Here is a 72,089-nt window from a genome sequence, read left to right on the forward strand (position 1 = left end):
CTAATATGGCGGCACATAAAAAAAACGTCAAATTTTTCCGAAAAAGAAAATCAAAAGTTTGGAGAAATTAAAAAAAAAAGCCAAAACCTCAAAGGGCCGCTCATTTTTGGGTATTCGGAACTTCGGCTCGATTATTCTTGACGAGTACGTATTCTGTTTGGGTACACAAATGCCAGAGATGGCGGGTGATGGCTCCAACATCATTCTAAGCAAGAGTTGCTATGATTTGATAAATCAACCTGTTTGACCACTCAAACGAAGTCCTTTGAGATACATTAAAAGATAGAATGTTCTCTTAGAATTCCTTTTAATCTCTACGTACCAACACTGGTCCAAGTCAATGATATCTTAAGTTATCTCCCAATAATGTCCAAACATGACTGGCAAGCTCTATGGACTTAGTATGCTAACGCTTTCTTTGACATTTCATTAAGTATACCAAAGCATGCCTAATCAGTAGCTAAATAATGAATCTCTGATGGATTGCTTTACTATTAATGGCTCGAACTCCATATCTCTAATTGTCTCTTTGATGGCGTCAATGATGCGCCTAACTTGCTGGTCAACCTATTTTGTATATACGTACAAATAATTTGTTTTTTTATCAAATTTGATGGCCTACCAAATTTATTTTAACAAATATTTTCCATAGCTGGTTCAAAGTAGTGGAAACAGAACAACAGGACAACTTACGAAAGTGAAAGAGAAGAGATTCCGTGCATTGGACGCTTGGGAATTGAAAAGGGTTTATATATTAACTAGCTTCTCGACGATGTCAATGATCTACCAATTGCTTGCTCTGATTAATTCTTACCTTTTTCGTAGGCCTTCCAATCTTTATCATTACAATAAGTGAACAAAATATTGGAATCGATTGGATAGCATACATTAAATGTGCATGCATTGTCTTTTGAAAGATTTTCATAGCAACCAACGTGGGACGTATAGGGCTACATTTGGCCTCCATCCCCCGCAGTAGAGAGTTTCCTCCTCATTGGTAGTTTATAATAGTCATGTATATTAATCTCATGCAAACTTGACAAAATACAGATATAAGTAATGTCCATACCCGTATCCCATCAATAAAAAGAGCTTTCTTGTGATCGGGGATGAAAAATAACACAACCTTATAATATATTTGATCGACACCAAAAGTCTTAATCGTTGGGCTCAATGTACAATCAAGTCCTAAATGTTTGAATATATGCAATCAAGGAATTTCGGTGATTGCTCACACAAATTTGTTGATGTGGCGCGCCTGAATTTGACTTGGCCTTTTATATATACATAAATACATACATACATACATATATCTATAAATGGCATAAGTAGCGCCAACCTGCCACTGATATGGCGGCACATAAAAAAAAGGTGAAATTTTTTGTGAAAAAGAACATCAAAAGTTTGGAGAAATTAAAATCAAAAAAGCCAAACCATCAAAGGGCCGCTCATTTTTGGGTATTCGGAACTTCGGCTCGATTATTCTTGACGAGGACATATTCTGTTCAGGTACACATATGCCAGATACGGAGGGTTAGAGCTCCAACATCATTCTAAGCAAGAGATGCTGTGATTTGATAAATCAACCCGTTTCACCACTCAAATGAAGTCCTTGGAGATACGTTAAAAGATAGAATGTTCTCTTAGAATTCCTTTTAATCTCTACATACCAACAATGGTCCAAGTCAATGGTATCTTAAGTTATCTCCCAATAATGTCCAAACTTGACTGGTAAGCTCATGGGACTTAGTATGGTAACGTGTTCTTTGACATTTACTTAAGTATACCAAAGAATGCATAATCAGTAGCTAAATAATGAATCTGTGATGGATTGCTTTACTATTAATGGCTCGAACTCCATATCTCTAATTGTCCCTTTGATGGCGTCAATGATGCGCCTAACTTGCTTGTCAACCTATTTTGTATATACGTACAAATATTTTGTTTTTTATCAAATTTGATGGCCTACCAAATTTATTTTAACAACTATTTTCCAAAGAGGGTTCAAAGTAGTGGAAACAGAACAACAGGACAACTTACAAAAGTGAAAGATAAGAGATTCCGTGCATTGGACACTTGGGAATTGAAAAGGGTTTATATATTAACTAGCTTCTCGACGATGTCAATGATCCACCAATTGCTTGCTCTGATTAATTCTTACCCTTTTCATACGCCTTCCAATCTTTATCATTACAATAAGCGAACAAAATATTGGAATCGATCGGATAGCATACATTAAATGCGCATGCATTGTCTTTTGAAAGATTTTCATAGCAACCAACGTGGGACGTATAGGGCTACATTTGGCCTCCATCCCCCGTAGTAGAAAGTTTCCTCCTCATTGGTAGGTTATAATAGTCATGTATATTAATCTCATGCAAACTTGACAAAATACATATATAAGTAATGTCCATACCTGTATCCCATCAATAAAAAGAGCTTTCTTGTGATCGGGGATGAAAAATAACACAACCTTATAATATATTTGATCGGCACCGAAAGTCTTAATCGTTGGGCTCAATGTACAATCAAGTCCTAAATGTTTGAATATATGCAATCAAGGCATTTTGGTGATTGCTCACACAAATTTGTTGATGTGGCACGCCTGAATTTGACTTGGCATTGTATACATACATACATACATACATACATACATACATACATACATATATGTATGTATGTATAAATGGCATAAGTAGCGCCCACCTACCACTAATATGGCCGCACATCAAAAAAGGTCAAATTTTTTGCGAAAAAGAAAACCAATAGTTTGGTTAAATTAAAAAAAAAAGCCAAAACATCAAAGGGCCGCTCATTTTTGGGTATTCGAAACTTTGGCTCGATTATGCTTGACGCGTACATATTCTGTTTGGGTACACATATGCCAGAGACGACGGGTCATAGCTCCAACATCATTCTAAGCAAGAGATACTGTGATTTGAGAAATCAACCCATTTCACCACTCAAACGAAGTCCTTGGAGATATGTTAAAAAATAGAATATTCTCTTAGAATTCATTTTAATCTCTACATACCAACACTGGTCCAAGTCAATGATATCTGAAGTTATCTCCCAATAATGTCCAAACTTGACTGGTAAGCTCTATGGACTTAGTATGGTAACGCGTTCTTTGACATTTCGGTAAGTATACCAAAGCATGCGTAATCAGTAGCTAAATAATGAATCTATGATGGATTGCTTTACTATTAATGGTTCGAACTCCATATCTCTAATTGTCTCTTTGATGGCGTCAATGATGCGCCTAACTTGCTGGTCAACCTATTTTGTATATGCGTACAAATATTTTGTTTTTTATCAAATTTGATGGCCTACCAAATTTGTTTTATCAACTATTTTCCAAAGAGGGTTCAAAGTAGTGGAAACAGAACAACAGGACAACTTACGAAAGTGAAAGAGAAGAGATTCCGTGCATTGGACGCTTGGGAATTGAAAAGGGTTTATATATTAACTAGCTTCTCGACGATGTCAATGATCCACCAATTGCTTGCTCTGATTAATTCTTACCCTTTTCATACGCCTTCCAATCTTTATCATTACATTAAGTGAACAAAATATTGGAATCGATTGGATAGCATACATTAAATGGGCATGCATTGTCTCTTGAAAGATTTTCAAAGCAACCAACGTGGGACGTATAGGGCTAGATTTGCCCTCCATCCCTGACAGTAGAAAGTTTCATCCTCATTGGTAGGTTATAGTAGTGATGTATATTAATCTCATGAAAACTTGACAAAATACAGATATAAGTAATGTCCATTCTTGTATCCCATCAATAAAAGGAGCTTTCTTCTGATCGGGGATGAAAAATAACACAACCTTATAATATATTTGATCGGCACCAAAAGTCTTAATCGTTGTGCTCAATGTACAATCAAGTCCTAAATGTTTGAATATATGCAATCAAGGCATTTCGGTGATTGCTCACACAAATTTGTTGATGTGGCGGGCCTGAAATTGACTTGGCATTGTATACATACATACATACATACATACATACATACATGTATAAATGGCGTAAGTAGCGCCAACTTGCCACTAATATGGCGGCACAACAAAAAAACGTCAAATTTTTCCGAAAAAAAAATCAAAAGTTTGGAGAAATTAAAAACAAAAAAGCCAAAACATCAAAGGGCCGCTCATTTTTGGGTATTCGGAACTTCGGCTCGATTATTCTTGACGAGTACATATTTTGTTTGGGTACACAAATGCCAGAGATGGCGGGTGATAGCTCCAACATCATTCTAAGCAAGAGATGTTGTGATTTGATAAATCAATCCGTTTCACCACTCAAACGAAGTCCTTGGAGATACGTTAAAAGATAGAATGTTCTCTTAGAATTCCTTTTAATCTCTACATACTAACATTGGTCCAAGTCGATGATGTCTTAAGTTATCTCCCAATAATGTCCAAACTTGACTGGCAAGCTCTACGGACTTAGTATGCTAACGCGTTCTTTGACATTTCATTAAGTATACCAAAGCATGCCTAATCAGTAGCTAAATAATGAATCTCTGAAGGATTGCTTTTGTGACATTCTGAATTTCGATCCACTTTTGGGATAAATGAAATGTGTATATTCTTCAATACACTTATAATTAAATCTCGCCTGGAACTGATCATTCTCGGGATACTAACCTTTAGGGAATGGCTACCTAGGGAAATGTACGTGGACCTAAGAACGGAACTCGATCATGAGTCGACCTTCGGTGATGATCGAGGTCGCCATGACTTGAGTAACTACAGGTCGATACGCGTAAATCCTAAAAAGCCGCCTGTTAGTCAGAGATGCACTAAAGTCGTATTTGAGTGAAATTGACCGTTATTTGAATCCGAACTTGGATGGCGAATTTCTCGAAGTGTCACGACTAATTTATTTGGACGACGTCACATAAGCGTGGCCAACCTCAAGATTACCCGGATTTGTCGGAAAGTGAAATTTGGATGAGGTGCGTATTTAAATTAGTATACCTCCCTCTTGGTTTATTTTATTTAGTGTCTATCTAGTCTTTTCTTTTATTTTGAAATTCGGAATTTTCGTGGCCCTTGTATCTAGCTTGCCCAAGAAAACCAATTGTGAGCCCTTGGATTGCACTTGATTGGTATGTTGACTTTGGTCTCTCTCTCTCTCTCTCTCCTCCTCCTCTTTACCCGCTGAGCAGCCCCACGTTGCTGACCTCTCCACGCTGACTTCCTCCTCTTTTCCGCTGACTTTCTCCACTTTCTCTTGTGATTTCTGCTTCTGCTTTGCTGACCACTGACCATGCTGCTGCTGCCCATGCCTCTACTGCTGCTGCCCATGACGCTTCACGTGGTTGCTGCTTCCTTCTGCTGACTTCTTCTTCCTTCTCTTTTTTTCTCTGCTGTTTTGTTGTTGCTGCTGCTTGCTTCTTCGGCTTCTGCTTCCTCTGGCCTTTGCTGCTTCCCATTCCAGCCTACCATACCAACTGCTCGTCAACCACCACAACCTCGCCTTCCCAGCCGCCGGAGACATGCCGGAGCCGTAGACCGCAGCTACTGCTCCTCGCGCCAAACACCCCACCGAGACACTTTCTCCCCCTTTTCCCTCTCGCCATCACCACCACTCGGCCATCACCACCACCCACGATCACCCTCACACCATCACCGACCACCTGAGCTGCCATCCGCTGTCGGCCCTTGCCGTTGCTTCGCCGGAGTAGCCGTTGCCGTGCCAAGGCTCTTGTTTGCTCCCTTGCTAGGTTGTCTTGCGTAGGCTCTCTTGTAAGTGGCTTTCTAACTCTTGACTAGGCTAAGGAGTGACTAATGGACATGTTTAGGGGTGGATTAGGGCTGTGGATGGTTGGTTTAGTGGTTGTATAAGCTTGATTTGCTTAATGGTGCAAGTTTAATGATTCTCGGATTTCTGGTTGTTACTGTACCTCTGTACTTTGTTATTTTTTTGGTGATCATTGTGGGCCGATTCTGAGGAAGTGTTTTCATGGAATTTGTTCCCAACATCTTTAAGTATAACATAATTTAAATTCAGAATTTTTGGAAGTAGTTTGGGGTCATTCGGAAGTCGGTTTTCAGATCGTCACAAAACTGCTCAATTTACTGTTCACCCGACCTTCTTGTCTTTCCGAATTTTTATAAAATTTTCCAGAGCTTATTTCGACAAACTTCCTTCACAAAAATTGTTAAAAAAACGTGTGTCTATGACATATAAAAATTTCAGAGCTTTCCAAAGTTATTTGGGTACTGAATGAGTTGTATTTTTGATGGTCTGAGGGGCTGTCCGAGCGAACCGGGTTTTGTTCGGCTTTGAGTGTCAAAACGAGGTGTTTACGGTTGGAATTGGGTTTCGAGTTCTGCACAGAAAATGTTTATCAAGATGTTTTATACAATATATCCAAATTTCAGAATTTTTGGAGTTGATTTACTATTTATTTTAAATGGATTTTTGTCACTGCACAACTGCCCAGTTTGGACACGATTTTGTATATTCTCGGTTTTTCTCTCTCTCGAGAATTATTCGGTGCTATCGTGGCGTTTTGACAGATTTAGTTGACATTGGGCTAATTTATGAAGATAAGAATTGGTAATGATTGTTGAGGTGTGTGCATGGTCACGACACGTTCCGTCGAGGCAGGGGTTCTAGACGATGCTCGACGGGGGTTCGGATGCCGTCTAGGCGGGGGTTCTAGACGTTGCCGATCGCGGTAGAGGCCAGATCGATGCTTCTTTGTGGAATGCCGTTTGGGCGGGGGTTCCGGATGTTGCCGTCGCCGAAGTATCGGGACGATGCCTGGTTACGCCAGAAGACTGACGGGAGTTCGGTGGCCCAAGGGGTCGATAATAATCTGGACTTAATGAGTGCGATTTGCATTGGGGAATGCTTTGCTTGAGTTAATTGATGAGCACGTCTGGATTATTAACCATGTTATGCTTCATCATGCCATGAATTGCTTTGTGCATGCTTGATGGGCAATTGGCCATGTTATGGCGATATTCTAACGTGCAGGGTTTATGCATGCGCCAAGGCGAGGTAAGGATGCCCGTGATTGTTTATAGCATGTCGATTGTTTGAATCGCATGTTTAGAATTGTTTGGAGGTACGCTTTGGCCTAAGCGAGGCTTAGTTAGTTGCTTATTGAGAAGTGTTCTCATGGTTGTATAACCGAACCATTTCAGACCCGCGACCGTGATTGATCAGGAGACGCTGCCAGGATACTACGAGGATTGAGGATAGGTCGAGTTACCCCATCTTTTGAGTGCCCCTTTTTGTAGAGGAGTTAAGCTTACCAATCACCCGATCCTTTTTGTTGTGCGTGGTTCGTAGATAGTTGCCTCGTAGAAGGCTTGCAAATGTATGTGTTGTAATCGATGATATGTTTTTAAAAGTGTCTTGTTAATATGTATTCTTTGCCTCTCTACTATCCCGTTGTTTATATGTTGTATGGAGTGTTTGTATTCGCTTCCGCGTGCGTTTAATCGCTAGTATTTCGATTGGTCAGCGACAAGTCCTGGGATGTTGCGTACATTACGACCACGAAGGGATGATCGCGTGCTAGTAAGGTTCGGGACGTGACAGCTTTACTATTAATGGCTTGAACTCCATATATCTAATTGTCTCTTTGATGGCGTCAATGATGCGCCTAACTTGCTGGTCAACCTATTTTGTATATACATACAAATATATTTTTTTTATCAAATTTGATGGCCTACCAAATTTGTTTTATCAACTATTTTCCAAAGAGGGTTCAAAGTAGTGGAAACAGAACAACGGGACAACTTACGAAAGTGAAAGAGAAGAGATTCCGTGCATTGGACGCTTGGGAATTGAAAAGGGTTTATATATTAACTAGCTTCTCGACGATGTCAATGATCTACCAATTGCTTGCTCGATTAATTCTTACCCTTTTCATACGCCTTCCAATCTTTATCATTACAATAAGTGAACAAAATATTGGAATCGATTGGATAGCATACATTAAATGCGCATGCATTGTCTCTTGAAAGATTTTCAAAGCAACCAACGTGGGACGTATAGGGCTACATTTGCCCTCCATCCCCGGCAGAGAGAAAGTTTCATCTTCATTGGTAGGTTATAATAGTCATGTATAATAATCTCATGCAAACTTGACAAAATACAGATATAAGTAATGTAACGACCCGGTCCGACGAGGGCGGAGTGGTCGCCGGGGCCGAGGGCCCGGACAAGGAGCGGCTCTGGCGGGCTTCTAGGATGGCAATGGGGGCATGTCTCTTGTCCCACATCGCTTAGGGGGAGTCCTGGGCTAGTTTATAAGGCTTGGGTTCTCTATTACGTGTAACGCGTTTTAAAAAGCCGTGAGGTCGGTGGGCCCAAAGCGGACAATATTACACAGTGTAGATCCGGGTCCTTACAAATGGTATCGAGCCGACTCAGACCGCGTGTGGGGCCACGGGCCGAGGACGCCGTGCTCGAAGGAGGAGAATGTAACGACCGGTCCGACAAGGGCGGGGAGTGGTCGCGGGGCGCAGAGGGCACGGACAAGGAGCGGCTCGGCGGCTTCTAGGATGGCAATGGGGGCATGTCTCTTGTCCCACATCGCTTAGGGAGTCCTGGGCTAGTTTATAAGGCTTGGGTTCTCTATTACGTAACGCGTTTTAAAGCCGTGAGTATCGGTGGGCCTAAAGCGGACAATATTACACAGTGTAGATCCCGGGTCCTTACAACTCACCTGGACCGCCGGAACCGCCGGAATCGGACCGGAACCGGTGGTTTCAAGGGAACCGTTCGGTTCCGGCCCAATTTTTGGAACCGGTCGTGTTGGGCCGGTTCCCGGTTCCGTGTGGAACCTCCCACCGGACGGGACCGGTAATATAATAATAATATATTTTATTTTTTAATTTTTAATTAAAAAATCTGACAAAAAATTTAAAAAAGAAGAAAATTTGTTATCATGTCTGAAGCTCTTGTGTAGTTGGGATACCTTGGTCATTTTTCCCAATAATTAATGGGTACCCACTTGATTTATGGATGATGTGGTTAATATAATCGATCATAGTGTAGGAATTGTATGGAAAGTTATGTTCTTTTCCTTTTGTTATGTTGATTCAATGTTGGTCCACAGATTTTTTTTATTTGTCTAGGAAAACTTGTTCGACCGGTTCCATGGACCCGCCCAAGAACCGGACCGGACCGGCGGTCCGGTTCTCGGCGGGTCCATGGAACCGACAGGCAATTCTCGGTTCCAATTTTTGGAACCGGTCCATGAAGGCGGTCCATGGTTCGGGGTGGGAACCGCCCACCGGACCATGCACACCTACTACTCGGTCGTGCGGAATCACCCGCGATCCGATCGTACGTCGTTGGCCAAACCAAATCCGTCACCTTCCTTGGATCGGCCCACATTGGCCCAAAATATTCCCTCGTCATTCCTCGGAATCGGACCCGATTCACGGTCGAGTTCTTGGGTCCACTTATCGTTTTCCTAGTTAGCCATTCCCTATTGGTCAGTATCCCATGAATGATCAGTTCTGGGCGAGACTTACTAAAACAAAATGAGAAATACATATCCATTTTATTGATCACGAAAGTGGGTCGAATTCAGGATGTTACAACTTTGAACCCTCTTTGGAAAATAGTTGATAAAACAAATTCGGTAGGCCATCAAATTTGATAAAAAAACAACATATTTGTACGCATATACAAAATAGGTTGACCAGCAAGTTAGGCGCATCATTGACGCCATCAAAGAGACAATTAGAGATATGGAGTTCGAGCCATTAATAGTAAAGCACTCCATCAGAGATTCATTATTTAGCTACTGATTACCCATGCTTTGGTATACTTAATTAAATGTCAAAGAACGCGTTACCATACTAAGTCCATAGAGCTTACCAGTCCATAGAGCTTACTAGTCCATAGAAGAATATGTACTCGTCAAGAATAATCGAGCCGAAGTTCCGAATACCCAAAATGAGCAGCCCTTTGATGTTTTGGCTTTTTTTATTTTAATTTCTCCAAACTTTTGATTTTCTTTTTCTAAAAAATTTGATGTTTTTGATGTGCAGCCATATTAGTGGCGGGTTGGCGCTACTTATGCCGTTTATAGATATATGTATGTATGTATGTATTTATGTATGTATAAAATGCCAAGTCAAATTCGGGCGCACCACATCAACAAATTTGTGTGAGCAATCACCGAAATGCCTTTATTGCATATATTCAAACATTTAGGACTTGATTATACATTGAGCCCAACGATTAAGACTTTTGGTGCCGATCAAATATATTATAAGGTTATGTTATTTTTCATCCCCGATCAGAAGAAAGCTCCTTTTATTGATGGGGTACAGATATGGACATTACTTGTGACATTCCGAATTTTGGCCCAATTTTGGGATTTATAAAACGTATAATTCGTCAGTGTGCTTATAGTAAAATCTCGTCCGAGAACTGATCACTCTCGGTTGTTGTTTTTAAAATTGAGATTTCGCTAGAATCGCACTCGATCAAATTTGGCCGTTATTTAGAGCCCGAATTTTGGTGTCGAATTTCTCGGAGTTTCATGACGAATTTAATTGGACGGTGTCGATAATATTGTGGCCAGGCGTCAATATTGCCGGGATAAGTGAAAAGTGAAATTTGGACCGGGTGCGGATTTGAACTAGTAGACCTCCTCGTAGTGTGTTTTAGTTAGTATCTTTTGGCCTTTTTCCTAATTTATAATTAGGGTTTTCGTGGGCCATTGGATCGTTTTCGGATTTGAACGAGAATCGTCGGATCGCGCTCAAGTGTGTTTGACTTTCTCTCTTCTTCTCTCTCTCTCTCCCCACGTCGCCGTTGCCCCACGCCGCGACTTCCTCCTCTTTCCCGCTGCCCTCCCCACGTTGTTTACGCCTATCCGTCGCGACTTCTTCCACCAACCCCACCAGCCATCATCACTCCCCCATGCTTCAGGTGACTCCCCACGTTGCTGCTCACCCTCACGTTGCTTGCTGCCTGCTGCTTTCTTCGCCTTTGCCATGCCTGTTCTTGACTTACGCTCTTGTTGATCATGTTGGTTGATTGCTTCTACTCCTACGTTGCTTGCTGCTGCAGCTTCGCTTCACGCGCTGCTCGCCCCATGCTGCTTCGCTGCTGATTTTTACGCTTGCTAACCGCCGACACCCCTTCTTCCGCTGACTTGTTGACCTCTCCTCCTTGCGACTTCCTCTGCGACCTGCCGCTGCCCACGCCTTTGCTGCTGCTGCCCATGATGAACTTCACATGCCGCATTACTGCCGCCTTTTAACGCTGCTTCTTCACTTACGTGCTGCTGTTTTCTTCTTCATTTTGCTTTGTTGCTTCTTGCTTTTCTTCTTGCTGCTGCTCACCAGACCGACCAGCTCCCTTGCTCGCCACCCTCGGCCGTGAGCGCCGCCACCCGCCGCCACTCATCTCGCCACACACCACCACCGAGCTCACTCTCTCCCTTCCCTTCCATTCGTCCATCCCGTCACCACCACCACTCAGCATCACCAGCACCTTCGTCCATCTCCACCAGCCAACCACCTCAGCTGTCCGGCTACCGCTCGCCGCTGTCCAGGTCGCCGGAAATCGCCGAGCTGCCCATCCAACCGCCGGAGCAACTGCTGCTTGCTTGGCTTAGCTTTGTTAGGCTCCCTAGCTTGAAAATCTTGCTTAGGCCTTGAGTAAGTGGCTTCCTAACCCTTGACTAGGCTAAGGGGTGACTAATGGACATGTTAGGGATGGTTTAAGGGCTGTGGATAGTTGGTTTAGTGGCTGGTTGTGCTTGGTTTGCTTGGTGGTGCTTGTTGGTTAATTTCCGGTAAGGTTGCTGCTGCGTCGCTGGATTTTGCTATTTTTATTGTGACTTGTGTGGACCGAATTTGAAGAAGTGTTCTTCATGAAAGTTGTTCATAACATCTTGACGTTTGACATATATTAAATTTGGAATTTTTGGAGATCATTTAGTTCCATTCGTAAGTCCATTTTTGGACCGAATTCAGTCTGCCGGATTTACTGTTCATCCGACCATCTGGTCTCTCCGATTTTCTACAAATTTTTCCAGACCTCTTTCAACAAACTTCCTTCACAAAAATTGTTAAGAACATTTGTTTCTATGACATGTAAAAATTTGAAGGCTTTCCAAAATGATTTGGGTACTGGATGAGATGCATTTTGATGGTCAGGCGGCCTGACCAGACGGGTTGAATTTTGTCTGACTTCAAGTGACAAAAAGAGGTGTTTACAGTAGGAACTGGGTTTCGAGTTATTCACGGAAAATGTTTACCAAGATGTTTTATGCGACATATCCAAATTTCAGAATTTTTGGAATTGATTTACTATTTATTTTAAAGGAAATTCGGTGACTATGCTACTGCCCAGTTTGGCCCCGATTCTGTGCATACTCGGTTTTTCTCTCTCGGGCGATCAGTGTTACCATGACATTTTGGTGGATTTAGTTGACATTGGGCTAATTTACAAAGATAAGAATTGGTAATGATTGTTGAGGTGTGTGCATGGTCACGACACGTTCCGTCTAGGCGGGAGTTCTAGACGATGCCCGGCGGGAGTACGGATGCCGTCTAGGCGGGGTTCTAGACGTTGCCGATCGCGGTAGAGGCCGGATCGATGCTCCTTTGTGGAATGCCGTCTGGGCGGGGGTTCCGGACGTTGCCGTCGCCGCAAGTAGCGGGACGATGCCTGGTTACGCCGGAAGACCGGCGGGAGTTCGGTGGCTCGAGGGTCGTTAATAATCTGGACTTAATGAGTGCGATTTGCATTGGGGAATGCTTTGCCTGAGTTAATTGATGAGCACGTCTGGATTATTAACCATGTTATGCTTAATCATGCCATGAATTGCTTTGTGCGTGCTTGATGGGCAATTGGCCATGTTATGGCGATATTCTAACGTGCGGGGCTTGTGTATGCGCCAAGGCGAGGTAAGGGCGCTGTGATTGTTTATGGCACGTCGATTGTTTGAATCGCATGTTTAGAATTGTTCGGAAGTACGCTTTGGCCTAAGCGAGGCTTAGGTAGTTGCTTATTGAGAAGTGTTCTCATGGTTGTATAACCAAACCATTTTAGACCCGCGACCGTGATTGATCCGGAGACGTTGCTAGGATACTACGGGGATTGAGGATAGGTCGAGTTACCCCGTCTTTTGAGTGCACCTTTTGTAGAGGAGTTAAGCTTACCAACCACCCGATCCTTGTTGTTGTGCGTGGTTCGTAGATAGTGGCCTCGTAGAAGGCTTGCAAATGTATGTGTTGTAATCGATGTTATGTTTATAAAAGTGTCTTGTTAATGTGTATTCTTTGTCTCTCTACTATCCCGTTGTTTATATGTTGTTTGGAGAGTTCGAGGTTGCTTCCGCATGCGTTGCTCGTTAGTGTTTTGATTGGGTCGGCGATAAGTCCTGGGATGTCGCGTACATTACGACCACAAAGGGATGATTGCGCGCTCGTTCGGGTTCGGGCGTGACACGAGTCCCATTGTTTTGCACACCCCTAACCGAGAGTATATGTGGCGAACAATTCCGAACTTAATTCGAACGATCGCGACCCCCGGAACTAGCGATAAATCCTAACGTTATCTTGGAGATCAAGACCATCACGACTCGAGTACTCCTAAGTCGATACGCGTAACCCCTAAACAGCCGTCCGTTAGTGAGAGACGCTAAAATCGCATTTGAGCGAAATTGATCGTGGAATTGAGTCACGGACTTCGTGTCGAATTTCGTGGGCATACGCGACTATTTTTGCAAGGAAGCCCTTGGTTGGAGGGCAAGATGGGCATCTTTGGTGATAGTAGTTCAACCACCCCACTCACCACTTTGCACAAAACACTCAACTCTCTCTCTCTCTCCCCTCATTCCTCACCATCACCGGCCACTCCCCTCTCCATTCTCTCCCCATCCACGCATGAGCAGCCCCGCCGGAACCACCACCCAAGCCGCCGCCGTGAGAGCCGCTGTTCGCCGCCGCTTGTTCCGCCGCGAGCCGGCGCCCATCCGGCCTGTTTTCCCCTTTGACCGACACCCCTTGGAGCTTAGGAAGTTGGTGAGTACAACCCTAAACCCTAATTAGGCTCTAATGCACTTTAGACAATTTTTAGGGGTTAATTTAGGGTATTTTAGGGGTTAATTAGTGGCGGATGATTAGGGATGACTTTGTGGCTGTTTTGATGGATTAGTGTGATGATTTAAAGGTGATTTGGTGGCCTAGAATGGGCTGGTAGTTGGCTGATCAATGTGGACTTGATTTGGATAATTATGTGGATTAAAATGGGTACAATGTGCGGGCCATGTAATGGCTGAATTGGTGGTGAATTTTGGGAGCCTTATGTGATGATTTGATGGTGATTTAGTGGCCTAAAGTGACCTGGTTGGTGACCAATTAATGTAGGCTTGGTTGGATTATTATGTGGTTAATCATAGTCTAAATGCGGATTAAAATGAGCGCAATGTGTGGGCTATGAGTTAGGCTGATATTGTGGTGAGTATGGAGGCCTAATGTGGTGATTTAAATATGATTTGGTGGGCTAGAGTGGACTGATTAGTGGTGGATCTTCGTAGACTTGATTTGGGCCATTATGAGGATTAAAATGGGCGTAATGTGTAGGCCGTGTAGTGACTGACTATGTGGTGATTTTTGTGGCCTAATGCGATGATTTGGAAGTGGATTAGGGGCCTAGGGTGGACTGATTAGTGGCTGGTTGGTATAGGTTTGATTTGGGCCATAATTGATTAATCGTGGTTTTAGTGTGACTTGCCAGTATATTGTGATTGAACCATGAGGGGGCTGAATTGAACATGACTTGATATTGATTGTGCAATGCCATGTTGCGTGCTCGGTGTGGCTGATTGATGAGACGCTTGATGGGCTATCGGCATGTGTAGTTTCAATGATTTAATTGCATGAATTCGTGTGCCAAGTATGTATCGTGACTGAATTGATCGATTTGGTTAATTAGGCATGTTAAGTTGTGAATTGAACGTGTTGTGGCGTTAAATTGGATGCTCAGTGTGAATTTATGGATGACCGAGTGTTGGATATTGTTGCCACGAATGTGCATATCGAGCATTGGCATAGCACGTGCATTATGTGAGTGTGCACGAGGCATGAGCATGTGATCACCTAATCGCCCTGATACATTTTACGCGGGGTTCAGATAATAACTGGTGTATGTGTATGTGTGATCACATAAAGCCCTGATGCATTTTACATGGGGTATTGAATCCATCCTGATGCGTTTTACGCGGGACGATGCCCGGACTACTGGAAGACCGCCAACCTGATGCGTTTTACGCGGGTTGTGCTGTAAAAGGGAGATAGGTGTTGCGCTTGAGGCGTGTTACGCGGGCTAAAGACACTGAGCCTGAGGCGTTTTGACGCGGGCTATAGAAGTGTTGTTGGACCTAAGGCGTGTTTACGCGAGTCGGACCTGATGCGTTTTACGCAGGTTGGAAGTGAATTGGGAATTGACACGTGTGCAAGTGTTCAAGTGTGCATCAATGAACATGAGCATGAGCATGAGTATGAACACGAGCACGAGCATGAGTATAAGCATGGGCATGTGCATGGCATACATCGTGGCCAAGTGATATTGCGTATGTGCCATGGTTGGGTTTCGTGCCATTATTGCTATGATTGGGTGCCTAACCTGCAGGGTTGCTATTAAGTGTTAGATTTGGGCCCGAGGGCCTAAGTCATTTGTGTACTGGTTTGCGTGTTTGATTAGTGTTTGTCCGGAAGGTGCATGTTAGCCTAGTTTAGGTTTAGCGGGCTTACTCGCTGAGATTTATTATCATTGTTGTTTAAACCCCCGCTTTTCAGACCCCTGGCCCTGAAGATGGTAGATGCGCCACTTCGTTTTGGGATCCTGGACCGGATAGACCATTCGGTGACCGAGTACCCTAGTTGAAACGGGGAAGTATTTATTAGTGGCCGCTGACCCATTTTGGTTTTTGTGCTTATGCTGTAAATGGATATTGTATATCTTCGTTATTAATGCAAGTTCTATTTATTGTATGGCTGCTATCCTTGGTCATGTTGTTTTCTATTGTACGGGTGTTTATGTTGCTTTCGCGTGTGCATTGTTCTCTATGTTGGGTTTTGGGTCGGCGACGCGTCCTGGGACGTCGCACTTGAAACGACCTCAGTTGGGTTATCGTGTGCCGTAGGGTTCGGGGCGTGACCAAAGTAGTGGAAACAGAACAACAGGATAACTTACGAAAGTGAAAAAGAAGAGATTCCGTGCATTGGATGCTTGGGAATTGAAAAGGGTTTATATATTAACTAGCTTCTCGACGACATCAATGATCTACCAATTGCTTGCTCTGATTAATTCTTACCCTTTTCATACGCCTTCCAATCTTTATCATTACAATAAGTGAACAAAATATTGGAATCGATTGGATAGCATACATTAAATGCGCATGCATTATCTCTTGAAAGATTTTCATAGTAACCAATGTGGGACGTATAGGTCTACATTTGCCCTCCATCCCCCGCAGTAGAAAGTTTCATCCTCATTGGTAGGTTATAATAGTCATGTATATTAATCTCATGCAAACTTGACAAAATACAGATATAAGTAATGTCCATATCTGTATCCCATCAATAAAATGAGATTTCTTCTGATCAGGGATGAAAAATAACACAACCTTATAATATATTTGATCGGCACCAAAAGTCTTAATCTTGGGCTCATTGTACAATCAAGTCCTAAATGTTTGAATATATGCCATCAAGGCATTTCGGTGATTGCTCACACAAATTTGTTGATGTGGCGCGCTTGAATTTGACTTGGCATTGTATACATACATACATACATATATGTACAAATGGTATAAGTAGCGCCAACCCGCCACTAATATGGCTGCACATCAAAAAAACGTGAAATCTTTTGCGAAAAAGAGAATCAAAAGTTTGGAGAAATTAAAACAAAAAAAGCCAAAACATCAAAGGGCCGCTCATTTTTGGGTATTCGGAACTTTGACTCGATTATTCTTGACGAGTACATATTCTGTTCGGGTACACATATGCCAGAGACGGCAGGTCATAACTCCAACATCATTCTAAGCAAGAGATGCTGTGATTTGATAAATCAACCCGTTTCACCACTCAAACGAAGTCCTTGGAGATACGTTAAAAGATTGAATGTTCTCTTAGAATTCCTTTTAATCTCAACATACCAACACTTGTCCAAGTTAATGATATCTTAAGTTATCTCCCAATAATGTCCAAACTTGACTGGTAAGCTCTATGGACTTAGTATCCTAACCTGTTCTTTGACATTTCATTAAGAATACCAAAGCATGCCTAATCAGTAGCTAAATAATGAATCTCTGCTGGATTGCTTTACTATTAATGGCTCGAACTCCATATCTGTCATTGTCTCTTTGATGGCGTCAATGATGCGCCTAACTTGCTGGTCAACCTATTTTGTATATACGTACAAATATTTTGTTTTTTTATCAAAGTTGATGGCCTACCAAATTTGTTTTATCAACTATTTTCCAAAGAGGGTTCAAAGTAGTAGAAACAGAACAACACGACAACTTACGAAAGTGAAAGAGAAGAGATTCCGTACATTGGACGCTTGGGAATTGAAAAGGGTTTATATATTAACTAGCTTCTCGACGATGTCAATGATCTACCAATTGCTTGCTCTGATTAATTCTTACCGTTTTCATATGCCTTCCAATCTTTATCATTACAATAAGTGAACAAAATATTGGAATCGATTGGATAGCATACATTAACTGCGCTTGCGTTGTCTCTTGAAAGATTTTCAAAGCAACCAACGTGGGACGTATAGGGCTACATTTGCCCCCATCCCCGGCAGTAGAAAGTTTCATCCTCATTGGTAGATTACAACAGTCATGTATATTAATCTCATGCAAACTTGACAAAATACAGATATAAGTAATGTCCATATCTGTATCCCATCAATAAAATGAGCTTTCTTTTGATCGGGGATGAAAAATAACATAACCTTATAATATATTTGATCGGCACCAAAAGTCTTACCCGTTGGGATCGATGTACAATCAAGTCCTAAATGTTTGAAAATATGCAATCAAGGCATTTCAGTGATTGCTCACACAAATTTGTTGATGTGGCGCGCCTGAATTTGACTTGGCATTGTCTACAAACATAAATACATACATACATACATACATACATGCATGCATGCATACATATATGTATAAATGGCATAAGTAGTGCCAACCTGCCACTAATATGGCGGCACATAAAAAAAAGTCAAATTTTTCCGAAAAAGAAAATCAAAAGTTCGTAGAAATTAAAAAAAAAACAGCCAAAACATCAGAGGGCCGCTCATTTTTGGGTATTCGGAACTTCAACTCGATTATTCTTGAAGAGTACATATTCTGTGCGGGTACACATATGCCAGAGATGGCGAGTCATAGCTCCAACATCATTCTAAGCAAGAGATGCTGTGATTTGATAAATAAACCCGTTTCACCACTCAAACGAAGTCCTTTATATACGTTAAAAGATAGAATGTTCTCTTAGAATTCCTTTTAATCTCTACATACCAACATTGGTCCAAGTCATTGATATCTTAAGTTATCTCCCAATAATGTCCAAACTTGACTGGTAAGCTCTATGGACTTTGTATGCTAACGCGTTCTTTGACATTCCTTTAAGTATACCAAAGCATTTGTAATCAGTAGCTAAGTAATGAATCTCTGATGGATTGCTTTACTATTAATGGCTCGAACTCCATATCTCTAATTGTCCCTTTGATGGCGCCAATGATGCGCCTAACTTGCTGGTCAACCTATTTTGTATATATGTACAAATATTTTGTTTTTTATCAAATTTGATGGCCTACCAAATTTGTTTTATCAACTAATTTCCAAAGAGGGTTCAAAGTAGTGGAAACAGAACAACATGACAACTTAAGAAAGTGATAGAGAAGAGATTCCGTGCATTGGATGCTTGGGAATTGAAAAGGATTTCTATATTGACTAGCTTCTAGATGATGTTAATCATGCCGTGGAGTTACTTAAACACTTGGAAAATGATGGGGGAAGAGATTTCAATGTGAGCCCGGCGTGTGGTTGACGCAAGTCTATCAAGGACTTCCGGTGATTGCTCACACAAATTTGCTGATGTGACGTGCCTGAATCTAACTTGGCTATATATGTATCTATTTTGGCATATGTTGCACCCACTTGCCGCTAATATGGCGCCACGTTAGAAAAAGGTCCAATTTTTCAGAAAGAGAAAATAAAAAGTTTGGAGAAATTAAAAAGAAAACAGCCAAAACATCAAAGGGCCGCTCATTTTTGGGTATTCAGAACTTCGGCTCGATTAATCTTGACGAGTGCATCTTCTGTTTGGGTAACACTGGGTAAGACTCCACCCCGAGCGTGGCAGGTGCGACCTCCAAGATCATTCTAACCAAGAGATGCTGTGCTTTGATAAATCAACTGTTTCACCACTCGAACGAAGTCATTGGAGATAAGTTAAAGATAGAATGTTATCTTAGAAATTAGAATGCCTAAAGTTGTAATTTGTCTAGACCAACACCGGTGTTAGTCAATGATACTTTACGTTATTTCCCAATGATGCCGAAAACTTGACTCGTAAACTCTACGGACTTAGTATTGACTTAGAACAGACTCATCGCCTTTTTCTTGGTCTAATCTCAACTATTAAAATCAAGTTTATCAAGTTCATCTCAAGAAATTACTTCCTTTTAGTACTCGATAATTGTTCGACAACGGTGAGTTTTACTTAATTATTTGCTAACTGGTATTCTCATTAGCTTTTGCGGAATCATTCCATGAATGCGGAACATGGTAGACGCTCAAAAAGTTTGTGATTTGTCATGCGTTTTGGCTTATTTTAAGCAAAAAAATTACTTATTGACCTTTCCATCAAAATTTTAAAATATGAACAAATCTAGTTGTCCATATTCATCTGTCTTGTTCAGGCATTTTTCTACAGATAAATGTCAATTAACGTGAATAACAAGTTGAAAAAAAAGTTAAAATGAAAGTCGGTTTTCACACCTAAAACTTTCGTTCAAAGTTGAGCATTCACACACAGACTCTCTCTCTCCCAACACGCACTCTTAAAGTTGCTCATCACCAACTTCCTTTGCCATCAAATTGCTCCAATCAGTTAATTTCACATTCAATTCTATAAAGACATAATTACACAAATGGACCATGAACTTTGGCCCAAAATGCACACGAACTTTTAATTTGTTTGATATGATCCTTTAATTTTTGGTAAATGTTCAATTTAGTCCTTAGACTATATGAAAATTTGCAATGTTATCATTCCTTTAATTCAAGTTAATGCAATTTGCTGATTTGGCTTCTAATCAGTAACTTTGAACGGTGGTAAAAAACATAACATTACACGTGGGATTATCCATGTAAGGTATCTAACTCATGATATAATAATCCGTATAATCGAGGTAAATGGATAATCATTTTTCCAAATTGAACAAGCTAAACAAATTAAAAGGATTATTATATTATAATTTAAGTTGAATATCATACATGGATATTTTATGTAATGTTATTTTTATTTTCACGGTTCAAATGTACCGGATTAGAAGTTAAATTAGCAAATTCCGTTAACTTGATTTAATGAAACGACGGCATTGAACATTTTCATATAGTCCAGGGACTAAATTGAATACGTACCAAAAGTTGAGAGACCGCATTGAACAAATTAAAATTTCAGGGATGACATTGCATATTGGGTCAAACTTCATGGACCATTTATGTTATTTTTCCTTCTATAAATACACCTAATGCACTCACTTGTTCTCTACAGCACAAACACCACTCTTCATTGGAACATGGCTTTCAAACTTGCAAAAAATTTCTCCATATGGTTGATACTTGTCTTGTGTGCATGTGCATGCGCATCGGACGCCACGTCCCGTGCCTACGACATTCCTTCCGCAACAAAAAAATTCGAGGAGTGGATGACTAGGTATGGGCGCGACTACAAAGACGTCGCTGAGAAGGCAAAGCGTCTGAAGATTTTCACGGAAAACCTGCAGTTCGTCGAGGAGTTCAATGGCGCGGCGAACCGGACTTATAAGGTCGGATTGAACAAGTTCTCGGATTTAACCAACGAGGAATTTAGGGCAACATATACTGGATACAAGTCGCCATCATCAACACGCAGTAACTCCTCCCAAGTCCATTCTTTTGAGTACCAAGGTTTGAACGACATCCCGGAGAGCGTCGATTGGGTCAAACAAGGAGCTGTCAACCCCATAAAGAACCAAGGCCAATGTGGTAAGAAATTTACTGCTAACTATTGCAGCCTATCCTGAGATATGCGAGCTATTACATTGCCCATTGTCATAAAAGAATAAATCAGTGAAACAATAAACAAATTAATTGTTCCGACACCTTAATATGATCTCATATAGCCATGTGACCTTCGGCTTGAAATTATCTTGATTGAATTTTAATCACTGCACGATTCGCTATCCTCTGTGTACAGGATCTTGCTGGTCGTTCTCCGTGGTGGCGGCTGTGGAAGGAATCACGAAGATCAAGTCTGGCGTGCTGCCGAACCTGTCCGAGCAGCAACTCGTAGACTGTGCCACCAATGGTGGCAACCGGGGCTGCCAAGGTGGCTCAATGGACAACGGCTTCCAGTACATCATCGACAACCATGGCATCAGCTCCGAATCAAACTACCCGTACACCGGGGTTGACGGCACCTGTAATACGCAGGCCGCATCAGTCGTCGAGGCCAAAATATCGGCTTACACGGATGTCCCCGCGAATGAGGACGACATGCTGAAGGCCGTGGCGATGCAGCCGGTGTCAGTAGCGCTGGACGCGAGTGGAGATGCGTTCCAGTCCTATAAAAGCGGGGTATTTAATGGCCCGTGCAATAACAATCTGGACCACGCGGTGACGGTTGTCGGGTACGGAACAGACACGGACGGGACCAAGTACTGGTTGATAAGGAACTCTTGGGACGTTTCGTGGGGCGAGAATGGGTACATGAGAATTCAGAGGGACTCTGGGTTTGAAGGTGGCCTTTGTGGAATTGCCTTGGACGTTTCTTATCCCGTTGCATAAGTATCTATCTAAGAGATTGTGGCCTCGAGCCCATGTGTGTTAAAATCGGTCTATATGAACCGAGTTTAGTCTAAGCGGATATATTTCGGGTTAATTACTATAGTTAATCTCATGTATTTACTGTTTTAATATTAGTTAGACCCCGTGCGACTTTGCTGGGTTTCTTATGCTGAAGTGTTTTGAGTGTTCAATGATAATGAGAATAAAGAGGGTTTGACGACAGTCCTTGAATTTTATATTGTTAGCAAACACTTGATATTATTGTTTGAGACTTTGGACCATTTGCATGGGAGGTCCTCACACCTATTGGACGATTTTATGGTTATTTTAAAAAAAAGTCGGTAAATATAAAAAAAAATATTGGTGAAAAAAGCTACCATCTTTCCTTGATAGCTTATTGGTAATCAACTCATATTATGATACAAACTCTTTTTGACGGTGTGCAAATTACCAATTTCTTTTTTTCATCTTTTATCAACTTTCATTTGTCTTTCTTACCAACGCCTTAAAATTATCAAGTTTCATTTGAATTTACCAATCTTTATTCAAGTGACTGATCAACTTTTTTTCAATTAAACTTCCAACTCATTTTAGCGTGGCGAGTGTGACTTCCAAGATGTTCTTAGCAAGAGATGTCGTGATTTGACAGATCAAACGTTTGCCCACTCACAAAAAGTCCTTGGGCGATAAGTTCAAAAATAGAATGTTCTCTTAGAATCCCTTCAATTTTAATCTGTATAGACCAACATTGGTCTTAGTCAATGATATTTTATGGTACTTCTAGGCTGCAAATTGTTTGTTGTTAGGATGCTAACGGTCTTTGCTTGACGGCCACATGCATTGACTTAGAATAGTCATCTCCTTTTTCTTTGTCTATCAAGTTCTCTAGAAATTACTTCTTTATCAAAATTTAAAATATTATGAAATTTTGAAATTATGAAAAAATTGTGAACAGATCTAGTTGTCAATATTCATAAGTCTGGACTTGAGTTAAATAAATGTCAATTGACGTGAATTATAAGGTAAAACTTTCGGTCAACATTAAGCGGTCACGTGCTATTAGCGTGCTCTCTCTCTCTCTCAGTCTAGGTCAACAAAGGCAATGAAAAGTAGAACAGTGTACTTACAAAATTATAGTACGAGAAGAGACATTTTTGGACATCATGTGCAATTGCGTAAGTCGCTTTATTCAAATAAATAAATAATTATATTGCCACACGCACGCATAGACTAAAGATTGACCTTGCTCGTCACCAACTTTTCTTTGCAATCAAATTGCTCCAATTATTATCAACACTCATTTGGGTTAGTTACTAACATTTATTTGACTTTTTTAAATCATAAACTTATCTTATCTCCTACAAATCTTACCTTCTATGAACTTTTGTTTACTATTTTAACAAGCGACTTAAATTTACCAATTTATTTATAATAAAAATCACGTGCATGCTTGGTCATTTACAAAGCATCTACATAACTAAAAAATATAGAATCTCCAGGATTGCATATAGATTAAAAATGCCTATTTTTAATATAAAAACCGCATCCGTAGCGTTAGATTTAGCCTTGCCCTACACATTGAATACTTTAGCATACATTCTTTCAAAGATACATTAGTAACTTTGGCCTCTTTTGTGCTCAAACGAACCTCAGTAATGAGAAGAATTTCTTGAGCCTAACATAATTGAAGAATACTAAAATTTATTGGTGTATTAGGGCAATGATATGTTAGTTGTTGCCATGTTTTATACTTGAAATGTTGTCGTGTTGATCATATGTATTTAGCTACTGAAATGTGTTGCTAGAAATGTTGTTTTGCTGTATTGCCAAGAATGCTTGTTGAAGAACACTAAAATGTATGTTAGCTACTTAATCTAAATTTGCTGGAATTGTGTTTTGTGCTGCAATTGTTGGTTAAGGGTGGAAGAACGTCCAGAAATTATTCGCCAAACAAGCAATGGATTCTGTGTATGTGGGTTGAATGGCTTGTTTTAGGGTCATTTTGCTGGCTTGAATAGCCTTCTAAACACATAATTTGATGGAAATGGTGTTATGTACTGCAATTTGTGCTGTAATTGTTGGTTTAGGATAAATGGTCCAGCATATTCTCGGTATTTTTGGCTATAATGTGTATGGGGGTTGAAGGATTGTAGAAGTTCCAATAAGTTCACGAGTGATCATTTGAGTGCTAGAATTCATTAGAAGTGACCACTTAGGTTCCTCAACTTTTTAAAAAACAATCCGTTGGTTGCGCTTACTTAAACACATCCTATACCAGCTTACAAAGAAGCATGGTTCGACCACTTGGATGGCAACAATAATTGCAAACAAACTTAGATACACATGCAAAAGAAATTATTCTATCAACTTTGGCTTGGATTCACACCAAACAACATTGCATTCAGACCAAATAGCAAAATAATGTTATTAATATCAACAGCAAATCGATGATCTTACATTCAGACGAAATAACATTGCTGCTGCAAACATCACTTGAGCAGCACCAGGCAAAATGTAGCAAAAACATATAATAATCCTAACAACAAAATCATGGAAAAACATAGACCCTCCTATCAGTCAATCCTAACAACCCCTCACTGCTTTTTTCTTTGTATGGACTATTGTCTGATCCGTAATCCTTGGACTTTTTCTTGCTGGAACTGAAACTGCAGGTACACTCTTCATTAGTACTTCTTTCCCCCATATCTTCTTCTTTGCAATAGACATTATTTACGGCAAAAGTACACAAGAAGTACCATAACTTGTGTACGGAGGTCACTTTGGTGCCATAACTTTTTTTCGGAACACTTTGGTGCTAACTTTTTTTTAAAACGATCACTTTAGTGCCAATGTTGACATGACTTGCCGGAAATCCTATGTGGCGCTGACATGGCTCCCCGGAGAGGTCCATGGCTCGCTGGAGAGGTCCAGTCAGCATTAAAAACAAAAAACGATGCCGTTTAGTCCGTTGACGTGTACTTTTTTAGAAAAATAAAATTTAAATTATATTAAAATAATTAAAAAAAAGGAAAATACCACCAAAAATTCCAAATTATGACACTTGTGATAATTTACGCTGAACTTTTTTTTTACACGAAAAATCCCAAATTATGTCATTTGTGATAAGTTTACTTTGAACTTTTTTTTGTGATACTAAAAACCCTAAAAAGTTTGTATCATAATATGTCAATTGATTACTAATAAGCTATCAAGGAATCAGATAAGCGGTAGCTTGTTTTACCAATATTTTTTTTTATATATTTACCGAATTTTTTTTAAAATAACCATAAAATCGTCCAATAGTTGTGAGGACCTCCCATGCAAATGGTCCAAAGTCTCAAACAATAATATCAAGTGTTTGCTAACAATATAAAATACAAGGACTGTCTTCAAACCCTCTTTATTCTCATTATCATTGAACACTCAAAACACTTCAGCATAAGAAACCCAGCAAAGTCGCATGGGGTCTAACTAATATTAAAACAGTAAATACATGAGATTAACTATAGTAATTAACCCGAAATATATCCGCTTAGACTAAACTCGGTTCATATAGACCGATTTTAACACACATGGGCTCGAGGCCACAATCTCTTAGATAGATACTTATGCAACGGGATAAGAAACGTCCAAGGCAATTCCACAAAGGCCACCTTCAACCCCAGAGTCCCTCTGAATTCTCATGTACCCATTCTCGCCCCACGAAACGTCCCAAGAGTTCCTTATCAACCAGTACTTGGTCCCGTCCGTGTCTGTTCCGTACCCGACAACCGTCACCGCGTGGTCCAGATTGTTATTGCACGGGCCATTAAATACCCCGCTTTTATAGGACTGGAACGCATCTCCACTCGCGTCCAGCGCTACTGACACCGGCTGCATCGCCACGGCCTTCAGCATGTCGTCCTCATTCGCGGGGACATCCGTGTAAGCCGATATTTTGGCCTCGACGACTGATGCGGCCTGCGTATTACAGGTGCCGTCAACCCCGGTGTACGGGTAGTTCGATTCGGAGCTGATGCCATGGTTGTCGATGATGTACTGGAAGCCGTTGTCCATTGAGCCACCTTGGCAGCCCCGGTTGCCGCCATTGGTGGCACAGTCTACGAGTTGCTGCTCGGACAGGTTCGGCAGCACGCCAGACTTGATCTGCGTGATTGCTTCCACCGCCGCCACCACGGAGAACGACCAGCAAGATCCTGTACACAGAGGATAGCGAATCGTGCAGTGATTAAAATTCAATCAAGATAATTTCAAGCCGAAGGTCACATGGCTATATGAGACCATATTAAGGTGTCGGAACAATTAATTTGTTTATTATTTCACTGATTTATTATTTTATGACAATGGGCAATGTAGTAGCTCGCATATCTTAGGATAGGCTGCAATAGTTGGCAGCAAATTTCTTACCACATCGGCCTTGGTTCTTTATGGGGTTGACAGCTCCTTGTTTGACCCAATCGACGCTCTCCGGGATGTCGTTCAAACCTTGGTACTCAAAAGAATGGACTTGGGAGGAGTTACTGCCTGTTGATGATGGCGACTTGTATCCAGTATATATTGCCATAAATTCCTCGTTGGTTAAATCCGAGAACTTGTTCAATCCGACCTCGTAAGTCCGGTTCGCCGCGCCATTGAACTCCTCGACGAACTGCAGGTTTTCCATGAAAATCTTCAGACGCTTTGCCTTCTCAGCGACGTCTTTGTAGTCGCGCCCATACCTAGTCATCCACTCCTCGAATTTTTTTGTTGCGGAAGGAATGTCGTAGGCATGGGACGTGGCGTCCGATGCGCATGCACATGCACACAAGACAAGTATCAACCATATGGAGGAATTTTTTGCAAGTTTGAAAGCCATGTTCCAATGAAGAGTGGTGTTTGTGCTGTAGAGAACAAGTGAGTGCATTAGGTGTATTTATAGAAGGAAAAATAACATAAATGGTCCATGAAGTTTGACCCAATATGCAATGTCATCCCTGAAATTTTAATTTGTTCAATGCGGTCTCTCAACTTTGGTACGTATTCAATTTAGTCCCTGGACTATATGAAACTTTTCAATGCCGTCGTTTCATTAAATCAAGTTAACGGAATTTGCTAATTTAACTTCTAATCCGGTACATTTGAACCGTGAAAATAAAAATAACATTACATAAAATATCCATGATATTCAACTTAAATTATAATATAATGATCCTTTTAATTTGTTTAGCTTGTTCAATTTGGAAAAATGATTATCCATTTAACTCGATTATACGGATTATTATATCATGAGTTAGATACCTTACATGGATAATCCCACGTGTAATGTTATGTTTTTTACCACCGTTCAAAGTTACTGATTAGAAGCCAAATCAGCAAATTGCATTAACTTGAATTAAAGGAATGATAATATTGCAAATTTTCATATAGTCTAAGGACTAAATTGAACATTTACCAAAAATTAAAGGATCATATCAAACAAATTAAAAGTTCGTGTGCATTTTGGGCCAAAGTTCATGGTCCATTTGTGTAATTATGTCTTTATAGAATTGAATGTGAAATTAACTGATTGGAGCAATTTGATGGCAAAGGAAGTTGGTGATGAGCAACTTTAAGAGTGCGTGTTGGGAGAGAGAGAGTCTGTGTGTGAATGCTCAACTTTGAACGAAAGTTTTAGGTGTGAAAACCGACTTTCATTTTAACTTTTTTTTTCGACTTGTTATTCACGTTAATTGACATTTATCTGTAGAAAAATGCCTGAACAAGACATATGAATATTGACAACTAGATTTGTTCATATTTTAAAATTTTGATAGAAAGGTCAATAAGTAATTTTTTTGCTTAAAATAAGCCAAAACGCATGACAAATCACAAACTTTTTGAGCGTCTACAATGTTCCGCATTCATGGAATGATTCCGCAAAAGCTAATGAGAATACCAGTTAGCAAATAATTAAGTAAAACTCACCGGTTGTCGAACAATTATCGAGTACTAAAAAGAAGTAATTTCTTGAGATGAACTTGATAAACTTGGTTTTAATAGTTGAGATTAGACCAAGAAAAAGGCGATGAGTCTGTTCTAAGTCAATACTAAGTCCGTAGAGTTTACGAGTCAAGTTTTCGGCATCATTGGGAAATAACGTCAAGTATCATTGACTAACACCGGTGTTGGTCTAGACAAATTACAACTTTAGGCATTCTAATTTCTAAGATAACATTCTATCTTTAACTTATCTCCAATGACTTCGTTCGAGTGGTGAAACAGTTGATTTATCAAAGCACAACATCTCTTGGTTAGAATGATCTTGGAGGTCGCACCTGCCACGCTCGGGGTGGAGTCTTACCCAGTGTTACCCAAACAGAAGATGCACTCGTCAAGATTAATCGAGCCGAAGTTCTGAATACCCAAAAATGAGCGGCCCTTTGATGTTTTGGCTGTTTTCTTTTTAATTTCTCCAAACTTTTTATTTTCTCTTTCTGAAAAATTGGACCTTTTTCTAACAGGGCTCCATATTAGCGGCAAGTGGGTGCAACATATGCCAAAATAGATACATATATAGCCAAGTCAGATGCAGGCACGTCACATCAGCAAATTTGTGTGAGCAATCACCGGAAGTCCTTGATAGACTTGCGTCAACCACACGCCGGGCTCACAATGAAATCTCTTCCCCCATCATTTTCCAAGTGTTTAAGTAACTCCACGGCATGATTAACATCATCTAGAAGCTAGTCAATATAGAAATCCTTTCCAATTCCCAAGCATCCAATGCACGGAATCTCTTCTCTATCACTTTCTTAAGTTGTCCTGTTGTTCTGTTTCCACTACTTTGAACCCTCTTTGGAAAATAGTTGATAAAACAAATTTGGTAGGCCATCAAATTTGATAAAAAACAAAATATTTGTACGTATATACAAAATAGGTTGACCAGCAAGTTAGGCGCATCATTGACGCCATCAAAGTGACAATTAGAGATATGGAGTTCGAGCCATTAATAGTAAAGCAATCCATCAGAGATTCATTATTTAGCTACTGATTACGCATGCTTTGGTACACTTAACGAAATGTCAAAGAACGCATTACCATACTAAGTCCATAGAGCTTACCAGTCAAGTTTGGACATTATTGGGAGATAACTTAAGATATCAATTACTTGGACCAATGTTGGTATGTAGAGATTAAAAGGAATTCTAAGAGAACATTCTATCTTTTAACGTATATAAAGGACTTCGTTTGAGTGGTGAAACGGGTTTATTTATCAAATCACATCATCTCTTGCTTAGAATGATGTTGGAGCTATGACTCGCCATCTCTGGCATATGTGTACCCGCACAGAATATGTACTCTTCAAGAATAATCGAGTTGAAGTTCCGAATACCCAAAAATGAGCGGCCCTTTGATGTTTTGGCTGTTTTTTGTTTTAATTTCTACAAAGTTTTGATTTTCTTTTTCGGAAAAATTTGACTTTTTTTGATGTGCCACCATATTAGTGACAGGTTGGCGCTACTTATGCCATTTATAAATATATGTATGCTTGTATGTATGTATGTTTTTATGTATGTATACAATGCCAAGTCAAATTCAGGCGCGCCACATCAACAAATTTGTGTGAGCAATCACCGAAATGCCATGATTGCATATATTCAAACATTTAGGACTTGATTGTACATCGAGCCCAACGAGTAAAACTTTTGGTGCCGATCAAATATATTATAAGGTTATGTTATTTTTCATCCCCAATCAGAAGAAAGCTCATTTTATTGATGGGACACAATTATGGACATTACTTATATTTGTATTTTTTCAAGTTTGCATGAGATTAATATACATGAATATTATAATCTACCAATGAGGACGAAACTTTCTACTGCCGGGGATGGAGGGCAAATGTAGCCCTATACGTCCCACGTTGGTTGCTTTGAAAATCTTTCAAGAGACAATGCAAGCGCATTTAATGTATGCTATCCAATCGATTCCAATATTTTGTTCACTTATTGTAATGATAAAGATTGGAAGGCGTACGAAAAGGGTAAGAATTACTCAGAGCAAGCAATTGGTAGATCATTGACATCGTCGAGAAGCTAGTTAGTAAATAAACCCTTTTCAATTCCCAAGCGTCCAATGCACGAAATCTCTTCTCTTTCACTTTCGTAAGTTGTCCTCTTGTTCTGTTTCCACTACTTTGAACCCTCTTTGGAAAATAGTTAATAAAACAAATTTGGTAGGCCATCAAATTTGATAAAAAACAAAATATTTGTACATATATACAAAATAGGTTGACCAGCAAGTTAGGCGCATCATTGGCGCCATCAAAGGGACAATTAGAGATATGGAGTTCGAGCCATTAATAGTAAAGCAATCCATCAGAGATTCATTATTTAGCTACCGATTACAAATGCTTTGGTATACTTAAAGGAATGCCAAAGAACGCGTTAGCATACAGAGTCCATAGAGCTTACCAGTCAAGTTTGGACATTATTGGGAGATAACTTAAGATATCATTGACTTGGACTAGTGTTGGTATGTAGAGATTAAAAGGAATTCAAAGAGAACATTCTATCTTTTAACGTATCTCCAAGGACTTCGTTTGAGTGGTGAAATGGGTTAATATATCAAATCACAGCATCTCTTGCTTAGAATGATGTTGGAGCTATGACCCGCCGTCTCTGGCATATGTGTACCCGAACAGAATATGTACTTGTCAAGAATAATCGAGCTGAAGTTCCGAATACCCAAAAATGAGCGGCCCTTTGATGTTTTGGCTCTTTTTTTTTTTTTAAATTTCTCCAAACTTTTGATTTTCTTTTTCGCAAAAAAATTGACGTTTTTTTGATGTGGTGCCATATTAGTGGCAGGTTGGCGCTACTTATGCCATTTATACATATATTTATGTATGTATGTATGTATTTATGTATGTATACAATGCCAAGTCAAATTCAGGCGTGCCACATCAACAAATTTGTTTGAGCAATCACCGAAATGCCTTGATTGCATATATTCAAACATTTAGGACTTGATTGTACATTGAGCCCAACGATTAAGACTTTTGGTGCCGATCAAGTATGTTATAAGGTTATGTTATTTTTCATCCCCGATCATAAGAAAGCTCATTTTATTGATGGGATATAGATATAGACATTACATATATTTGTATTTTGTTAAGTTTGCATGAGATTAATATACATGACTATTATAATCTACCAATGAGGATGAAACTTTCTACTACCGGGGATGGAGGGCAAATGTAGCGCTATACGTCCCACGTTGGTTGCTTTGAAAATCTTTCAAGAGACAATGCAAGCGCATTTAATGTATGCTATCCAATCGATTCCAATATTTTGTTCACTTATTGTAATGATAAAGATTGGAAGGCGTACGAAAAGGGTAAGAATTAATCAGAGCAAGCAATTGGTAGATCATTGACATCGTCGAGAAGCTAGTTAATATATAAACCCTTTTCAATTCCCAAGCGTCCAATGCACGGAATCTCTTCTCTTTCACTTTCGTAAGTTGTCCTGTTGTTCTGTTTCCACTACTTTGAACCCTCTTTGGAAAATAGTTGATAAAACAAATTTGGTAGGCCATCAAATTTGATAAAAAACAAAATATTTGTACATATATACAAAATAGGTTGACCAGCAAGTTAGGCGCATCATTGGCGCCATCAAAGGGACAATTAGAGATATGGAGTTCGAGCCATTAATAGTAAAGCAATCCATCAGAGATTCATTATTTAGCTACCGATTACAAATGCTTTGGTATACTTAAAGGAATGCCAAAGAACGCGTTAGCATACAGAGTCCATAGAGCTTACCAGTCAAGTTTGGACATTATTGGGAGATAACTTAAGATATCATTGACTTGGACCAGTGTTGGTACGTAGAGATTAAAAGGAATTCAAAGAGAACATTCTATCTTTTAACGTATCTCTAGGGACTTCGTTTGAGTGGTGAAATGGGTTGATTTATCAAATCACAGCATCTCTTGCTTAGAATGATGTTGGAGCTTTGACCCGTCGTCTCTGGCATATGTGTACCCGAACAGAATATGTACTCGTCAAGAATAATCGAGTTCCGAATACCCAAAAATGAGCGGCCCTTTGATGTTTTTGCTCTTTTTTTTTTTTTAATTTCTCCAAACTTTTGATTTTCGTTTTCGCAAAAAATTTGATGTTTTTTTGATGTGCCGCCATCTTTGTTGCAGGTTGGCGCTACTTATGACATTTTTACATATATTTATGTATGTATGTATGTATGTATGTATGTATTTATGTATGTATACAATGCCAAGTCAAATTCAGGCCCACCACATCAACAAATTTGCATGAACTATCACTGAAATGCCTTGATTGCATATATTCAAACATTTAGGACTTGATTGTACATTGAGCCCAACGATTAAGACTTTTGGTGCCGATCAAATATATTATAAGGTTATGTTATTTTTCATCCCCGATCAGAAGAAAGCTCATTTTATTGATGGGATACAGATATGGACATTACTTATATCTGTATTTTGTCAAGTTTGCATGAGATTAATATACATGACAATTATAATCTACCAATGAGGATGAAACTTTCTACTACCGGGGATGGAGGACAAATGTAGCCCTATACATCCCACGTTGGTTGCTTTGAAAATCTTTCAAGAGACAATGCATGCGTATTTAATGTATGCTATCCAATCGATTCCAATATTTTGTTCTCTTATTGTAATGATAAAGATTGGAAGGCGTACGAAAAGGGTAAGAATTAATTAGAGCAAGCAATTGGTAGATCATTGACATTGTTGAGAAGCTAGTTAATATATAAACCTGTCACGACCTAAAATTTCTCTCAGGTTAATGGATTGTTAAGACTAAGCCTAACTCGGGCCCTCCCAAGCCCTACCAATTCGCAACTTAGGGTTTAAATTTTTAACATGCAAAAATTTTCATGCTTGGAGTCGCCACTAATCTATTTGTGGTAGGTCGATTAGAAACCTAAATAAAACATAGGGAGATATGTTTTATTCCTACGAACCAAAGATTCTAAGCTCGGGGACTTGGTTACGCTAGGTCTAGTCTAACGCCCTTTCGGTACCTTTTCTTTTAAAAAAAAAAGAAATGTTTTGGCAGACAGTTTGGATTCATTTTAACTTAGTCACTAGCATGTGAGGTGATCATGCGGGTGCGCAAACCACCAATTTAACACCCAGAAAGCATCAAATAAATTGCAAGTTTGGAAGAATTACTTACCTGGAAGCAACGTAAGCATCTGCATTGTTAGCTAGAAAATCACATTGACACCCTAATATGATTTCTAATTAACAAGCAATTCACTCAATTTCTTTTTTTGGATTTTCACTTTTTTAAATGAAATCTAGCCTATATGCAATGACATGCGAAAATGACATGCGATTAATGCAACCTAGCATGCAAACTATATGTCGTGCGACGACGTGACCTATTTCTAATGACAAGACGAATGATTATTTTTGGTATTTTCTCAATTTAAATTCGGAATAATAAAAATGCCTAAATTAACATGCAAACTATGATGACTTAATCTACCCTAGCATGATTTCTTTTTAGGATTTTTGTTAAAATTCGAAATAATAAAATAACCTGAATAATCTATTAAGATTAGAATATTACTTAATTTAAACTAGGAAATAAATCATCTCAAGTCCTAATTTAAATTAAATAACTACTCTATCTTCTAGATATATTTAGGATTCCTAGACATGCAAAAACTCTAATTCAAATCTAATTAATATTTTTTGAATTTTCTGTTTATTTGAAAAAGGAAAGCAATTAAATAAACAAGGATAGCAACCACATTCAAAACGTCCACGCGATCCGCCATATTTGTTTCAAACTCGGATTAGGCATACAAATCAAACTATCGGTCATATCTATAGGGTTATAGATATCGACGGAAAGCCGATTATTCAAATTTGGAAAGCGGATAAAAATCATTATCGTACCCAAGTGGTTATGGATAAGATAATAATTTTCCGTATCGCCGCGTATCGAACCTTAGGGATAAGGTCGGATAGTCGTCCAGATACGTTGCTAAATTAGGAAGTTTTCCTAATTTTGAATATTTAAAAATATTGCGGATATATCGAACATTATCCTAAGATATCTAAATATCCACATGATATTCACGAAATATTCAAACACCCATATTAGGAAATTAAATATTCTGAAAATATCGGATAATGTTGAATTACCTAATTTGCAGATAACTTCCAAATTCGAATTGTGGATCGGGATCGGGCTTAGCGGATCGAGACGGCGGTGGTGGCGATGACACGGTGGCTCACGGGCATCGAAGACGGCCAGGGCGATGACCGGCTGAACAGCAACTTGGCGGGGGCTCACAGCGATGCACGAACGGTTCCGGGTGATGTGGTGCGATCTTGCGCCGGACGAAGTGCTTCTGTGTGGGCCTCACCGACGTGCACCGCTGCAGCTTCGTTGATTGGCCGGACGGGGAAGAGTCTTCGGACTTGGCGAGGAAAGTGGCTGAACGAAGACGTCTTTATGCACGCTGCATGGGGAATCTTCAAAACTGTAGCTGCTGCTTCGTGGACCAACAGGATGGAGAGGAGGCGTTGACAAGCTCCTCGGTTGACTAGAGAAGACGTGGCTGGTGCATGGAGAAGCAGCAACAGCAGCGACAGCCTCTCGGGACAGGCTGTTCGGCGAGGCAAAGCAGCGACGATGGTCCTTCAACGGCTATAACTTGCGGACAGGGAAGGAGTGATGGTGGCTGACTGGGACGGTGTCGGCGGTCCTCCGACGCGGCGGTGACGTGCGATGGGAGGCACGACCACGGGTGGTGGTGTTGCCGGCCTCCCTTCTCTCCCTTTCTTTCACTCTCGCACTTGGGCTCTCACTCTCGCACTTGAGCTCTCATAATCAGATCTGAAAATTTTTCTCCCCCCCCCCCCCCCCCTCTTTGAAATCTGACCTAAACATGTTGATATAATGCTAACCTAGGTCAATTAGATGGGCTCTATAGTCCTAATGGGCTTAGGCTTGGGCTTAGGTTTAATTTAATTTAAATGGGCTGATTTAACTTGGGCTTTTATTTAATTAAGCATAATGGGCTGAATTAAACTCAAATTAAAACAACCGAGCCCGTTTGACTTGTAATTCCCGGCCCTCACCTTCCGAGCGAGCCGAGTCTCGTTCGATGAAATTTTAAGCTCATTCGCCATGCTAATCGATGCAAAAATGCAATTAAATTAAATGGACCTAAACTATATGTTTATGCAATTTAAATATTTTTATTTAGGGGTTAAAAATTTAATCCCTAATTTTCTATGCAAATTACACTAAATGATACGCCAAAATTTAGGTGTCAACAAAACCCTTTTCAATTCCCAAGCATCCAATGCACAGAATCTCTTCTCTTTCACTTTCGTAAGTTGTCCTGTTGTTCTGTTTCCACTACTTTGAACCCTCTTTGGAAAATAGTTGATAAAACAAATTTGGTAGGCCATCAAATTTGATAAAAAATAAAAAAATTTGTACATATATACAAAATAGGTTGACCAGCAAGTTAGGCGCATCATTGGCGCCATCAAAGGGACAATTAGAGATATGGAGTTCGAGCCATTAATAGTAAAGCAATCCATCAGAGATTCATTATTTAGCTACTGATTACAAATGCTTTGGTATACTTAAAGGAATGCCAAAGAACGCGTTAGCATACAGAGTCCATAGAGCTTACCAGTCAAGTTTGGACATTATTGGGAGATAACTTAAGATATCATTGACTTGGACCAGTGTTGGTACGTAGAGATTAAAAGGAATTCTAAGAGAACATTCTATCTTTTAACGTATCTCCAAGGACTTCGTTTGGGTGGTGAAACGGGTTAATTTATCAAATCACAGCATCTCTTGCTTAGAATTATGTTGGAGCTATGACCCGTCGTCTCTGGCATATGTGTACCCGAACAGAATATGTACTCGTCAAGAATAATCGAGCTGAAGTTCCGAATACCCAAAAATGAGCGGCCCTTTGATGTTTTGGCTCTTTTTTTTTTTTTTAAATTTCTCCAAACTTTTGATTTTCTTTTTCGCAAAAAATTTGACGTTTTTTTGATGTGGTGCCATATTAGTGGCAGGTTGGCGCTACTTATGCCATTTATACATATATTGATGTATGTATGTATGTATTTATGTATGTATACAATGCCAAGTCAAATTCAGGCGTGCCACATCAACAAATTTGTTTGAGCAATCACCGAAATGCCTTGATTGCATATATTCAAACATTTCGGACTTGATTGTACATTGAGCCCAACGATTAAGACTTTTGGTGCCGATCAAGTATATTATAAGGTTATGTTATTTTTCATCCCCAATCATAAGAAAGCTCATTTTATTGATGGGATACAGATATGGACATTACATATATTTGTATTTTGTTAAGTTTGCATGAGATTAATATACATGACTATTATAATCTACCAATGAGGATGAAACTTTCTACTACCGGGGATGGAGGGCAAATGTAGCCCTATACGTCCCACGTCGGTTGCTTTGAAAATCTTTCAAGAGACAATGCAAGCGCATTGAAAGTATGCTATCCAATCGATTCCAATATTTTGTTCACTTATTGTAATGATAAAGATTGGAAGGCGTAGGAAAAGGGTAAGAATTACTCAGAGCAAGCAATTGGTAGATCATTGACATCGTCGAGAAGCGAGTTAATATATAAACCCTTTTCAATTCCCAAGCATCCAATGTGTTGACACCTAAATTTTGGCGATCCATTTAGGTACATATTGCATAGGAAAATTAGGAGTCGATCCCGACACCTAGCAAAAATATTCGTTAAATTGCATATAGATATTAGGAGCATTTCATTAATAGGCCCATATAGTTTGGATATTTACCGGACCGGCGGTGAATGGACTCGAGTGAACGGCTCTGAACTTAATGAAATTGGACTAAGCCCGCGTTCAAAAAAAAATTTCTTGGCCAAGCCCATGAACATTGTAAGAGCAGAAATTTTCATTGGAAAATGTCGAGTTGAAAAATATTAGTTTGGATATTATCGTGATTTAAATTGAACAAATTGATTTGATAATATCATATATTGCAATATCTTCTTTGAATCGAAGTAGGAAATAATTGCAAGCAAAGAAACCCTACACTTTACCTATAAATATTCATTAAGGGTTCACAAAAAAGAGGGGGGGATACCACTTACATACTCGGCCACATCGTGAGACGCAAGAGCAAGGAGCGAGAGAGAGAGATATGGTTTTTGTTCTTTCTGCCTAAGGCTCAACTCACGAGGGTCAAGGTGGAGAGCAAAAGCTCTCCACGTTCTGCACTCACAGAGAAGCCAAAGGAGAAAACGCAAAAGGGGAGATAGTTTCTGGTCATCTTCCATATGCAGTAAACCCCAAAGAGTGCTTTCGGGGGAGCCCAGACGGTCAAAGGTCAAAGAAAAATTGGTTCTTTCTCTCTTTCTCCTCCCTGGGCAAGCCGCGTCCTTTGCCCAAATTCCAGACGTTTTCTGCAGCTTTCCTCGACGCCCCCAGCCATCGTTCGACGCAGCAGGCATCCTGGACGCCTCAGAACAGTGAGCCCAGCGACGTTTATCAGATCGCGTTGCCGTTTTTCCTGCCTCGACGACGACGTGGTTATTCCCTGCTGTTGATCCGGCAACGCTCCCCAGTCGACAGTCCTTCTGCTGCACCACGACGATAACGCTCTCACCTGCAACGCCGAGTCCTTGCATCGCCGCTGTTCTGCACCGGTGCTACTCCACGGCGACCTATTGCTGCTCTTGGGCCTGCTTTGTCTCGCTGCATGTTGGCCACTTGATTACGTGACGACATTGCATTTTTTCGGTTGTCCGCTATCATCGTTTCTGTTTCGTAGGTTGGCTGAGCTCTAAGACGCATCTTGAACCAAGCATCCCAAACCGTGAGTCCTGCCTACTGCCTCTACGAGCAGCGTCACAAGTTGTAGTCCGAGAAGTCCACGCCGTAGGTTGTCCCTTTACGACCGAGCACTACCGTCGTGCATCGCTATCCACGTCCGAGAATCGCTACCGCTGCCGGTCCACTAGCCACCATCCCGATCTGCAAGCCCGAGTTCGATCCGAGTTCAAATTTGGAATTATCCGCCAATTAGGTAAGATTATCCGAATATTTCTCTTAAATATTTAATTTCCTAGTTTTCGGGTGTTTGAATATTTCGTGAATATTTTGGTGGATAGCTAGATATCTTAGGGTAATTTTGTGATATCCGCAATATTTGAAAATACCCAAAATTAGGAATCATTCATAATTTGGCAACGTATCTGAACGACTATCCGACCTTATCCCTAAGGTACGATACGCGGCGATACGGAAAATCGTTATCTTGTCCATAATCACTTGGATATGATAATAGATTTAATTTGCTTTTCAAATTTAAACAATCAACTTTCTGTCGATATCTATAACCCTATAGATATGACCGTTAGTTTGATTTCTTTGCCTTATCTGAATTTGAAGAATCTTGCGGATTGCGTGGATTGTTTGAATGTGATTGGTATTTTTGTTTGATTGTTTTCCTTTTAAATAAAGAAAATCTTAAAAAATTGTTAGTTAGATTTAAATTAGAAATTGTTTTAATCTTAGTGGATTATTTAGGATATTTAATAATTTCGAATTTTAATAAAAATCCCAAAAAAAAGAATCACTTTAGGATAGATCAAATCATTTTCTCTAGGATAGATTGCATGTTAATTTGAGTAATTTTTAATTCCGAATTTCATTTGAAAATACCAAAAATAAATCATTTTTCCGTCATTAGAATTAGGTCACGTCGTCGCATGACATATAGTTTGCATGTTAGGCTGCATTAATCGCATGTTAATTTTTGCACGTCATTACATATAGGTTAGCTTTCATTTAAATAAGTGAAAATCCTAAAAAAATATTGAGTGAACTGCTTGTTAATTAGAAATCATATTAGGATTGTTGATGTGATTTTCTAGCTAACAACGCAGATGCTTACGTTGCTTCGAGGTAAGTAATTCTCCCGATCTTGCAATTTATTGATTATTGAGTGTTACTTTGGTGGTTTGCGCACCCGCATGATCACCTCACATGTTAGTGACTAAGTTAAAATGGATCCAGACCGCATGCATAAACATTTTTTGAAAAGTAAAGGTACCGAAAGGGCGTTAGATTAGATCTAGCGTAATCAAGTCCCCGAGCTTAGAATCTCTGGTTCGTAGGAATAAAACATATCTCCCTATGTTTTATTTAGGTTTCTAATCGACCTACCACAAATAGATTAGTGGCGACTCCAAGCATGAAAACTTTTGCATGTTAAAAACTTAAATCCTAAGTTGCGAATTGGTAGGGCTTGGGAGGGCTCGAGTTAAGCTTAGACTTAATAATCCATTAGCCCGATAGAAATTTTTGGTCGCGACAGCTTGGCGACTCCGCTGGGGACTTGAGTTAAAACTCTTAGTGGACTTAGGCCAGTTTTTCTTTTCAAAAAATATTTTTGCTTGGCGGCGAGGATCCCAGTACGTCCCTAACATTTTAGGTGTTAAATGTTTTTGCAGGTCGGGAGGTATAATGGGAGGCGTGATTGTTAACCCTTGTTTTGCAGGGAGGTGTTTGGATGTATGGTTTATTTTATGTACGAAGCGCTGTATGATATAACCTGTTGTGCATGCCTTGCATTTCACTACACCGCACACACTACCCGCTGCCGGACCTAGGCAGCACAGGTTTAGGATGGTACCGAGACAGCGGACACCCCGACCACACCCGCGTGGTATGGGTCGCCCTCCTTGGTCCCGAAAGTTTTTTCACGGTGTCATTGAGTTCCCACCACGGTTGCATCCTTTGCAACCCGGGTCGGCTCCTTGACTAAGCCGGAGTCAGGGGAACCTCGGCCTAACCACAACCATGACTGGTTTAGCCCGGTAATCCTCGCGTTTCCATTTTGTAAGCCAGAGTCTAGATAGAAATCGAACCTCACATTTCATGCGCGTGTCTATGTGATTGCCATGGTCCTACCGGGTAAAGTAAGTCTTCTGAACTCTCCTTTTTGCAATTTATTTAGTTATTGCATCTTTCGGGTCGGTCCATGATAGGTATAGGTCGGTTTTTAATTTGAAAGTAATAATCATTGAGTCCTTTTTTTTAAAACAAAAAAAAAAAGAAGAAAAAAGAAAGCTCTTTTGGAGAATTATTTTCAATCTATGTCTTTATTTTCTTGGATGTGTCATAGGTCATTATTTCCTGAGAAATTTGCCATCATTTTCACAAGTACATGGAGTAATGAAAAATGTCACGAAAAATGGGAATAAAAAGGGACAATTAGATTGAGTCATGGACTGATCGTTTTGAGGACGTATACTTACCATGCTCTATTTTTTAATTAGGTTATTACGGACCGTCAACGTTCCCCAATCCGTACTCGCTCAAGAGCAAGAATGACTGACCAAAATGAGCAGGCTCGTGTTGCTGTCCTTGAAACCGAAATGAAGCAAGTCCTGAATGTGCTCGAGAATATCACCAAACAAGTTGCTTCTCTCTGACAAGCATTTCCACCTGTCATGCGCACCCGCTCAACCGAGTGTAGAGATTGTCTTGCCCGATGACTCTCCTCCTGTTGAGTCAAAAGACAAGGGAAAAACTGTTGCCATTGGCACTTCCTCGACCGAGAATGGTGCAACTTTAACTGACAAAGCTCGTCCGATCATTACAGATGGGGGCGATGCATCTTTTAAGCCACTAAAGAGTGATGAGGCTGAGCGTATTGATAAGCTTGAAGAAAAATTCCGTCAAATGCAAGGCTTTGATGATCAATTCTCACGAGGTCTTGCTCACATTGTCAAGGTTCAAGTCCCTAAGAAGTTTAAGGCGCCTGAGTTTAATAAGTTCGATGGCCTTTCCTGTCCTAAGGTCCATTTACAATACTACACGACGAGGATGGCGCCGTATGCTGATAATGTGCCACTCATGATCCACACTTTCCAAGATAGCTTAACCGGACCCCCCTTACAATGGTTCGTTTTGAAAAAGATTCATTCGCTCAAGACATGGGAGGATTTGTCTGATGCTTTCATTCGTCAATACAAATTCAATATTGACGTGGCCCCGTCACGTGAGGATTTGATTCGCACTGAGAAGAAAAAGACTGAGACCTTCAAGGCCTATGCTACTAGGTGGAGAGCTCTAGGCTGTGCAAATTACCCCGAGTTGAGCGAGAAGGAGATGCTTGATACCTTCATGAAGACTTTACCGTTCGTGTTTCGTAATCGAATGTTGGGTTCTAATTTCAATTCTTTAGCTGAGTTGATACCTGTGGGAGAACGCATTGAGATCGCTCTGCGCGATGGTTGGGCCACCGAGCAGGCTACCTCTGCCTGTTCACCCTCAAGAAGGATAAGGAACCGACACCTGAAGTGAATGTAGCTTACTCTCAACAAAGCCGTGACACTGCTCCGACAATGTAGTCTGCTGGCAAACAACAAGGTGGACGCCAATTCACTAGTCGACAACAAGGTACTAAAAGGAACTTCACGCCTTTGCCTGGGCCGTTATCCAAAGTTCTGCCTGTTCTCCAAAAGAAAAATTTGCTTTCAAGTGAGCCGAAACGCCCGAACCCCGAGCGGTTCTCTAGTTATGACTCCTCTAAGAAGTGTGAGTATCATATGGGGGAGGTCGGTCATTCTACTGATGATTGTTACGTACTGAAGCATAGAATTCAAGACCTCTTGGACACAAAGGCATTCTCTTTCCGCAGTGATCAACCAAATGTCCAGCGGAACCCTCTACCCAACCATGCTGGAAGCACGGATGCTGTTATTGAGTAGAGAAATTTCTGTTTTTATACTCCTCTGCGAAGGAGTCTTTCATGCTTTCTAGGATTTCAAGTATTTTCTAGGATTTCCTGCTTTCTAGGATTTCAATTCATGTTTATGTTTTGATTCGTAGGGCATTGATTATTTGCATTTCCCTTCCAATAATGTAATTCATTTGATTCTATTCAATGAAATTACAAGTTTGTTTTCATTTTGAGGACATGTTAAAGTATATTAAACTAGCCCGGTGATGATATCCAACCATGAAAAGAAAATATCATCCAAGGAGAAATTCTGAGGGCTGGGTTTTCTCATGCTCCCTAAAAAAAAAAAGACTTTGCGAAAATAAAAAGCATTTCATTGTTTTTATAAAAAAAAAAAAAAACCTTTTTCCAAATCATGCATCAAATAAACCCTGTTTGTTTGTCTGACTCATTTACTTCATGTCTCAGAGCATAATACTCTAGCTTGTTGTGATAAGAAAATGACACATCCAGTTCAATGATGATGAACCCATTGGTCCAATTGAGAGCTAACAAAGCCTTCGAAGGAAAGTGAGCTTGCAAAGACTTATCTGGGGGCAATGAATCATAACTTGATTTGGTTTGGTGCTATATCTGGAAAGCCAGAAAAGGAGATGACAAATCGGGGGCATGACAGACTCCTGTAGCGGCCATTGAGATAATTCCTTGGACAATCGAAATTTACTAAGTCTCATTTTGCGTTACATAGAATCCTATTCATGCACGTTCTCTTGTGCAGGGGCAAAAGCAACGATGGAGCATTCATGTGTCCATTCCTTCTAAATAGGGGCAATCAAAGGGCTCCCATTCCAAAAATGTCTCTCTGTGTTGATGTTCTCACACTTTTTGCAGGAACCATTTATTTTGAATGCTCAATGCCTTATTTTTCATGCTTATGATGAGATTTTTTAGTATGATAAATATGTTCGGAAGTTGCAAACTTTTTGTGCTTGAACTTGATAAGCTTGTGAAATGATCATATCTTTCAAGGAAAAGAAATTTTGCTTGGTAAGTTTACCTATTTGACTCATCAATTTTATGTTGAAATTTGTCAAGATGGACAATTCAATGAATGATGTGGAATTGCTTGAGTATGCTAAATGAGATATGTTGGGATGATGAAAGGCAAGCCACATCTTATACACCTTCCCCTATTCATACACTTGTGAGATGAGTGGAAAAATTGCATGTTCATAAGGTAAAGGGTTATCTCGCGAAAGGTACGACTACCGAAATGACGAGAGGCGGTTCATTTCTCTATCCCAAATACTACAAGTTATCCATTGTTTCACCACTTTGAGCCCAAACACTTGGAGAAGTTTTTTCAAATTACCCCTGTCAAGAACCACCCCACATCGGGGTAAACTGGAGGTAAGTCGACATCGTAAGGTAAGAAAAATGGATAGAAATTTTCTTACTCACACTTGAATCAATCTTCAAGTGTTGCTATTGCAAATGAACTCAAACATTAATTCAAGTGCCTTAGAATGATGAAGAGCGGTTCTTTCTCTATCCTACACACTTTATCCATTGCTTAGCCCACTTGAGCCTGCAATTTCATTTCATAAAAATCCAGTTGGTGATCATCCCCCACACTGGGGCAAGGTAAAAGCCATCATTGTCCATGCAACATATCCGGAGCGCCAATAGAAGACGAAGACCCTGAGAGTCCAAATGTTAGTCATTCGGTCAAAATAAGCCAAAGTGTGGTTGGCTAATGTATGCATTGTAGACAGTGTGTGTCAAAAGTTTTTAAAAAAAAAATGAAAGCTAAGGGGCATAAAAAAGCAGTGTGCCAGGTAAAAGCAAGGCCATGCCCATGAAAAAAGAAAAGTCGAAAAAAAAAGGGAAGAACTTTAGAGAAAAAATGTCAAGATATGACATGTCAAAGTCATGAATCCCAGTGGATCAGTGGTCTTACAAGTCTCGAAGGAATCAAGTGGTGAACTCAAGACTGATAGTACATCTATCAAGAAGACAATTCTTCAAGGCAAAGAAGAAAACCGGTGATTATGCCTAGATGATCACCAACTCTCACCCTTATACACATTTCTTAGCCTGATATATACTTTCGTTTCTTGAACCATGAACCTAGCCTACGTTACGTCCCTTGCAAAGTCTCTTCGGATTAGGGCACTTGAATTAACGTAGAATTCAGATGTTTATAAGCTTAGCTCGAAGAAGTGCGAGCAAGTCTATTTTTATCTCATTTTGCAGGGTTCTTGACTTGTAAACCCGAAGATGATTGCAGAGTATTTTCTTTCAATAGCCCCGACTCTAAGAGTCTCCTTTGTTAAGCCATTGACCAAACCGACACCACGTTCCTGACAAAGACCTCTCAGATTGGTAAGGTTGTACCGCTTGCGAGAATACTCGGACCCTTATCAACATGATGATGGTGAGATGGAGTGATTCTCATAAAATAGCCCTTCTGAATGAGAGTGAGTGAAAGCCCTTTTTAACTGAAAGTCTCTCATTTAGCATTCTTAAGAAATCCACGTTATAAGTGAAAATTGTCTTAATGATAATTCTCCCTAGTGGAAATTTGGTTATGCAAATATGGTAAAACCATCATGCATAAACCTCAATTGAATTAATGAATTTTGAAATGTGTGTTCTAGAGTAGCCGTGATTGCTAATCTCTTTTATGAATGAATATGTGTTTTTGCTCTAGTCATGTCCGACAGAGTAATGTTTCCTCGAAGACTGAAGAGTTCCTGACGCTTGAGTTGCTATCTGAAGCTTCGAATTTGTTTAAATATTTTTCAACATTCAAATATCTGATTGAAGTTTCAGTTATCATTTCCGAAAATCCGAAGGGAATTTTCGATTCTATTAATCATATCGATTGCGGTTTGAGATATCTTTTCGAAGATCCGAAGGGAATCATCGAACCCATTCAAATACGATTGAAGTTTCGGTATTATTTCCGAAAATCCAAAGGGAGTTTTCGATCCTATTAATCATATCTGATTGCAGTTTCAGATATCTTCTCGAAGATCCAAAGGGAATCATCGAGCCCATTCAAGTATCTGATTGAAGTTTCAGATATCATTTCCGAAAATCCGAAGGGAGTTTTCGATCCTATTAATCATATCTGATTGCAGTTTCAGATATCTTCTCAAAGACCCGAAGGGAATCATCGAGCGCATTCAAGTATCTGATTGAAGTTTCAGGAATTTTTCTCGAAAGTCCGAAGGGAATTATTCGATACCTTTCATCGAAAATCCGAAGGGAATTTTCGAGCCCATCTCATCTCAAGCATCTTCTCTGAAAATCCGAAGGGAATTTTCGAGCTTTCAAATACTATTGGGAATTCCGGATACTTGGCGGGTTTGAAAGCGATCCATACCCCAATTTTGCTTTTCCAAATCTTCGGGTAAGTAAATGCAGGTATGTTTTCTATTTTTGCATTTGCATTTTCATATCATATTAGAAAATGGGTGTGGGCTCATTGAGATCCCATTTACTCGACAAAAAGATTAATTTTTCTCATTGCATTTGCATAGTCAAATTTTAGGTATCATTTTATCTTTGAATGAAACCTCTTCGAGCTCCCCTTCAAAGAGGGGCAGCTGTTGACATCTAAATTTTGGCGATCCATTTAGGTACATATTGCATAGGAAAATTAGGAGTCGATCCCGACACCTAGCAAAAATATTCGTTAAATTGCATATAGATATTAGGAGCATTTCATTAATAGGCCCATATAGTTTGGATATTTACCGGACCGGCGGTGAATGGACTCGAGTGAACGGCTCTGAACTTAATGAAATTGGACTAAGCCCGCGTTCAAAAAAAAATTTCTTGGCCAAGCCCATGAACATTGTAAGAGCAGAAATTTTCATTGGAAAATGTCGAGTTGAAAAATATTAGTTTGGATATTATCGTGATTTAAATTGAACAAATTGATTTGATAATATCATATATTGCAATATCTTCTTTGAATCGAAGTAGGAAATAATTGCAAGCAAAGAAACCCTACACTTTACCTATAAATATTCATTAAGGGTTCACAAAAAGGAGGGGGGATACCACTTACATACTCGGCCACATCGTGAGACGCAAGAGCAAGGAGCGAGAGAGAGAGATATGGTTTTTGTTCTTTCTGCCTAAGGCTCAACTCACGAGGGTCAAGGTGGAGAGCAAAAGCTCTCCACGTTCTGCACTCACAGAGAAGCCAAAGGAGAAAACGCAAAAGGGGAGATAGTTTCGGTCATCTTCCATATGCGTAAACCCCAAAGAGTGCTTTCGGGGGAGCCCAGACGGTCAAAGGTCAAAGAAAAATTGGTTCTTTCTCTCTTTCTCCTCCCTGGGCAAGCCGCGTCCTTTGCCCAAATTCCAGACGTTTTCTGCAGCTTTCCTCGACGCCCCCAGCCATCGTTCGACGCAGCAGGCATCCTGGACGCCTCAGAACAGTGAGCCCAGCGACGTTTATCAGATCGCGTTGCCGTTTTCCTGCCTCGACGACGACGTGGTTATTCCCTGCTGTTGATCCGGCAACGCTCCCCTGCCGATCGCCCTTCGCTGCGCACCACGACGATAACGCTCTCACCCGCAACGCCGAGTCCTTGCATCGCCGCTGTTCTGCACCGGTGCTACTCCACGGCGACCTATTGCTGCTCTTGGGCCTGCTTTGTCTCGCTGCATGTTGGCCACTTGATTACGTGACGACATTGCATTTTTTCGGTTGTCCGCTATCATCGTTTCTGTTTCGTAGGTTGGCTGAGCTCTAAGACGCATCTTGAACCAAGCATCCCAAACCGTGAGTCCTGCCTACTGCCTCTACGAGCAGCGTCACAAGTTGTAGTCCGAGAAGTCCACGCCGTAGGTTGTCCCTTTACGACCGAGCACTACCGTCGTGCATCGCTATCCACGTCGAGAATCGCTACCGCTGCCGGTCCACTAGCCACAGTCCCGATCTGCAAGCCCGAGTTCGATCCGAGTTCAAATTTGGAATTATCCGCCAATTAGGTAAGATTATCCGAATATTTCTCTTAAATATTTAATTTCCTAGTTTTCGGGTGTTTGAATATTTCGTGAATATTTTGGTGGATAGCTAGATATCTTAGGGTAATTTTGTGATATCCGCAATATTTGAAAATACCCAAAATTAGGAATCATTCATAATTTGGCAACGTATCTGAACGACTATCCGACCTTATCCCTAAGGTACGATACGCGGCGATACGGAAAATCGTTATCTTGTCCATAATCACTTGGATACGATAATAGATTTAATTTGCTTTCCAAATTTAAACAATCAACTTTCTGTCGATATCTATAACCCTATAGATATGACCGTTAGTTTGATTTCTTTGCCTTATCTGAATTTGAAGAATCTTGCGGATTGCGTGGATTGTTTGAATGTGATTGGTATTTTTGTTTGATTGTTTTCCTTTTAAATAAAGAAAATCTTAAAAAATTGTTAGTTAGATTTAAATTAGAAATTGTTTTAATCTTAGTGGATTATTTAGGATATTTAATAATTTCGAATTTTAATAAAAATCCCAAAAAAAAGAATCACTTTAGGATAGATCAAATCATTTTCTCTAGGATAGATTGCATGTTAATTTGAGTAATTTTTAATTCCGAATTTCATTTGAAAATACCAAAAATAAATCATTTTTCCGTCATTAGAATTAGGTCACGTCGTCGCATGACATATAGTTTGCATGTTAGGCTGCATTAATCGCATGTTAATTTTTGCACGTCATTACATATAGGTTAGCTTTCATTTAAATAAGTGAAAATCCTAAAAAAATATTGAGTGAACTGCTTGTTAATTAGAAATCATATTAGGATTGTTGATGTGATTTTCTAGCTAACAACGCAGATGCTTACGTTGCTTCGAGGTAAGTAATTCTCCCGATCTTGCAATTTATTGATTATTGAGTGTTACTTTGGTGGTTTGCGCACCCGCATGATCACCTCACATGTTAGTGACTAAGTTAAAATGGATCCAGACCGCATGCATAAACATTTTTTGAAAAGTAAAGGTACCGAAAGGGCGTTAGATTAGATCTAGCGTAATCAAGTCCCCCGAGCTTAGAATCTCTGGTTCGTAGGAATAAAACATATCTCCCTATGTTTTATTTAGGTTTCTAATCGACCTACCACAAATAGATTAGTGGCGACTCCAAGCATGAAAACTTTTGCATGTTAAAAACTTAAATCCTAAGTTGCGAATTGGTAGGGCTTGGGAGGGCTCGAGTTAAGCTTAGACTTAATAATCCATTAGCCCGAGAGAAATTTTTGGTCGCGACACAATGCATAGAATCTCTTCTCTTTTACTTTCGTAAGTTGTCCTGTTGTTCTGTTTCCACTACTTTGAACCCTCTTTGGAAAATAGTTGATAAAACAAATTTGGTAGGCCATCAAATTTGATAAAAAACAAAATATTTGTACGTATATACAAAATAGGTTAACCAGCAAGTTAGGCGCATCATTGACGCTATCAAAGAGACAATTAGAGATATGGAGTTTGGGCCATTAACAGTAAAGCAATCCATTAGAGATTCATTATTTAGCTAGTGATTACGCATGCTTTGGTATACTTAATGGAATGTCAAAGAACGCGTTAGCATACTAAGTCCATAGAGCTTACCAGTCAAGTTTGGACATTATTGGGAGATAACTTAAGATATCATTGACTTGGACCAGTGTTGGTACGTAGAGATTAAAAGGAATTCTAGGAGAACATTCTATCTTTTAACGTATCTCTAGGGACTTCGTTTGAGTGGTGAAATGGGTTGATTTATCAAATCACAGCATCTCTTGCTTAGAATGATGTTGGAGCTATGACCCGTCGTCTCTGGCATATGTGTACCCGAACAGAATATGTACTCGTCAAGAATAATCGAGCCGAAGTTCTGAATACCCAAAAATGAGCGGCCCTTTGATGTTTCGGCTTCTTTTTTTTTTTAAATTTCTCCAAAATTTTGATTTTCGTTTTCGCAAAAAATTTGATGCTTTTTTGATGTGCCGCCAACTTAGTTGCAGGTTGGCGCTACTTATGCCATTTTTACATATATGTATGTATGTATGTATGTATGTATACAATGCCAAGTCAAATTCAGGCCCACCACATCAACAAATTTGTATGAGCAATCACTGAAATGCCTTGATTGCATATAGTCAAACATTTAGGACTTGATTGTACATTGAGCCCAACAATTAAGACTTTTGGTGCCGATCAAATATATTATAATCTTATGTTATTTTTCATCCCCGATCACAAGAAATCTCATTTTATTGATGGGATACAGATATGGACATTACTTATATCTGTATTTTGTCAAGTTTGCATGAGATTAATATACATGACAATTATAATCTACCAATGAGGATGAAATTTTCTACTACCGGGGATGGAGGGCAAATGTAGCCCTATACGTCCCACGTTGGTTGCTTTGAAAATCTTTCAAGAGACAATGCAAGCGCATTTAATGTATGCTATCCAATCGATTCCAATATTTTGTTCACTTATTGTAATGATAAAGATTGGAAGGCGTACGAAAAGGGTAAGAATTAATCAGAGCGAGCAATTGGTAGATCATTGACATCATCGAGAAGCTAGTTAATATATAAACCCTTCTCAATTCCCAAGTGTCCAATGCACGAAATCTCTTCTCTTTCACTTTCGTAAGTTGTCCTGTTGTTCTGTTTCCACTACTTTGAACCCTCTTTGGAAAATAGTTGATAAAACAAATTTGGTAGGCCATCAAATTTGATAAAAAACAAAATATTTGTATGTATATACAAAATAGGTTAACCAGCAAGTTAGGCGCATCATTGACGCCATCAAAGAGACAATTAGAGATATGGAGTTCGGGCCATTAACAGTAAAGCAATCCATTAGAGATTCATTATTTAGCTACTGATTACGCATGCTTTGGTATACTTAATGGAATGTCAAAGAACGCATTAGCATACAGAGTCCATAGAGCTTACCAGTCAAGTTTGGACATTATTGGGAGATAACTTAAGATATCATTGACTTGGACCAGTGTTGGTACGTAGAGATTAAAAGGAATTCTAAGAGAACATTCTATCTTTTAACGTATCTCCAAGGACTTCGTTTGGGTGGTGAAACGGGTTAATTTATCAAATCACAGCATCTCTTGCTTAGAATTATGTTGGAGCTATGACCCGTCGTCTCTGGCATATGTGTACCCGAACAGAATATGTACTCGTCAAGAATAATCGAGCCGAAGTTCCGAATACCCAAAAATGAGCGGCCCTTTGATGTTTCGGCTTTTTTTTTTTTTAATTTCTCCAAACTTTTGATTTTCTTTTTCGCAAAAAATTTGACGTTTTTTTGATGTGCCGCCATATTAGTGGCTGGTTGGCGCTACTTATGCCATTTGTACATATATGTATGTATGTATGTATGTATGTATGTATGTATGTATGTATGTATTTATGTATGTATACAATGCCAAGTCAAATTCAGGCGCACCACATCAACAATTTGGTGTGAGCAATCACCGAAATGCCTTGATTGCATATATTCAAACATTTAGGACTTGATTGTACATCGAGCCAACGATTAAGACTTTTGGTGCCGATCAAATATATTATAAGGTTATGTTATTTTTCATCCCCGATAAGAAGAAAGCTCATTTTATTGATGGGATACAGATATGGACATTACTTATATCTGTATTTTGTCAAGTTTGCATGAGATTAATATACATGACTAATATAATCTACCAATGAGGATGAAACTTTCTACTGCCGGGGATGGAGGGCAAATGTAGCCTTATACGTCCCACGTTGGTTGCTTTGAAAATCTTTTAATAGACAATGCAAGCGCATTTAATGTATGCTATCCAATCGATTCCAATATTTTGTTCACTTATTGTAACGATAAAGATTGGAAGGCGTATGAAAAGGGTAAGAATTAATCAGAGCAAGCAATTGGTAGATCATTGACATCGTCGAGAAGCTAGTTAATATATAAACCCTTTCCAATTCCCAAGCGTCCAATGCACGGAATCTCTTCTCTTTCACTTTCGTAAGTTGTCATGTTGTTCTGTTTCCACTACTTTTGTCCAATGCCCGACGCCGGCGAGGGTCACCCTCGCCAGATTTGGCGAGGGCAGCCCTCGCCTGAGTCTGGCGACGGAAGCCCTCGCTCGGCCGGCGGTGGTGGGGTGGTGGCAAGCCCTCACCTGCTGCTTTCCTTCGCCCAGCCAGGGGCCGGCAAGGCTTGCCCTCTCCAGTGGCCAGCGGGGCGAGCTTCGTTAGAGGCCGGCGAGGTCGGCCTCGCTGGCCCTCCCCTTTGGCCGGTCGTCGGTCGCCGGATCGGTGATCGGGAAAAAGTTAGGAAAAAAAAGATTAAAAAGATTAAAAAATTCGAAAAAAAGCCACATAATTTTCACATGTACAAGTCATACCATTTTTTTTAAATATAAATGCCACATCAGCTTTTTGGCTGGAATTTTGGCCGGAGTCACTAAAGTGATCTATTTTTCTTCGATTTTGACATTAAAGTGTTCCGAAAAAAAGTTATGGCACCAAACTGACCTCCGTACACAAGTTATAGCACTTCTGGTGTACTTTTGCCCTTTATTTTCCTTGGAGATCAATGAGTTTTGGTTGCTAATTCAGAGCTACTTCAGGTGATTGATGTTGGTTTTGTGGCAATGGGTTGAGGTATAATGACATTGCCAGAATCATTTGATTGAGATGGACCTGCTCTTGGGGTCTCTTTTGGTGCATGTTTTCAAGTTGCCTATTAAATCCTCTATTTTGGAGCTGCATTTGATTACTTCTTCTTGGATTGTGCTTGAGTTACCATTGGTTGGTTTGTTTTGGCTTGCTCTTGGGTTCTTATTGTGGGTGCAACCATTGTTTTTTAACTTGGCTCTCCTTCATAGATTAGCACCTCTGAACTTCACCCAAGTAAGAACCATATAGCGCTAGATAATTTATCATGACAATCAAATGCCATACGTTATATGCATAATACTTGATGAACTTTCATTCAAAATTGTCATTCAAAATTGTCATGCCATACAGTTTTTTTTCTACATCATATTAGTGATTTGGAGATGGGTTAAGAGTGGGTACTGTAATGGCAAGCACAAGGATATGATCCTAGCGCTTGCTGGAAAAGTACTATGGCCCTACACCAATGGGCTATTACCATAATTTCTACTCCCTTATGCAACTTTTTACTATATATAAAAGAAATGTGTGTCAATAGCTTGAAGGACCAATCAACGTTTGACACGTGGTGATCTTGGTAGCTGCACCCGGCTTTTATCTCTTACTCGACGATAATATATTTTGAAAGATTTTGCAAATTCATTCATCTGCAGTGTTTTGTGTTCTTTATGATATTAATACTAAACTAATTTCGTGAGATTTTCAATATTTGCCACTTTTCATTTTCATTTTTTAGAAAATGAGATGTAACACACTGGGACCATTTTGCGGAAGAAATTGAATTCGTGTGCTTGGAATATCCTTGAATGTATTGCATGCATGGCTTCAAAGTACATGTTTTAGGGGTTCAAAATTGGAATTGGAGGTCATTGTAAGTTGAAACTAGAGGTGTCAAATGGTTGAAGACCCATTTATTAAGCCATATATGATGAGTTGGCATCATATATGAGTTAACTAAATTTTGCTAAGTGGGTTGATATGGGTTTGAGTAATAAAGTTCAATAAAATGTAGGTTTTTAATGGAGCCAACCTGTAGTCCATCTTCACTTGTCTTCAAGTTTTTTTTTGTTTGCCCTATTTCTTACTCTTCTCACTTTTTGACTTTTGCTCTACTTCTTGTAAAGCGCGGGAGTTGAACCCTGCACATGTGATACTTCCGTCCCCACTCCCCCATCCCTTTACCAGTAGGACCGCATGCCTATTGGCTAGTTGTCTTCAGGTTCAAGTTGGGGGTTTTCAGGTGGGGCAACTTATTTTCTAGTTTTATCTTCTAATTATTATCTTCTTATTTTTCAAAATTGAAAAATAAGAAAAAATTTATGATATTTCAAGCTTTAGAAAATTGTGAAAACTAGTATATGATTTTACGTGTCCATATTTATTGACTTATTTATCTTAAGAGATGTAAGATACTTCATTGTGAAACACGAAAAATTTGCGATAAAGAAGAAGTTGCAAACAAGTCAAAAATCTTATTTGGAACCTTATAAAACTAGTAAAATTTTTATCTTTTATACTGTCGAATATCTAATTCGATCCTATCAACGATGCAAGAAAAGTAATGGAAATTCGAACAACACAAGAATTTACGTGGTTCAGCAGGGGAGATGTTCCGCCTACCTACGTCCACGGGGAGATGAGATTTGTTTCACTAATAACGTAGAAAAGTGTACAGCTGCTTTTTCTCACTCCCTCCTTCTCTCTCTAGAGACCTGTTTCGCCCTAAATATATAGCGAAACCCTACATGGCACAAATTACAAAATTACCCACATAGCTTAAAACATTTAACTTTCCCATAGAGATCCTTCTATGACTGAACATAAAACGCCTCTGGCGTCCAGTCGTCAGGGAGCCTTTCGGAACCGCCTCATAATCTCTTGGATAATAGAATACAAGACATCAACCTCAACATATACTACATGCATAGCATAAATCTTTTACACGACATGCATAGCATATTTCTTGTTTTTAACTATCTATCTATTTAAGTAATATAGGTTGGGTTGGGTATGGGTCATTGAATTTGTATTGCATATGAATGATCAAAAAGAGTAAAATGGGTCGATTTGGATTGAACCATTTTCGATCCGATCCATCCATTTGATGGCCCTAGTTGTCACATAGATGTGGTCGAGATCAAGATTTTCCACTTTAATGAGTTGATAAGTAAGTAGGACCTTCCATGGCAAATCTCGTGTCTTTAGAAGAAGAGGGAGGGGCGGACGCTTTTTTGTGGTTGTCTTCGTGACTAATAATATTTTCATAACCATAATAGATTCTTCCACACATATTATGAAAATGTTTTGCCTTTTCCAGGTTCTGTCTGTCGGGAAAATGAATTTTATTGGAATATTATTTCAGAGACATATTTTCATTTTATGTTTATTTGTATTGTGCAAATGATATGGAAGTCATTGTCGACGCTTGTTGCAAAACAAATATGAAAACACTTTCGAGAAAAAGTCTCGAATACAACTCTAGGTCTTGGAGTTAGGTGTTGGAGATCCAAGCTCGAGCATTGGAGACCCAGTCCTAGTCTCAAGTGAACCGGGGCACGAGCTTTTAAAATATGTCTCAAGTTTGAGTCCGATAGACGTAACCCGACCCGAGATTAATTGTTATTTGTGGATGTTTAAATATTCCAAATTGGATATTTTACGGACGTCCGAAATCAAGAGATATATATATATATATATAATTTTTTTTTTATTGGGAAATAAAATTAAGTGGATGGGCACACAAAATTATATTTCCCTATGGTCGGCCAAAGAAGTCAAAAGAGGAAAGTCAGGAGGTTAACTTTGTTGACCGAATTCAATTAGATTTTGTACGTGCAATTTCCTTCCTTTTGCTGTTGACGTCGTCCAAGAAGTCCACAGTATATATGCTCATGGTCAGGCTTGTTAGAGACGCCGTTGTTGATAATACGGAGAAGCATCGTTTCCTCCCTGAGTGCCGTGAGTGCTAAATTTCTGAGTGACATCCATAAGGGCTGACTGCTTGGCAGTGGGTTCGTGGTTTTGTTCGTAGAATTACACCAAGAGTTTAAGTATTTGTAGTGATTAAATCTTATGCTAAGATTTGTGTATAATTCCTTCGCGAGATTGAGAGATTATTTCGTGAGGAATTGTGGGGCTAAACACTACGTGAGTTATTGGGTGTAATTGGAGCTTGAGAAATACAGAGAGTGTTTGAATGACTCGAGTGCAGTTGTAATCTCCGTTGTATTGCTTGATCTATAGTGGAATTCATTGCTGTTCTCCCCGTAGACGTAGGTCACTACGACCAAACCACGTAAATCTGGTGTCCGATTTATTTTCTTATTCCATCTATTTTTATTGTTTGATTGCTCGGTTTTCGCAACACAAGCATCGGCTACCAAGGTGACTTGTTCTTGGGACCGGCACTTAGGCTCAGCTTCAAGAGTCCCGTGTCTAGCCCGAGGTCCTTGCCTTGCCTTGGAGTCAAGGGTTGGACCTAGGCTTAAGCCCCGAGGTCCTCGGTTCAAATGCAAGGGTATAGTCATGTCACGCTCCAAACCCCAACGAGCACGCAACATCCCTCCGAGGTTGTCAAGTACGTGACATCCCAGGACTTGTCGCCGACCCAAACCGAAACACTAGCGATTAAATGCACGCGGAAGCAAATACAAACTCTCCATACAACATACAATTTAATGAGATAGTCAGGAAAACACTTCACATAAAAACCAACAAGTCATTATAAGCTCACACAAATAACTCAAGGAGGTTTACACAATTACAAGCCTCACACGAAGCCATTTCCTAACGAGGCCACAGATACAAAAGGGAGGTTAACTTAAACTCCTCTACAACAGGGCATCCAAAAGGATGATACATCCAATGCCCAACATCACCCCAGAACTCCGAACCGCACGTGACGACTACTCGTCATTCCAGGCCTGAAAAATATGTTTAACAACGGGGATGAGATAAATCTTAATATGTAACTACCTATGCCTCGCTTAGGCTAACGCGTACTTCCAAACAATCCTAATCATGCAATACTAATATCCAACATGTCATAACAATCACAGGCGCCCTTACCTTGCCTCGGCACATACGCAAGCCCTACACGTTAGAATCCTGCTATAACATGGCCAATTGCTCATCAAACTTGTACAACGCAATTCAAGGCATAATCATGCATAACACGGTTAATAATCTAGACGTGCTCATCAATTAACTCAGGCAAAGCATTCCCCAATGCAAATCGCACTCATTAAGTCCAGATTATTAACGATTCCTCAGGCCACCGAACTCCCGCCGGTCTTCTGGCGTAACCAGGCATCGTCCCGCTACGTCGGCGACGGCAACGTTGGGGATCGATCACCCCCCGGCAAGCTGGGTACCCAACGGCATTCCACTTAGGAGCATTGATCTGGCCTCCACCGCAATCGGCATCGTCTGGGATCGAACATCCCCCGGCAACCCCAGGTACCAGACGGCAACGTTGGAGATCGAACACCCCCCCGGCAAGTCGGATACCCAACGGCATTCCACTTAGGAGCATCGATCCGGCCTCCACCGCGATCGACATCGTCTAGGATCGAACACCCTTCGGCAACCCCGGGTACCAGACGGCATCCGAACTCTCGCCGGGCATCGTCTAGAACTCCTACCTAGACGGAACGTGACGTGATCATGCACACACATTATCCACTCAATGCCAATTTTTATCTTTGAGAATTGGTCACATGCCAACCGAATACTTACTCGGCCAATAAAATGCCACACTTTTCATTGATAACCCCGTCTTTGAATAATTGCCCGAAAATGAGAAAACCAAATACACACAAAAGTGGGTGATTCCGGGCAATTCTGGGCAGTAACACAGTCACCGAATTTCCTTTAAAATAAATAGTAAATCAACTTCAAAAATTCTGAAATTTGGATATGTTGTACAAAACATCTTGATAAACATTTTTCATGAGGACACGAAATCCATTTCTGACTGTAAATGCCTCGTTTTGACACTCAAAGCTGGACAGAACCCGGTTCGCTCGGACAGCCCCTCAGACCATCAAAATACAACTCATTCAGTACCCAAATCACTTTGGAAAGCTCTGAAATTTTTATATGTCATAGATACGAATGTTCTTAACAATTATTGTGAAGGAAGTTTGCTGAAACGAGGTCTGGAAAAATTTATAGAAAATCCGAAAGACCAGAAGGTCGGATGAACAGTAACTCTGGCAGACTGAATACAGTCAAAAAATGGACTTACGAATGATCCTAAATGATATCCAAAAATTCCAGATTTAATTTATGTCAAACTTCAAGATGTTATGAACAACTTTCATGAAGAACACTTCCTTAAATTTGGCCCACACAAGTCACAGAAAAAATAGTAAAATCCAGCGACGCAGCAGCAACCTTACCGGAAATCAACCAACAAGCACCACCCAGCACAACTAGCTACTAAACCAACTATCCACAGCCCTTAAACCATCTCTAAACATGTCCATTAGTAACCCATTATCCTAACCAAGGCTTACGGAGTACTTACTCTTAGCCTAAGCAAGAAAAACTGAGTGAAAGGGTAGCAGCAACCTCGCCGGTGCAGCAGCGACGGACAGCGGCGAGCAGTCGCCGGACGGCTAAGGCGGTTGGTTGGTGGAGGCAGACGAAGCTGCTGGTCAGGCGTGCAGCAAGAAGAAGCGAGAAGCAGAACAAGAAGCATCAAAGTAGTAGTAGCAGTAGCAGGAGCAGCGAAGCAGCCAGAAGGAAAAGAAAATAGAAGAAGAAGAAGAAGAAGAAGAAGAAGAAGAGAAGAGGGAGTGGTCGTGGACTGGAGAGTGAGAAGCAGCAGCAGGAAAACAAAGTAGAAGCGAAGCAGAACCAGCAGCTTAGCAGAAGCAGAACAGAGGCATGGGTTCAGCAGAACAGAAGTAGAAGTAATGTGGGGCAGTAGCAGAGTCAGCATAATAAGTCAGCAGCAGAAGTCAGCAGGGAGAGAAGCAGTAAAGCAAAGGCAGAAGAGCAGCAATCACGTGAGGGAAGGAAGAAGTCAGCGGAAAAGCAGTCAACAAGTAGGGGCAGCGTGGGAGGTCAACGGAAAAGAAGGAGAGGAGAGAGAGAAGAGAGGGGGGTTCAACATTATCTCCACAAAAAAATAATTTGCCTAATTTTCTTTTTTCCAAATTTCTGATCAACCCGACAATTAACCACGTTTAATGAGACGACGTTCGACAAATTAGTCGTGGAAATCTTGAAACTTCGACGCCCAATTCGAATTCTAATTAATGGTCAAATTCAATCAAATGCGACTTTAGCGTATCTCGAACTAACGGGTGGCTTTTAGGAATTACGCGTATCAACTTGTGGCCGATTCGATATCAAGCCACATCTAAGTTTACTCGAGCCATGACGATCTCGGTTGTCATGTAATTGTGAGGGTCAATCACTAGTTCCAAATGACGCGATCGTTCGGATTAGGTTTAGGATCGTTCGAATTCATACAATGGTCAAGCGGAATCACCTGCGACCCAATTGCACGACATTTGCGAATTGTTCCATAATCATCCTTGGATCGGCCTTTAACGACTCAAAATATTCCCTTGCCAATTCTTATGGTTGAAGTGTCAATCCATGGCCAAGTTCTTAAGTCCACGTACTTGATTCCTAGCTAGTCATTCCCTAACGGCTAGTCTACTCAAGAGTGATCAATTCCGAGCGAGATTTCACTGAAAGCACATTGAAGAAATATTCATTTCATAAATCCCGAAAATGGGTCGAAATTCAGAATATCACAAGTCGCATTTTCGAAAATGATTTCTAATTTTAAAAAGAAAATCATTGTTTTTTAATTTAAGTTTAAGTTTTCTATTGACTTTGGACTTCGTTGACTCATTTTTTTTAGCGACCCAAATATCATAAATGAAAAAGAATGTTTTGTGATAGTAAATCTTCCTCGGAACAAATGGACCTCAAGTTGTAATGTAATCATGAAAGAAGTTATTATGCTATCAAAGAAAAGATTCTAGATACAAAGTTGTGGAAAAAGTTATTAGTAATGTTTAAATTACATTACCCTTTTTTTATAGTTTTATATGTTGCTTCAGTCTTTGAAATATCATTGATGTTAGAGGGTTGCAATGGCTGGATACATATGAAGTGACATGTTAATATGATAGCATGTATTTAATTAAATATTCTTTTTTATAACAAACGAAGAAATCACGGCTAGGGAGGACACTTCATTGAGGATGTGAAGTCAACCTTCATAAGAGATTGTTTCTCAACTGGCCACATTGAACAAAGTGAATGAAATCGAACAGCTTGATAATGGTCAAGTAAAAAACATTGTATGATCTATAAATTATGTAGGTCAAGCCCATTTCAACTAGTTGATCATGTGAACTCCACAGTGAAATCTATATGAATGATTATTGGCACATGATCCGTAAATCATGTGAGGCTGTTAACCTTACAGTGGATTAAGGATAATCACTTAATCATTTCTCTTTTTACTGTGTATAAAAGAAATGTGTGTTAGCGGGTTAAAGGATGAAATCAACATCTGAGACGTGGCGAATCTCGGTAGTTGTGCTGGGCTTTCTCTCTTGGCACAAAGATTTTGCAAATTCAGTGAGATTTTCTAAGTTAATAATGTTCTACTGATTCAATGAGATTTTCAAATGCAACTTCAAAGTACATCTTTTTTAGGCCGTTCAAAATTGGAATCGGATGTTATTGAAAGCTGTAACATAGTTGTGGTCATCATCAAGATTTTCCATTTCATTGACTTAATAAGCAAATAGGACGCGCAATGAAAAGTGCCGTGTACTTGAGGGGAGGGGCGGATGCTTTTTGGGGTTTTCTTCATGACTAATTATATTTTCACACCTTGATATGTTCTTTCACACCTATTATAAAAATGCTTTTTGAGGTTATTAAGGTTCCGTTTGTTTCAAATATGAACTGTGTTGGAAAATATTTTCAAAGAAACTTATTTTCATCCTATGTTGGCCTGTATCTTGCAAACAATACGAAAGTCATTTTTCGATATTTGTTATAGAAAAGAAATGAATACACATTTGAAAAAAAGTCTCGAGTACAACCCGAGGTCCTGGATTTAGGCATTGGCAATCCAGGCTTGGGTGCTGGGGTCTCGGGTCTAATCTCTAGGGACCTAAGCGTGGGTGCAGGTGACCTAGGCGTGGGAGTCGAGTACTTGGGCCTGGCCACCAAGGACTTAGGCATATGCACTAGGGTCTTGGGCTCGACCATTGGGGATCATGGCTCTTGTCATGCCCCGAACCCTACGGCACGCGACAACCCTACCGAGGTCGAATCTAGTGCGATGTCTCAGGACGCGTCGCCGATCTAAAACCCAACACAGAGAACAATGCACATGCGGAAGCAGTCAAACACCTGTACAATATAAAACAACATGACCCAGGGATAGTAATAAATACAATAAATATAACTTGCATTACTAATAGGGATTTACAATATTTAAAGACAAGCATATACACCAACCAAAAATGGGTCAATAGCCACTAACATAAAAAAGGGTACATGGCTCGGGCGGTCAGGCACTATCTAAAAAGGGCCCCTATCAAAAAGGGTACATGACACGTCGGCCGCCACGCCCCCATCTCGAAGGAGATCCCCGAGATCGTGCCGTCGGAGGTGCCCCATGCGGCTCCGGAGATTCAGGTCGAGCGGGAAGAGCAGGGGGACGGAGAGGAAGCAACGGAGTTCTGAACTGAGAAAGAGAGATAACGTCCGATAAACGCAAAAGCAACGGAGCAGGGGAGAGAGACAGAGGAGTCAAAAGGTGGGCCCGGATTGCCAGATGTCGACTTTTGAATGGTGTGCTGCATGGGTGACATGGAGTATTAAACTCACCTAATATTTTCTCGGTCGTCATACCTATTGGACGATTGTATGGTTCAGTCTAAAGAAAAGAAAAGACTTTTTACCCATGCTAGTAAATTTTAAAAAAAGGTCGGTAAATATATAAAAACTCTGGTAAAAAAAGCTACTGCTTATTTGATTCATTGATAGCTTATTGGTAATTGACTGAAAATATTATGAGACAAACTCTTTTTGATGGTGTGCAAATCACCAATTTCTTTTTTTTTTTTTCATCTTTTATCAACTTTCATTTGTCTTTCTTACCAACGCCATAAATTTATCAAGTGTCATTCGAATTTACCAATCCTTATTTGAGTGACCGATCAACTTTTTTTCAATTAAACTTCCAACTAATCTTAGTGTGGTGAGTGTGACTTCCAACATATTTTTAGTAAGAAATGTTTGTGATTTAATAGATCAAACGTTTCCCCGCTCAAACGAAGTTCTTGGGGATAAGTTAAAAATAGTTTGTTCTCTTATAATCCCTTCAATCTTAATCTGTGTGGACCAACACTGGTCTTAGTCAATGATATTTATGGTGCTCCTAGGCTGCAAATTGTTTGTTGTTATCTCCCAATTGCTTATCGTCGACATGCATCGACTTAGAATAGACTCATCTCCTTTTTCTTTGTTGAATCTCAATAATTTAAACCAAGTCTATCAAGTTCTATAAAAATTACTTATCGTCGACATGCATCGACTTAGAATAGACTCATCTCTTTTTTCTTTGTTGAATCTCAATCATTTAAACCAAGTCTATCAAGTTCTATAAAAATTACTTCTTTGTTAGTACTCGATAATTGTTCGACAACCGATAGCTTTCACTTAATTATTATTATTTTGGTCAGATTTTACTTAATTATCTGCAAACTGGTGTTTTCATAAGTTTTTGTGGAATTATTCCACGCATGGGAACATGATAGATATCTAGTTTAGCTAATTTTACATATATTATTAATGGCTACCGATCTGTCTGCGATTTATCATGTGTTTTTTTTTGTCTTATTTTGAGCAAAAATAATTGTTTAATGACTTTTTTTAATCAAAATTTAAAATATTATCAAATGTTAGAAATTATACAAAAAATTATGAACAAATCTAGTTGTCAATATTCGTTTAGTCTTGACTTGAGTTAAATAAATGTCAATTTACATGAATAATAAGATTTGGAAAGAAGTAAAATTGAACGTCATTCCACAAGTTAAGATTGCGATCTACATTTAGTAGTCACTTGCTATTAGCTCGCTCTCTCTCTCAATGAGAAGAAAAGTACAATATGAGAAGATTGATCAAATAGATAAATAATTATATTTCCACACGCACGCATGGAATAAATATTGACCTTGCTCGTCACCAACTTTCTTTGCAATCAAATTGCTCCAATTAGAAAATTTGACATTCAACTTCTATGAATACAACTAATCCATTCCCTCGTTCTCCACTGCACAAACATATCCCTTCATGCATTATTGCTCAAATGGCTTTCAAACTTGCAAAAAATTTCTCCACATGCTTGATATTTGTCTTGTGTACATGTGCATGCGCCTCGGACGTCACATCTCGTACCTACGACATGTCGTCCGTGACTAAAAAGTTTGAGGAGTGGATGACTCGACACGGGCTGACTACACGGACGTGGGCGAAAAGGTGAAGCGTCTGAAGATTTTTCTGGAAAGTCTATGCTTCGTTGAGGATTTCAATGGCGCTGCGAATCGGACTTACAAGGTTTGATTGCACAAGTTCTTGGATTTAACCAACGAGGAATTTATGGCAACATATACTGGATACAAATTGCCATCATCAACACGCAGTAACTCCTCCCAAGTCCATTCTTTTGAGTACGAAGGTTTGAGTAGCAATCGGGATGGCGTCGATTGGGTCAAACAACATGATGAACCGCATATGGAACCAAGGCCAATGTAATAAGAAATTTACTGCTAACTTAAAGCCGCGAATGATAACCATTTTGTTTCTCTGTTTTTTTTTTTCCGGGAACATGTTTGGAACAGAAATCCGTTTGGTAAAATAATTTCATTTTTTTATTTCCGGGATAAATTTTTAGCCTAGAAATAAATTTGGAAGAGAAATGAGAAGTTAACATTTTCTACTTTTCTATTTTGGGAACAGAAATAGAAATAACAACTCTTTTTTATTGTCCGCCATCGCCGTCCGCCATCGCCCAACAGTTGTCCGCCACTTGCCGGTTGTTCGCCGTTGCCTGTTCGCTGCTCGCCGACCTTCTGCCGTCGCCCCCACTCGCCCATCAGCCGCCCACCGCTAGCCACCATCACTCGCATTTGCTAGCTAGCCGCCTATCAAACGAATTTCTATTACGGAATAAAACAATTTATGCCGTTATCAAACACTACTTTTTGCTCAGAAACTTGTCTGGGTAATAGAAACATATTTTTCTATTTCCAGCCAGAAATAGGGCCCGGGAAAAGAAATTTTATTATTTGCGCCCTTAGAAGCCTATCCTAAGATATGTCAGCAATTACTGCTTTGCTTTATCCCTCTTGTCATAAAAGAATGAATCTTATTAATGAAACAACATACAAATTAGTTGTTCTAACACTTTAATTTGGCATCACATAGCTATGGGAGCTTCGGCTTGAAGTTTTCTTGATTGAGTTATCGTACTACACGATTCACTCACTACCCTCTGTGTACGGGATCTTGCCGGTTGTTATTGGTGGCGGCAGAGGCGGAAGCAATCATACAGATCACCTCTGGTGTGCTGCTGACAACTCATAGATTGTGCCACCAATGGCGGTAACAGGGGCTGCCAATGCGATTGGATGGAGAACGGCTTCGAGTACATCATCAACAACCAAGGCAACAGCTCCACAATGAACTACCTGCATGTCGAGGTCAACATCACCTGCAACATGCAGCGCTCATCTATCGCCGAGGCCAAAATATCATACTACAGGGACATCCCCTCGAACAAGGATGAAATGCTGAAGGCCGTGGCTAAGGAACTGGTATCAGTAGCGCTGGACTCGAGTGGAGCTGTGTTCCATAACTATGCAGGCGGGATCTTTACTAGCCCGTGTGGGTCCAATTTGAACCACGCGATGACGTTTGTCGGGTACGAGATGCACGTGGACAGGACCAAGTTCCGGTAGATAAGGAACTCTTGGGATGTTTTGTGGGGCGAGGATACATAAGAATTCATAGGGATCCTGGGGTTGTAGGTGTTGGATTCATAATGCAATACTGTTTGTTGTAATCAGAAAATTTAAATAAAAATAATAATCCTGAAAAGACGATAACAAATTAATTCTGACAAACACAACCACCAAACAAAGCAAGTGGGTTATTCCCTAACTTAGTGTTGCCCATCAACTCAAGAAAGTCCTTAGGCCATCACCTTGAAGAGATGAACTCTCGAAAACGAGGAAATGCTTTGAGGGCACGAGTTGCTTTGCTCGGTGTGATGGGGCAGAGATCTGCGCAGAGCCTACGTGGACTCTCGGCTAAAGTTGCATTAGTTGGCCATCATAGTCCTTTGACTTTGCCTTGCATCATGTGCAAAAAACCGAACATATTGTAACAAAATTAAACAGGAGATGAGATACGGATTACCAAATCTCCTTAAGGTGATTAGTTTCTGTTCATGGTGCTTCGAGATTTACAAACTATGTTTGTCAAGATACCACACATCATACCTATTTGTATTAGCACTATACAAATGGAACTTTGTTGAACTCTTCTCAAAACCAGCACACTAAAAGAAAATTGAAGTGAAGAGATACATTGTTTTTTCTTCTTCTCTCTGTTGAGGAAAACTCCTATTGATTTTGAAGTTGACAAAACCTTCTATGTTATTGTAAATCTGATACTTATTCTGAACAATTTTATTCCAGGTCTGTATATTCTGGAAGCTCAGAAGAAAGTTATTCAGACTTTACAAACTGTCAAGTATGTTTTTGAAGACCCACATAATCTAGGTTCTGAGATTCAGACGCAGAAGTTATTCAGATGTAGATGCAAAAGCAGAAGTTATTCAGATGTAGATGCAGACGAAGAAATTATTCAGATGCAGAAATTCTTCAGACGCAGACGCAGAAGTTCTTCAGATGCAGACGCAAAGTTTCTTCAGACGCAGAATTCAGAACGAAACACAACAGCTAGTGATCTGGCATGGATTTCACAGAAAGAATGTTCTGATTGTCTCAATCTCAATCAAATTGATTGACAATCAAACATCACGACAAGAATGCATTACAACGGACAAAACTCTACTTATGGAAACCAAGATTCTGATTGTATGGGCGACCAGAATCAACGGGATTCAGAATCTGTCATCCAACGGCTACTCAATCCTTATTATACAAATCTGTCCAAAGTGAAGATTGGAAGATGATCCTCTGAAAGTTGTCCAATGGCTAGTAGAGGAGTATTTAAGAAGATCAACGAGTAGCAGAAGGAACACAGAATCAAGAATCAACAAGTCCAAAGTCTGAGCATACTCCAATCATTTCTCTTGTCATTCTGAGCAAAACATTAAGATCTTGAGGGATACTTTGTAAGAGTGATTGTGTGAGATAGAGAGTCATATCATACACAAGAGTGTTGACACTCAGAAGTTGTAATTCCTCTTGATTACACAGTGAAATCCAGCCGGTAGGCTGTAAGCGTGGGAGAGTAGACGTAGGCTTGCTATAAGCCGAACCACTATAAACTTGTGTGCAGATTCTCTATCCCTTATCTCTTACTTTACATTCTGCACATCAAGAGTACCGTCTTTATAATCTGTCTTGAATCTGAATTTTATTCAGACTCTTCTGTGATTTATTTTGTTTCCGCATAAATTATAAAAAAATTGTTTAAGATCACCTATTCACTCCCCTCTAGGTGTTCCTTGCTAGCTACATCAATTGGTATCAGAGCAGGTTGCTCATTTATTGAAGTGTCTTACTTCTGAGCTAACGATCTATATGGCTAGCTATGGTGCTCCAGGGCTCATTGAAGGATAGAGCAACAACAGCCACCATATTTCGATGGCAAGGAATATAGCGTCTGGAAGAATAAGATGAAGGCATTCATAAAGTCAATTGATCACATGCAATGGGATGTCATCATCAGAGGAGTCAATCCAAGATCTTCTGATTCAAAAGAAAAGGCATATGCAAGCATAGCAGCAGATCCTCCATTATCTCAAACTGAGATATCCAAAAGAGAAACCTTAGATTCCAAAGCAATTTATTCTCTCTATTGTGCTTTATCACCTATTGAATATAAAAAAAATTGCTGCTTGTGAATCAGCTAAGGAAATCTGGGATACTCTCCTTGTTACTTATGAAGGAACAGATCGTGCCAAGGAAACTCAAATCAATCTTTTGCTTGGTCAATATGAATCCTTCAAAATGAAGCCTGAGGAATCAATTGCTGATTTGTATGACGGGTTTACTGATATAGTAAACGGTCTTGCTTATCAAGGACAACCAGTTCCAGATGCAATGAAAGTCAACAAACTGCTGAGAGGACTGACAAATCAGTGGGATAACATCAAAACATCTCTTCGAGAAACACAAAGGATTAAGCCTCTATCAGTGAATGAGTTAATTGGAACTCTTCAATCATATGAGATTGAGAAACGGAATGAGGAGAATGAATCCAGAGGTAATAAGTCAATTGCTTTGAAGACTAACATTGATTCTGATGCAGATTCTGAAGATGAAGACGTTGATGATGAAGAACTAGCTCTCTTTATAAAGAAGTATAAGAAAATGAATATCAAAGGAAGAAACCTCAGAGGTAAGAAGCCTTTTGAGAAGAAGAAGTCTTTCGATGAAACAGAGAGATCAAAGGATGTTATATGCTTTCACTGTAAGAAACGTGGACATATTAAGCCAAATTGTCCACTTCTGAAAAAGAAGACCAAGTTTGAGAAAGCAAAGAAGGCCTTAAAAGCAGAAACCTGGAGTGATACAGAGTGTGAAGATAATGATGAAGATATCTCAAATTTCTGTCTAATGGCTAAGTCAGACTCAGACTCAGATTCAGATTCTGATCCCAAAGTGGAGATTGAGGTAAAACATTCTGACATGCCTATTGAAGTATCAAATTACATTGATGAATTATGCTTTGAATTCAAGACTGCTCTTAAATACATCTCTTCTTTGAAAAAGGAAAATTCATCACTGAGGCAACATGATGTTTCACAAAAAGAAAAAATCGATTTCCGTCAAAAAGAATTTCATCAAGTCAAGGAAAGTCGAGATTTTCTTTCCAAAGAAAATGCGGTTTTGAAAAAGCAAGTTTCAGAAATTACTTCCAAGTTTTCAAAGGGTTCAGAAACCTTGAAGCATATCCTTTCTATCTAAATTCCTTACTACAACAAATCTGGTCTCGGATTTGTGAAGGAAAGTGATAGCTTGATTGATTTTCCAAAGGTCAAGGAGAGATTAAAACAAAGACCTCCTCGACAAGCTTATAAAAACCATTTCAAAAGGAATTTTGTAAAACCTGTTGGCCGAGGTGCACTCAGGTGCTCAAAATGTGGAGATCCACAACATTTTGAGAATGAATGTCCTAAGGTCTGGAGACCTATTAGAAGAGATTTTGTTAAGACAGCTTATACTAATACTCAAGGACCCAAACAAATTTGGGTACCAAAGAAAACTTGAGTTGTTGTGATTTTTGCAGATTACCACAAAGAGAAAAAGGAAGTGGTACCTAGACAGTGGATGCTCCAGACATATGATAGGAGATCCAAGTATATTCGTTGATCTACACAATCTAAATGGTGGAAAAGTTTCCTTTGGAGGAAATACCAAAGGAAAAATCGTTGGCAAAGGAACAATTGAAATTGGAGGACTTACAATAAATGATGTCTCTTTAGTGAAAGGACTCAACTACAACTTGATAAGCATAAGCCAACTATGTGATACAGGTTTCAGAATCAACTTTCCAGAAGATACATGCTCAGGGACAAGCAAAGATTCTTCTCAAACATTTACAGGAAGAAGACATGGCAATATCTATCTTCTAGATGTCAATCCAAACTCCACTCATTGCTTGATCTCAATCAAAGAAGACGAAGATCTATGGCATAGAAGATTGGGGCATATCAGTATGAAACAAATCTTAAAGATCTCAAACAAGAAACTGGTTCGAGGTCTACCAGATTTGAAATACAAGAAAACAGAGTTATGCAATACCTGTACACTAGGAAAGCAAGTAAGGAGCTCTTTCAAGTCTATACATCATGTTTCCACTAATCGTGCTTTACAGCTTCTTCATATGGATCTATTTGGACCAACCAGAACACAAAGTATTGGTGGTAAGAAATATTGTTTAGTTATTGTTGATGACTTCACAAGATTTATTTGGGTATTCTTCCTTGCTCATAAAAATGAAGCATTTTCATATTTTTCAAAATTTGCAAAAAGAATTCAGAATGAAAAGGGCTATTCCATTTCCTGCATTAAAACTGATCATGGGGGAGAATTTGAAAATCAAAGTTTTTCAGATTTTTGTGAGGAAAATGGCTTTCAACACAATTTTTCTACTCCTTATACACCAGAACAAAATGGTGTTATAGAGAGGAAAAATCGTTCTTTGCAAGAAATGGCAAGAACTCTGTTGATTGAAAGCAAAATTCCTTTTCATTTCTGGGCAGATGCAGTTTTTACAGCATGTATATCATTAACAGAGCTTTTCTCAGACCTATTCTTGAGAAAACCCCCTATGAGCTTTACAAAGGTAGAAAGCCCAACATTTCATATTTTCGTGTGTTTGGTTGTAAATGCTTTATTCTGAAAAATCCAAATGACCGCACTGGTAAGTTTGATGATAAAGCAGATAAAAGATTTTTCCTTGGATATTCTACTAAAAGTAAAGCATACAGAGTCTTCAACAAGAACTCTCAGACTGTTGAAGAATCAATGAATGTAAGGTTTGAAGAAAACATTCAGACTCACAGAGATGAATCTGAACCATCTTCCAACATTCAAGATTTCTCAGAAGATCATCAATAATCAGTATCAGAAGGAAAAGAAGGAAAAGAAGATACAATACAGACTCAACCAGAAAGTTCAGAGTCTGCAGATTTTCAGAAGGAAAGATTTGACAAAAACTGAAAACATAAATCCAGTCATTCGAAGAACCTCATCATTGGAGAAATAGAAGATGGCATCAAGACAAGATCCAAACACAAAGAGAATATCAGCAAGTTGGCATTGATATCAGAAATAGAACCAAAAGAAGTTAGTGAAGCTTTATCAGATGAAAGCTGGATCGATGCTATGCAGGAGGAACTTCAGCAGTTCAGAATCAATAAAGTATGGGAGCTTGTGCCAAGACCCAAAAATCATCCAGTAATTGGAACAAAATGGGTATTCAGAAACAAACTGGATGACAAAGGGAAAGTTACAAGAAACAAAGCAAGACTGGTTGCAAAAGGCTATTTTCAAGAAGAAGGCATAGATTATGATGAAACATATGCACCGGTTGCAAGGTTAGAAGCCATTTGGCTACTATTAGCTTATGCTTGTTTCCATAACTTTAAATTGTTTCAGATGGACGTGAAAAGTGCATTTCTGAATGGATATATCAAAGAAGAAGTATATGTGGAACAACCACCTGGTTTTGAAGAACCAAGGAAGACTGATTATGTCTATAGACTCAAAAAAGGCTCTTTACGGTCTGAAACAAGCACCCAGAGCTTGGTACGAAAGGTTAAGTAACTTCCTTCTGCAAAATGATTTCACCAAAGGTAAGATTGACACAACTTTATTTGTTAAGAGAAAGGGTAAGGATTTCCTACTTGTTCAAATTTATGTTGATGATATAATCTTTGGATCCTCTAACGAAATGCTTTGCAAGGAATTCTCAAAGAATATGCAGAATGAATTCGAGATGAGTATGATGGGAGAATTAACATTCTTTCTTGGCCTTCAAGTGAAACAAACCAAAGATGGTACATTCTTTTGCCAAGACAAGTATGCAAAGGAGATTATCAAGAAGTTTGGATTACAAAATTGCAAGAAAACAGACATTCCCATGTCTCATTCATCCAAACTGGACAAAGATGAAAATGGTAAAAAGGTTGATCAGAAGGTATATAGAAGCATGATAGGTTCATTATTGTATCTAACTGCATCTAGACCTGACATTCTTTTAGTGTCTGTATGTGTGCGAGATTTCAATCAGACCCAAGGGAATCTCATTTTTCTGCAGTAAAGAGAATAATCAAATTCATTGGAACATATCCAATGTTAGGTCTTTGGTATTCCAAAGATTCAGATTTTACTCTTCTTGGATATTCGATCTTGATTTAGTTTGGATGTAAAGTGGACGGGAAAAGTACTTCAGGTACATGTCAGCTTCTTGGAAATATGTTGGTATCCTGGTACTCAAAGAAGCAAAATACAGTTGCACTTTCTACAGCAGAAGCAGAATATGTAGCATTGGGAAGTTGCTATGCACAGATTCTGTGGATGAAGCAGCAATTACAAGACTTTGATATTGAAGAATCAAGTGTTGCAATCAAATGTGACAACACAAGTGCAATCAATTTGACAAAGAACCCCATTCTTCATTCTCGAGCTAAGCATATTGAAATAAAGCATCACTTTATTCGAGATCATGTTCAAAATGGTGATGTGAATATTCAATTCATTGATTCTAAGAATCAATTAGCTGATATATTTACAAAACCTCTTGATAAATCTTCATTTGAATTCATAAGAGACAGACTGTGCATCACTTATCCATTTTCTTGAAGTGTTTGATAGACAAATTTTTTTTCAGACTCAAGTACTCTCAGTCTGAACATTTTTTAGACTCAAAGAAAGGTACGTTCCTTATTCAAATTTTAGCGGGTATATTTTTGGCAGGATATTTTTATAAATCGTTACTTTTGGAAGCAAATCAGGTATGTATTCTAATTTATCTGATAAATTGTGCTTAATATATTGTTATGATATCATCCTGTTTGGTTAAGCTTCAAAGAGTATATTTTCTTCCTACTTGCTTGGGATATCTTTTTATTTTCTAAAAGTAACTTTTCCTTCCAAAACTTATCCACCTCCTTTTTTAAACCCGTCCTTCTCTTCAAAACCCTATCAGTACGATCTTTTACTCTCAAAACCCTTTCGATATTCAGAGACTCTCCTCTTCTTCCTCTAAAGATCGAAACTTTCGTCTCCAAAAGTGATCATAATGCCGGTCAAGATGGTGGCCCGTAGAAGATCTTCCCGTATTCTCAATCAAGACTCAAAGTCTACCGCACCGGCGGAATATTTGGAAGTTTCAGACTCAGAATCCGACTATCTTGAAGACCGTTCTGAAGCAACACCTCCTCAGCGATCGTCGGCACCGAAATCATCCGGTAAAACAAATTTTCGTTTTCGAAGTATCAAGCTTGTATGGAATGCTTATCAGCGGTTAAAGAGAAGCAATGCCTCTGAATCGGTTCTGCGTGACTGTCTTAAAGACAATAATTTACTCTCTGAAGAACATCTCGCTGAAACCTACTCTGAGTTTTGTTCTAAATCTGAACAAGTTCCAACCAGCTCTACCCCACAAGAGACTTCCTCCAGAAAGGGCAAAGAAAAAGTTAGAGAAGCTTCAACTCCTTCTGAAAAGAAATCGGTTCATGTAAGCCCTAAGTCCACTAGTGCTTCAAAATTTGTTGTTCCTGATGATGATGCACGATTTTTTGAAACTTTTGAGATAAATGTGGAAATAGCATCTGGTTTGCCTGGAACAGGAGGCTTGTTCAGAAGCACTGCGCATCATATGTGCTACAAGTTGTTACTTGCTAGAGGGGTAATGAACAATAGGACTGTGGATTTCGAATACCTGGAGAAGGCTGGCATTTCTGTACAGCACCTGTTTGAGAAATTAGGAATTTATGAATTTTGCCTTCAATCTGCCAATATTTATGCTGAATTAACTGCCTACTTCTATTCCAATCTTTCAATTCTGTCACCAAATTGGATTCAGTTTACTGTTGGTGACAAGAAGGTTGACTTAAAGGCGCATGAGTTGACAAGGATAATTGGAGCCACACACTCCACTTTTACTCCATTGGCAGTGAATCTTGAAGAAGCTTCACAGGTGGCTTCTGAAAATCCAAACTTTGCTCAAGGATCCAAGCGCCATCTCTCCTATTCTGACTTATCCAGACGATCTGTGATCTTGCATAAGATCATAATCAACTGTTTGAAGCCAAAAGATGCCTCAAAAACTGACCTATCAAAATCAGAGATAAAGCTCATTTGGGCTATCTTAAAAGGTCAATCCTTCTCTCTCCCTCACCTCATCATATTCCATATGTACAGAGCATTACAGAAGGATAAGGGTCATCTGCCATATGGAGCTTTAATCACTCGTATCTTCATGTTTCTCAATATATCTATTCCTGGTGAGTTGCGTGAAACCATGCTACCTTTTATGTTTGTTAGAGAAAGAATGCTCTCCAAAATGAAGAAATTTGAATATGTAAGGGACAGAGTAAAAGGAAAGAAAGTTGAGAAAGAAAAGGAGCAAAGGAAAAGAACCAGTTCAGCCAGCAAGCAGCCTAATTCTCCTACCCGACTAAAAGTGTATCGCAAGAAACGTAGAATTCTTCTGCATGATGAAAATGATGAAGCAGACGCAGAACACTTTGA

At 39.6% G+C, this 72,089-nt stretch overlaps 2 protein-coding genes and 1 pseudogene across 2 annotated transcripts; 2 read left to right on the forward strand and 1 right to left on the reverse strand.

The window, feature by feature from the left end:
• The first annotated feature begins 20,804 nt into the window (after positions 1-20,804).
• Positions 20,805-22,298, forward strand: LOC115669294 (zingipain-2-like). The gene is made up of 2 exons (XM_056305931.1): positions 20,805-21,275; positions 21,487-22,298. The coding sequence occupies exons 1-2, from the start codon at positions 20,828-20,830 to the stop codon at positions 22,074-22,076; spliced, it is 1,038 nt and encodes a 345-aa protein (XP_056161906.1). The 5' UTR covers positions 20,805-20,827; the 3' UTR covers positions 22,077-22,298.
• Positions 22,299-25,460: 3,162 nt separating this feature from the next.
• On the reverse strand, positions 25,461-26,954 carry LOC130135992 (zingipain-2-like). Its single transcript, XM_056305929.1, has 2 exons — positions 26,484-26,954; positions 25,461-26,272 (listed from the first exon to the last, which is right to left on the reverse strand). Exons 1-2 carry the CDS (start codon positions 26,929-26,931, stop codon positions 25,683-25,685), a joined length of 1,038 nt encoding a protein of 345 aa, XP_056161904.1. The 5' UTR covers positions 26,932-26,954; the 3' UTR covers positions 25,461-25,682.
• A 34,985-nt stretch (positions 26,955-61,939) lies between these two features.
• On the forward strand, positions 61,940-63,694 carry LOC115684154 (actinidain-like; annotated as a pseudogene).
• Positions 63,695-72,089: the final 8,395 nt, after the last annotated feature.

The sequence above is a fragment of the Syzygium oleosum genome, unplaced genomic scaffold, assembly GCF_021117445.2.
Source record: "Syzygium oleosum isolate NSW1041296 unplaced genomic scaffold, Sole_v2.1 Sole_v2.40, whole genome shotgun sequence".
Taxonomy (NCBI): Eukaryota; Viridiplantae; Streptophyta; class Magnoliopsida; order Myrtales; family Myrtaceae; genus Syzygium; species Syzygium oleosum.

What these genes read in the sequence shown, in the direction of transcription:
- LOC115669294 (XM_056305931.1), top strand. Translation starts at nt 20,828, where the DNA reads ATGGCTTTCAAACTTGCAAAAAATTTCTCCATATGGTTGATACTTGTC. An exon ending in AAAGAACCAAGGCCAATGTG is followed by an intron (nt 21,276 to 21,486) that starts GTAAGAAATTTA and finishes CTCTGTGTACAG; the next exon opens with GATCTTGCTGGTCGTTCTCC.
- LOC130135992 (XM_056305929.1), bottom strand. Translation starts at nt 26,931, where the DNA reads ATGGCTTTCAAACTTGCAAAAAATTCCTCCATATGGTTGATACTTGTC. An exon ending in AAAGAACCAAGGCCGATGTG is followed by an intron (nt 26,273 to 26,483) that starts GTAAGAAATTTG and finishes CTCTGTGTACAG; the next exon opens with GATCTTGCTGGTCGTTCTCC.